We start from the raw sequence: 72,089 nt of genomic DNA on the forward strand, positions 1-72,089 counted from the left end.
CACAGGGTGTACTGTTATTACTGCCGAAAAGAGGGGCATTACAGTAATCAATGCCCAAGCAAAACAACCGACAAGCAGCCGGCAGTCAACATGGTGACAGCCGAAGTACAGCAGGTTACCACGCGGTCGAAGGGGAAGGCCGCCGAATGGGAAGCCCAGGAAACAATCAGAAAACAAGCGGCACAATGGATCAAAGAAGCCAACGAACAAGGTGCGGCGGAAGTAAGAGACCAAAATATGCCAAAGGATGAGGAAATCGTACAGCCAGGAGAAAACCCGACATGGCAAGCACTACAAGATTGTCAGATCGTGCTGCCGATGGCACGGTTACTGCAGTTGGTGCCGCGGTTTACAACAGACTTACAAGCCGCCGTGAGCAAACTGACGCCGACGCCAGCACCGGCATTTTTCTCCAACCCGGAGGAAGGCCCAACGGTGGTCGATACCAGTAGCCCAGCAATCACGACAATCGTCAAAGCAAAGGAGATTCCAGGAACAATTATTGACGGAGGCTCCGGGGTGAACGTCATCAGTCGACAGACATGCGACGACCTAGGCATCCAGGAGTGGGAACCATGCCCCTTCTGGTTACGCATGGCGGATACAAGCTCAGTCCGACCAACCGGTCTTATCCGGGACTTGGAAGTAACGATAGGAGGCCACGTATTCCGGATATCGGCCGTGGTACTAGAGCTGAATGTACAAGGCGCATATCCCCTACTGTTAGGACGACCATGGCTGCGAACGGCGCATATCAAGCAAAACTGGCAAAAGAATATGATCACGTTCCGACGAGGGAAAACAAAGGTACGGGTAGCCACGCAACCACGGGTGCTCACTAGCAAGGAGGCAACCCCTTTATATGCCGAAAGCATCAACATGTTGGAGGGCTTACCGGATGAGGAAGTTGATCGGTACCTCGAGGAACACCCACAGATCGTCCCACTTTTTGAGGTGGATATCACGGCAGCAGTAGAGCCGTACATCACAATGCCGGACGAGCCGGACAAAGCGGCGATCCGGGAACTACGCCAAGCACAGGAAGCCCTAGAAAGAGAAATGACGATATCCCAAAGGGTGAAAGCATCCCAGCTGGAAGAGGTGGACCTCGGCACAACAGAACAACCCCGACCGGTAAAAGTCGCGAAGGAATTGCCGAAGGAGGAAAAACAGGCAATGGTAGCACTGTTAACGGATTTCAAGGACGTGTTCGCATGGTCATACGAAGACATGCGAGGGCTGGACCCCCAGCTCTACCAGCACCAAATTCATCTAAGTACTGACGCGAAACCCATCGCTCAACGCCGGTACCGGATGAATCCAAACTATGCGGCAAAGGTGAAGGAGGAAATTGACAAGCTTCTCCGGGTCGGATTTATCCGACCAGTCAAGCAGGCAACCTGGCTGAGCCCGATAGTGGTGGTCCCGAAAAAGAACGGCAAAATCCGGGTATGTGTGGACTACAGGAAACTAAATGCCGCGACAGTGACCGACACTTTTCCACTACCATTCACGGACGGAGTGCTAGATGCGGTGGCCGGCCACGAAGTTTACAGCTTCCTGGATGGATTCAGCGGTTACAACCAAATCCGAATGAACCCGGCCAATCAAGAGAAAACAGCGTTCGTGACGGAATGGGGAGTGTTCGTCGCGGTCGTGATGATGTTCGGATTAAAGACAGCCCCTGCAACATTTCAAAGGATAATTATGGAAATCTTCGGGGATTTTATTCCCGGTTTTATGCAGGTCTTCCTAGACGATTTCGCCGTCTACAGCCGACACGGAGAGCATCTCGACCACCTACGACTATGCTTAGAAAAGTGCCGCGAGTACCGATTAAGTCTGAACCCGGCTAAGTGCGTCTTTGGAGTCGCAAGCGGCAACTTGTTAGGGCACGTGGTGAGTCGGGAAGGAATCGCGGTAGATCCGGATAAAGTAAAGGCAATTCTCGACGCACCGGCACCGAATAACGCAAAGGCTTTAAGCCGATTCCTTGCTCAAATAAGGTGGCATAGTCGGATGATACGGCACCTTGCCGACTTTGCTACACCATTGCACGCTGCTGTACATAGAGTACCTTTCCAATGGACAGAAACGGAGGAGAAAGCCTACCAAGCGTTGAAGGTCATGCTGTCACAAGCTCCGGTGGTGCAGCCGCCGGACTGGAGTAAAAGCTTTCACGTCTTCGTCGACGCGTCGGACGTAGCAATCGGCAGCGTTTTGATGCAACTCACGGAACTGAAATGGTATCGGCCGGTGTACTACGCAAGCAGGAAACTCTCGAAAGCCGAACGGAACTACTCTACAACGGAACGAGAGGCATTAGGAATGGTGTACAGTGTCACAAAGTACAGGCACTATCTGCTCGGACGAAAGTTCTCCTTCCACGTTGACCACTCGGCACTACTCTACCTGGTCTCAAAGACAGCCCTGACAGGAAAACTCGCACGATGGACGCTACTATTATAGGAATTCGAATTCGACATTTTCCACCGACCCGGGGTGCAGCATGCGGTAGCAGACTACCTGAGCAGACTAGAATCCGGAGAATCAGGGGACGGCGTACAGGACGAATTTCCCGACGCCGAGCTGTTTAGGGTCACGACGGCACCGGCAACAGAGGCCACAGTAGCGGACGAAGACAAATGGTTAACCAAAATGCATCAGTTCCTGAGCACCGGAGTTCCCCCGGAAAACCTGGACCGAGACGAACGGAAAAGGATGGCAGTACGGAGCAGACATTTCTGCTTGGTAGGAGACACCCTCTATCACAAGGGGGCAGATGGCGTATGGAGGCGAGCAGTGCGGAGCGATGAAAAGGATCTGATCCTGAGGGAAGCCCACTGTGGAATTGCAGGCGGGCATTATGCCGGCGAAACAACAGCCCGGAAGATATGGCAGAGCGGACTATGGTGGCCGACTACCATGAGAGATGCCGTTAAGTATAGCAGGGAATGCGACCTGTGTCAACGACTGGGCCAACCCACGGAGCAGGCCCGGATGCCACATCACCCGGTCTTGCCATTAGAACCATTCCAAAAGTGGGGCTTGGACTTTGTCGGTCCCTTCAAGCCACCGGCAATCCGGACCGGAAATCGGTATATAATAGTGGCTACCGACTACTGCACGAAATGGGTAGAAGCAAAGGCATTACGAGACAACACGGCGGCGTCCACGGCCAAATTTTTATACGAATGCATATGGTGTCGGTACGGATGCCCGATTGAGCTGATCAGTGACCAGGGAGGACATTTCCTCGGGCAGGTGGTGGAAAGTTTGACATCATTCTATGCGGTAGTACACAAACGAAGCACTCCCTACTACCCTCAAGCCAACGGATTAGCGGAATCAACGAACAAAACGCTACAGAACATCCTTAGAAAAATCGTCAATGAGAACCGGACCGACTGGGACACGAAGTTGCAGAGCGTGTTGTGGGCGTACCGAACGGCGTACAAGACTAGCATCCGGACGACCCCGTTCCGACTGGCATTCGGCTTGGAAGCAGTCATGCCAGTAGAATTCCAAATTCCTAGCTTAAGAATACAGGTTAAGGAGCGGTTAAGCGAGAAGGAATCCGAACGAATCCGGCTGGCGATGCTGTTGGAACTGGAAGAAAATCGAATAGCCAGCCTGCTACAGCTAGAACTAGAGCAAAGGAGGAGGAAAGCCTTCGTAGACCGACACCGGCGGGGTAACGAAAAGGAATTCGAAGTCGGGAAACCAGTATTGTTGTTCCAGACACGGATGGGGAACATGCCGGGGAAATTGCGATTTCGATGGACCGGACCATTCTGGATCACAAAGGAGTACAATGGGTCTTACCAGCTCGGGACGTTGTCAGGAGAAGTTGTGGGCAAATGGGCAAATGGGTTTCGCCTAAAACCGTATAAGGGGCACATGCCAGCTAACCCCTTCAAGCAAGACCCGGACATCCTGAATGGCGAGGAACCGACACAGATCCGGAGAACCGAGGAGCCGACACCGAGACGGAACAACGAGGAACCGACAACAGTACACACCGACCCGAACACATCGGGGGGAACCGAACAATGATGCGGCACATGGGTGAAAAAAAATAAAAATAAAAAAATAAAAAAAATAAAAAAAATCAAGTCAAGTAATAAAAGCAAATCATAATTAAGAAAAGCAATAAAAGAGAGGATCAAGAAAATCAAGGTAATGATGAAGGAAGTAGTTACAACCGTCACACGGGTGCACGAGCTATTTAAAGCACAGAACGTGGGGGGCCGATGTACAAGATTTAACATGCGCGGCAATCAAGGAGTCATAATGACAGACACGTAGGAGATTCGACACACGCGGCAAAGAAGCGCAAGCATGACACGCGGCAGCAAAGGACAGACATGCTATTCATGACAGAGCATGCGCAGGCGCCAAAAATAGGACATGCTATTCGAGGCAGAGGACGTGCAGGCGCCAAAATTAAAGAGTGACATGCTAATTATGGCAGAAGATACGCACGCGCGAAAAACAGGAAAAGGCGGCTCGAGGGAAACGCCACTATATAAAGGAAAAACCGGAGAAGGGTTCACTTTTTACGAATTTTCCCACAAGCAAACGCAGGCTCAAGACAGCGAGATCCGACGCGCAGAACACCCACACCCCGACCTCAGACCACAGGCAGCAGCAGAGGAAGAAGAAGCGATGGCACTGTCGGAAGAAGCGCGACAATGGCTGATGGAGAACGGATTAGGAGGGCTGCTGCGGGTCGCCGACGCTCCGCCACACAAGGAACCAGAGCAGGCGGCAACAGCAGTGGACCTGGCAGAGGTCACCGAAGGAGCGGTACAAGCGCTCACCGGGATTGCGGAGGGCGGACTTCAGACAATAGAGCTACCCTCGAGCCAAATATTCTTCGAGTATTTCGGCGAATATTCCCTCAGCAGCAAGGCGTATCGCACACAGGGCGGAGAGAACCTGCTGTTCGGAGAGGTGGCCCGCGCCCTGATGGAGTATGGGTTCGTGAACCCTCGTCCGCCAGCCATAGCCAAATACCGAGCAGCGATCGTCATCGCGACATTCGAAGGCCTGCAGGTGGACTGGCTCCACTTCATTACCGAAGGACTGAAAGAGGCGATCAAGCACTTGGTGGAAGGGAAGAAGCAATGGGCCGGAATATCCCAATGGTTAACCGTGTTGGTCCCACCGGCGTCCCCCATCAAGCACAAGAAAAGAAGTCGGCAGGAGATTACGCCGAAGCAAACTATGAAGCGCCGACGAATCCTAGAGAAACACACTCCAGGATGGACACAGGATGAAGGTCCGTCTGCACCAAAGACGGCAGTACCGGAACCGACGGCGGCGGAGTTCGAAGAACAAAGAAAGGAACAAGCGCCGGAGCAAGAGAAGAGGCCGGAGAAACAGCCGGAAAAACAGCCGAAGCTAGGTACGCCTGCTCACACCGACGAAGGCAGAACAAAGGCACAATGGCTAAGGTGGTTGTCAGGGCAGTTGTCGGGAGTGGCAGACCAGATGGAGAAAGAGGAGGAGCAAAGGGAACAAGTGACCAGGATGACGACTAAGGATATGGTCATGCTCTGGGCACACTTACATGAGCTGCAAGAAGAGCTAGCACAGGCAAAAGAAGGCAGCCGACAAGCACAAGATGGCACCGAGCCGGTCGGGACATCAGAAAAGCAAGCCGAACCAGAAACGGAGAAGGCCTTGCAAACCGGCCCTGAGACCGAGAAGTTAATAGCAACTTTGAAAGAAGAATTACAGGCTCAGGAGGCATTGAGAGATAACGAAAGGGAATAGCGGAAGTTGGTAGAAGAGGACAGACGGCGAATGGAGGAAAGCCTTCGCCGAAGCGAAGCCACCAATGACCGACTACAAGAAGAAAACGGGAAGCTGCAAAAGGAAAAAGATAGGCTGCGCCGACGAATGGAGCAGGAAATCGAGCGGTTGCGAGAGGAACTCCGACAACAAAAGGACCGGGATGATCGGTTGCGAGATCAGGCGAACCGACGCCTAAAACAGAAGACGGAGGAATTCGACCGACTATTTAAGGATTATAAACAGGCCACGTCGGACATCAAGAATCAGGCAGCAACGTACGACCGACAGATAGAGAAGCTGAAAGAGCAGCTCAAGGAACACCGCTTGGAATTGTCCAAAGCAAGGGAGGAAGTATCGGCGGAGAAGACCTTGACGTCGGAACAAAGAAAGGAGATGGAAGTACTTCGGCAGGAAGTAGGGGAGCTGACAAAGAGCAGGAACGAGGAAAAAGTGAAGTCGACTTTCGAAATTAACAAATGGCGGAGTACCTGTGACAAGCAAAAAGCCGACTATGAAGCTCAAGCTCAGTTAATGGCCGACATCATCAAACGGATAAGGAAGGAAAAACAAGCAGCTTCGGAACAGGCTAAAGCAGGGGTTGGCCGAATTAAGTTCATCATGTCAAGTTGGAGTACCCGAGCTCGGGCCAGCATAAATGAAAGCACGGAGAAGCTCTGGAGGGAATGGGCACAACAGGCAGCTGAACTGCAGACACTCCGAGCTGATGCAGAAAATCGGAAGAAAACCGGAGATGGGTTCTATAAAATGGACGAAGAAAGTATCGTCAACATCCGGGAAGAACTGTCGGAGGATTTCTATGCTCTAGCAGAAGAGCATCTCAAGGAAATCCGAGGGTTAGTAGAGAGGTTGGATGACGGGCAGCTCGAAACCCAACTAGAATTGGAAGGGTACGAGAAGGACCGATTGCGACAGGAAGCCGAGGGACACACAACGCCGATCTCCATCAGTGAGGGCGAGCGACCGGCTGAAGAGGACCCAACCGACAACGCACCCCGACAAGAATTACCCGAGGAAGAACTTCCGGAGCAAGAACAGGTTGACGCCGGGGATGATGCAGAGTGGAGACAGGGAAGTACCGAATCCGGGGAGGAAAGGACACAACTAGTGGAAACCGGAGAGAGCGATACCGGGAACGGAACGGAGGTAGAGCAGGACAGACCCGGACAGGATACAAAAGAAACACCGGTACCACCGGTACAAGCAGAGTCGGAGCAGCACGATGCGAAAAGGCAGCCAATCCAATCGGAAGTCGGAGACGGCACAGGCAAGACAACACTTGAAACCTCTGAGCGGAGTTTGCTGGATATTTTGGAGGAAGACTGAAGCCGGCTGTGGGTTCGAAGTGCAACGCACTTTCCCACGGGCGTGCCATGTGTTGGCCGGTCAGAAGAAGGCAAATGGGAAAGCAAAGATGAATCGGAGTCGAAGCGGATAAATAGATAAATAGAATTATTAGGAGGGACGGATCCGGTAGTTGTAACCGATCCGGATCCGAACCGATTCGGTTTCGGTTAACGGTTGCCTAAGAGCACCGATTGTAATCTGGCCGGATGCCTATAAAAGGATCCGATGTTTTGTAATGAAGTAACGAAGAATTAATATAGTCTTGCTTATGCTTATTGATCTTATCTTCGTTTGTGCTTAAGTGTAATTATCATACGCGTGTATTAACATCCTACCTCTACCACCCCTTTGGAGAAGTGTCAGATAGACACCTGTGTTGCGGCTAGTCCAGCCATACATACAACAAGGACAAGGTATTGAAGCTAGCGACGGAAGAGACGAGAGTCGAGAATTTGGTCGACCTCATATTCTTCTCCGGTTGAGAGTTGGATTGGTGGTGGAGGAGATGGGTGTCGACCGGGGATTTCAGATATATGGCAAGGTTCTAGAAGGGAGACATGGAATACATTATGAATACGAAAGTGGGATGGTAGCTCTAAGCGGACAGCCATGGAACCAATTTTCTCAATGATTCGGAAAGGGCCTAACTTCTTGTAATCAAGCTTCGAACAAGGGCAACTGGTGGCAATATTGCGACGGAGAAGCCAAACAAAGTCTCCTACCTCGAACCGGGGAGCATCTAAGCGATGATGGTCAACTTGCTCCTTGTAGCGTTCACCAGCAAGGGTGAGCTCCAAGGAAAGATTGTGATGTACATCCTCCAAGAGACGTGCCTGGTCCTCCACAGAAGGATTGATAGCGTCAGAGGGAAACGAAATGTTGAAGCGGGGATGGAGACCGTCGTTGGCGAAAAATGGAGTAATTCCCGTAGATGCATGCAGAGAGTTGTTGTAGGCAAACTCGGCAAGTGAGAGAAGGTCAACCTAGTTGTCTTGTTGGTAGCTAAGAGAGCACCCCAATTATTGTTCCAAGATTTGGTTAACCCGCTCTGTTTGTCCATCGGTTTGCGGATGATAAACGGAAGATAGATTCATAGTACAACTGAAGGTTTGCAAAAGGCGCCACCAGAAATTGGAAACAAATTGTGGTTCTAGATAAGAAGTGATATCATTTGGGAGTCCATGTAGTCGAACCACATTTTTGAAAAACAAATCGGTTGTCTCCTCTCCGGTAATGGGTTTGGCACATGGAGCAAAATGAGTCATCTTGGTGAAGCGATCGACCATGAAGAATACCGAGTCATAACCACCAACAAAGGGAAGGTCAATGATGAAATCCATGGAAAGAGAGGCCCAAGGCCGTTTGGGGATTGGGAGAGGGCGAAGGAGACCATATCGTCGATGATGAGATGCTTTAGAGTGAGCACAAACATCACATGACTTAACGAACTCTTTGACCAACAGTATCCCCGAGATATCAACTCCAAGGTTTTCACAATGCCAAAATGACCAACAAGTGGATCATCGTGACACTCCTGAAGCACCCTTGTCCGACAAGGACCTTCTGGGACATACAAAAGATTATCTCGAAACAAAAGATTATCTTGAATTGTAAAACGAGCTAAATCAGGTCTTCTAGGTTCATGGGAGGGGTTTGTGATACTTGCCTTGACCTCTATGGCGAACTTGTCAGTTTTTAGTGGCTTCTGCTATTTTCTTGAGCAAGAGTCATCCCGGAGCAAGCAAGTCGCGAAGTTGTAGAATTGGTTAGGCTTTAACAAACTCTGGGATTGCTAAACATAGGCTTCATCCTCCAGAGTGAGCTCGAACTCAGACGGACGGGATAAGACATTGGTCGTTGTGTGTTGAGGGCCAGGTTGAAAGATTATCTCAAAATCATAGTCTGCCAAGAAGGTCGACCATCGCGCCTGTCTACGATTTAAGGTTCATGTGGTAGAAAAGTATATTAGATTTTTGTGATCGGTAATCACTTGGATACGGTGTTGCGCCCTGGCTAAATAGGATCTCCATTCTTCAAAAGTAGCAATAATAGTGAGAAGCTCCTTGTTGTATATGGGGTAGTTGATTTCTGGGGTCGTGAATTTGCGGGAGTAGTAAGCCACTAGGTGAAGCACACCGACCTCATCTGGCTAGGAGAGGATCGCCCCAATGGCGAAATCGGAAGCATCCATTTTGACTTGGAAAGGCTTAGTTGGGTCAGGATGTAAAAGGACTGGTGCCATGGTAAAGACTTGTTTCAGCAAGTCAAATGCCTTTGGGCAACTATTGTCCATTCAAAAGTAGCATCCTTGCGGGTAAGAGCAATGAGAGGTTGTGCGATCACTGAGAATCCTTTGATGAAGCAACAATAAAAATTGGCAAAACCAAGGAATGATTGCACATCTTGTACCCGAGTTGGGACAGCCCACTCTTGGATAGTCTTGACTTTCCGTGTGTCCATTGTGATTCCCTGTGTCGAAATGACATCCCCAAGAAACTCTACAGAAGTATGATCAAATTCACATTTTTCACTTTTAGCGTAGAGTCTGTGCTCGCGAAGTTTGGCGAGGACTAACCTCACATGTCGAGTATGCTCCTTGATGTTCGAAGAGAAGAGCAAGATATCATCTAGATAGATCACAATAAAGTGATCTAGATATTCTCGGAATATGTCATTCATCATATGTTGAAATACTGTAGGAGCATTAGTGAGGCTGAAAGGCATTACCTTATACTCGAAATGTCCGTAGCACATTCTAAAGGTGATTTTCCATTCATCTCCAGGTTTGATCAATACCAAATTGTATGCTCCCAGTAGGTCAATCTTAGAGAAGATCTTCCCAATCCGGAGTCGATCCAACAGCTCTGGGATGAGAGGCAGTGGGTAGCGGTTGCGAACAATAATCTTGTTTAGACCCCGATAGTCGATGCAGAGGCGTAAGGATGCATCTTTCTTTTTCACGAACAAAATAGGAGCTCCTGTTGGTGATTTTGAGGGTTGAATAAAACCCTTTTCAAGGTTCTCGTCAAGATACGTTCGGAGTGCCTGAAGTTCTGGTTCCGACAACCCAGAAATTGGGCCAAAGGGAGGACTGGCACCTTCTTGCAAATTGATCGGACAATCGTAGCGTCGATGCTCAAGCAAGTGATCAGCATTCTTTTTTCAAATACTTCCTTGAAGTCTTCATACTTGGATGATAGTGAGTCAGTAGTTGTCCTGATTGGATTGCTCGACGAGGCACTATGCACTATTTTCCTTGTTGTGGCTGGGATGTGAGCATCCACCTTGGAGCTTATTCCTACATTAATGGGAGGGTGAGCGCCTGCATCAACATGAGATATTGCTTGCACCTCCGAGCTGGTTTGGGAGAAAGTAATCGAGTGATTGCGCCAATCAACAAGTGGATTCTATACCTTCAGCCAAGACAAACCGAGGATGACCGGATGTCGCGGTGAAGTGATAACATAAAACATTAAGGCCACTTGGTGGTCCCAGAGTTGTAAGATAAGTGGGATAGTGGCTTCGGTGACTACTCCCGAAGAAAGCATGCGCCCATCGATAGCTTCCACTAGGATTGGCTTGGACAATCGGACAACCAGGAATTTGTGTTTACGAATGAACCTTTCGTCCATAAAACACGTTGTTGCCCTAGAATCTAGAAGTGCTAAGGATCTAATTGAAATCGACTTGAAATGGATGCTTACCGGAAAGGAGAAATCTTTTGTCGATGTAGTCGAACTATGGGAGCGACACGAATGCGGATTGCCCAACAACAAGGCTCCTACTATAGTTGGACACCGTCTTTGTCCTATTGTTGGGGTCTTCTTGTCGTATTAATTGTAGATATTAGTGGTTGATTATTCTTGGTTGGGCAAAAACGAATGAGATGGGTGGATGCACCACAATATAAACATAGTCCGTTTGTTCGGCGATACCTTCGCTCAAACAACCAATTGTCACAACTAATTGCTTGCATGATGGCTTGCGACAATGATGTAGGCTCCGGAAAGTTGAGTAGTAAATTTTTAATCTCGCTTCGACAGCCCCGACCAAAATGGTCGCAAAGAGCTTGACCATCCCACTGAACATCACATGCTAATTGTCTAAATGCAGAGGCATAAACAGATACCGGACGCATACCTTGATGTAATGAATAGAGTTTAGTGATGGCAGTTGGATGTCTGTCAGTATCCCCAAATGTTTCCTCAAACTTTGCCAGAAAGGCAGGAAAATTTTGTAGAAGTGGTGATGAAGTTTTGACCAATGGTGCAAACCAAGCTTGTGCAGTTCCGGACAGAAGGGTCCCAATGAGACCAACTTGATGAAAATCATCCGCATACCGTTGAGACTGTAGTTGGATAATAAGCTTGATCTGATTTATGAACCCTCGGAAGTGCTTCCTCGTGCAATCGAACTTGTCAAGTAAATTAATATTGGGCTCCATACTTGTAGTGGGATGGGAAGGAGTTGGAGAAAGCCTAGACAAGGAACCAGGCTCTATAGGTAGAACATTTGTTGATGTAGGAGGAGAGTTGTTTTTCTCTTTGAGTTCCATCTATGTTCCAACTTGAAGCTTCCGTAACAATTCCCGAAGGTTGTCATTCTCAAGTTGAAGTTGATGCATGGCTTCCATGACGTTATTTATTCTATCGGTAAGATCCGACATGTTGAGGCTTAGAAAATGGGAATGTGAACAAACTGTCACGAACGGGTGGAATGAGGCTAAGTACTAAGGGAGAGCGAGAGCATAAGCAAGATCGCAAGAATGTCAAGGACAAGTAGACGAGGCTCAATATTAAGAGATAGCGGTAGAGAGAGCATAGACAAGAGAACAAGAAAGAGAGAGGATAGACAAATAAAAAAGAACTTTATATGCTTTCGTAACTGGTGTTTTTCACCTTGATTGTAATCAATGTGCACCCCAATATTTATACAAGAATGTGGAGATATGCATGAAAGCTAGAAGATTTGTAGAGAGTGCAAGAAGATGCATTCTCTAGAAGGTTCTTGAAAGTTCTAGTGATCAATCTATACTGAAATAAGTTGAGTCTTCACAATACAATAATGCATAGATGGATGTAGCTCAATAACTAAGGTTGCCCAATAAGAGCAGAGAAGGTCATGGGTTCAACCCCCACCATTTCATGTGACATCTTGTCTATGACAAGTAGCGGTAGAGTTCAGGAAACTTGCCAAGAACCCTAAGTGGTTATCCTCTAAGTTTTAGAGAGTGTTGTAGCCGTTTTCTGTATTCTCTATTTGTATAGTGGATCTCTGTTCCGTGGTTTTCCCTATTTAGGGTTTCCACGTAAAACTGTCTGATTTACGATCCCATCCCTTCATACTTTCCCTATTCGAAGATGGATAAGTGTCATGATATGGCAAGATTGGAACCCATGACCTTATATTACATGGGTCAAGCTCTTGACCATTAGACTATATGTTGTAATACGAAGAATATTATTTTCATTTAAGTTTTACTATAGAAAATTGATGTATATTCCAAATTTCTTTGGAACATTCTAGAAACTTCAGGAGTACTCCTGAGAACACTATAAAAGGAGGCACAAGGCATTATTTCGAACCAAATCGGTTCAACGCCAGTCTTAAGCCTCCTAGCTACTATTGTATATTCTCTTAATATAATATATATATCTTTTGTTATCATCATTCTCTCTCTCTCTCTCTCTCTCTCTCTCTCTCTCTCTCTCTCTCTCTTTCCTTGTCTCGAGATTTGTACACCTCCCTTAGTACTAATCCTCATCTTTTAGTACTAATTCCTTCTCTGTCTTAGTATTGTTCCTGACAATACTTCTCTGTCTTAGTACTGTTCCTGACAGCTTGAACCAATTTTGGTCTCCTTCCTTCTCTTCCTTTATCTTCTTACTTCTTCCTCACTTCATACTAATCTCTTATTCCTGTTTTCTCTCATATTATGTCCACTTTTAGCGCTCAAGAATATCAATCCGTTTTTTCGGAGTTGGAATGCGTGAAAGAGAAGTTTCTTGCATTGGAACAAGAAAATCAATGACTATTGGGGGAGCTTCAACAAATCTCCTTAGAGAAGCAGCAGACGCAACAACAACATGGGGAACTAGCATTACGTGAGCAACAACTCAAATCAACCATAGTCGTGATGCAACAATAAGGATCCAGTATGCAAGGGGTTCATAAAGAATCCAAGATCGGCCTTCCCATGAAACTCGATGGAACGCAATCGCAGTTTAGAGGATTCCTTAATCAGGTACGATTAGTCATTCAAATGCATCCTTCCCGATATCCCACCGATGCATCACGAGTGGGTTTAGTAGGCACATTGTTAAATGGCTTAGCTTTGTCATGGTTCGCTCCGTTGTTAGAAAAGGAATCTCCTTTACTAAACAATTTTGAAGAGTTTTTAAGTGAGTTTAAAAGCCTGTTTTGGAGATACTGACAACATAAGGACATCAATCAACAAAATCTGACGATTACGTCAAGGTGATCGTTCAGCCTCCGCATACGCTGCAAATTTCCGCCTTGTCGCCTCCGATATCCCCTGGCATGACCAAGCACTTATGGAGCAATTTCGTTATGGTCTACGCAACGATATGTTATCTTTCCATTCCAATAATCTTTCTTCAATTGCAATTCTTGTTAGCTGTCAGGATTAGTATTGAAACAGAGACGAAATTAGTACTAAGAGAGAAATATTAGTAACGATGTCAAGGATCTACTCTTGACCTTGCCCGAAGAACCAAAGTCATTGATAGAAACAATCAATCGCGCGGTGAGATGCGACAACCGTCTTTTCGAACAACGTTCAGAACGTCAATTCCAGATGCCAAGGGCAAGATCAGAGCCCACCTACGCCTCAATGGTAGTAAAACCTTTTCCAAGGGAGTCATATAATGTGTCTCCAGTGAATACTCCAACTCCGATGAAATTTGACACTACACGTCGTCATGGACCATTATCGGAAGAAGAAATGCAGCGACACCGAGCAAAACAACTATGTTTTTATTGCAGTGGACCAAGGCATATTGCAGTGAACTATCCCCATAGTCCAAGAAGACAGGTGAACCAAATAGTTGCTAGTTCTAATTGTACTAAACCCGAGCCTATTTCAGTAGGAATATCTGATAATGCTAATAGTGCTAATAGCCCAAATCTATCGAACAAATTTGATGTCCTTAGTCAGTTAGAAGAAGAGTTAAACGACTAAGTCCAGCCAAAATAGGAGCTGTTTGGTTGGACAACCCTAGATCTGTGCAGCCCATTAGTGGTTCCATTCCCTCTAAGCAAGTTAGCATTGTATTCTTAGCCCAAGTAACAGTTAGTACTAAAAGTACCTCTCCAGTACATGTCTCAGCACTCCTAGATTCCAGAGCTAATTCGTGCTTCATGGATAGGAATTTTTCCCAAGCTCATCAGATATCCCTAAGTAAACTCCCATGTCTAGCCTCTATAGTAGTCATTGATGGTCGTCCCATTGCTTCCGGAAATATCGTAGAAGAGTTAGAGCCCGTTAATATTGTCCTAGATAATTTAGCGTGTGTAGTATCCTTTAATATAATTAGTATCCCAGAACATCCTGTTATGTAGACGTAGCACATCCCATTGTTTTGGGATTACCATGGTTCGAATTACATAACCCAGACATAGATTGGAGAACAAGAGAAATCTGGTATCGACAAACCCGAGGATCTACTCATAAGATTGCAGCCATTTCGCTACATCAGTTGCATGAGGAAGGACACAAGGAAGAAATGTTTCTCTTCCTAGTATTAGTAAAACTCTCCAACACCACTAAAGAGGAGACCATTGTTCAACTTCCAAAGAAGTATCGTCATTATGCTGATGTGTTCAATAAAGTACAAGCCAATACACTTCCTCACCATCGACCGTATGATTTCCCCATCGATTTACAACTAGGAAAAGAGCCACCATGGGGATCGATCTACAATTTGTCACCAACCGATCTAGAAGTCCTTCGAACCTATATAGAGGAGAATTTGGCAAATGGTTTCATTCGACATTCGAAATCTCCAGCCAGCACACCCATTTTCTTTGTCAAGAAAAAGGATGGATCACTTCATCTCGCCGTAGATTATCGTGGCTTGAATAAGGTCACCATCAGGAATAGGTGCGCACGTCCCCTTATCTCAAGTCTTTTAGAATGGATCAATGGTGCAAGGTTCTTCACAAAGATTGACTTACGAGGAGCATATAACCTCATACGGATCTGTCCAGTGGATGAATGGAAGACCACGTTTCGCACAAGATATGGGCACTTCGAGTATACGTTCATGCCATTCGGCCTCACTAATGCGCTAGCAGTCTTCCAGCACATGGCAAAATATATATTCAGAGATCTCTTGGATGTTTTTTTTATCATCTATTTGGATGATCTACTGGTTTATTCGAAGACCCAAGAAGAGCATGATTCTCATGTACTATTAGTACTAAAACGATTTCGAGAACATGGTCTTTATGCAAAGCTAGAAAAATGTAGTTTCGAGTGCAACCAGGTAGAATTTTTGGGCTATGTCATTTCCTCGGAAGGTATCTCCATGGATCCATCTAAGGTCAAAACGGTGGTAGAGTGGTAGACTCCGCGTTCGTTGTGAGATGTGCAATGCTTTTTAGGCTTTGCCAATTTCTACCACAAGTTTATACAGGATTACTCAAAGCTTGTTCTGCCTCTCACATAGCTCACCAAAAAGGGACAATCGTTCGTTTCATTTGAAGAAGCAGACATGGCTTTTGAGAGTCTTAAGAAGGCATTTACATAAGCTCCTATTTTGGCTCATGTTGATCCGGAAAAACCATTCATCATTGAAGCAGATGCGTTGGATTTCACATAAAGTAGCATTCTGTCACAACAAGGCGATGATAAAAAGCTCCATGTTGTGGTTTTCGACTCACGCAAGTTTGACGCCGCCGAAATCAACTATGAAATTCATGATAAGGAGCTATTAGCAATAGTGGAATCTTTTACACAATGGAGGCATTTTCTAGAGGGATCTTCTCATCAAGTTAGCGTATTCAGTGATCACAAAAACCTTGCCTACTTTCAGAATGGTCGTGTGTTAAATCGACGTCAAGCTCGGTGGGCCCAACGCCTCACGTGTTTCGACTTCAAAATTACATATCATCCAGGGAAGCAACAAGGGAAGGCAGATCCATTATCATGGCACTCATATCTAGCACTACGTCCTAGCAAGCCAAGTTTCGATAACCAAAAGTAAGTAATCCTGGAACCAGCACGACTCAAAGCAACGCAGGTCTTCGGTATGCCCTTGGATTCCCATGTTATCGATACCATACGTGAGGACTTGAAGACTGATGCTTTCGCCCAAGCCATTCTAGCACAAATTGATCCCTCTCGAGCATCTTGTTCACAGTCGCCACAACCAGGTACGGACTATCGACAATTCGAATGTCATGATGGATTACTATTCTTTAAGAAATGCTTGTATTGTTCCTAATGGTTATTGTCGCCTTCGAGTGGTCCAAAACTATCATGACACATATACAGTTGGGCATTTTGGTAGTACTAAAACAGTAGATTTAGTACAAAGATCATTTTGGTGGCCCCATATGCGACAATTTGTCGAAGATTTTGTTCGGACTTGTGATACATGTTGCAGAGCAAAAATGCCAAGGCATCATCCATATGGTTTATTAGAACCATTACCACTTCCAAGTAAGTCGTGGCAATCCATTGCTCTAGATTTCATCACAGATCTTCTGATCTCTAAAGGATTCAATGCGATCTAAACAGTAGTAGATCGATATACGAAGATGGCCCATTTCCTGCCATGTACTAAGGAAATCTCTAGTGAGGAAACCGTCGAAACTGTCATGCGTGAAGTATGTCGGCATCATGGCCCTCCCAATAGTATCATCAGCGACTGTGGACCCCAGTTCGTCTCGAAATTCTGGAAGCACCTCTTTAAAATACTCAAGGTCACTTGTAACCTCTCCTCCGGCTACCACTTGCAAATAGACGGCCAAGCAGAATGAACAAATCAAATGCTGGAGCAGTATCTTCGGTGCTTTCTAAGCTATCATCAAGATGACTAGGCGGATATTGTCCACTTCGCCGAATTTGCGTATAATAAGTCTGTCCACTCATCGACAAAGGTTACACCATTTTATGCTTATACGGTTTGTCACCCCCGGTGTTGTGTATTTGAAACCCTAGAGTTACCCACAAATCCTTGCGCAGAGGATCGTTTGGAGTGGTTATGCAAGATATAAGTGGATTTATCTACTCATCTACATCAAGCTCAACAAACACACAAGGTTTACGCGGATCGTCATAGGCTTCCATCTAGATTTAACATTGGAGATCGGGTATGGCTACTATGATGACACACCAAGACTAGTCGCCCATGCGAGAAGTTGGATTATCGGCAATTAGGTCATTTCTGTATTATCGGAAAAGTTAATGATGTCGCTTTTCGTCTCGATCTACCTCCACAACTTCGGATACATCCGGTGTTTCATAGTTCTCTCCTCGAACCCTATCAAGACAACACCATCCTAGGCCGTATTAAATAACCTCCACCCCCGATCGAACTTGAAGACGGACCTGAGTATGAGGTTGCCGCCATCCTCGATTCCAAGATTGTTCGCAACAAGCTTTACTATTTAGTTGATTGGCTAGGATATAGTTCCAACGAGCGTACTTGGGAACCAATAGAGAATGTGACCAATGCTCGTGCTCTTCTTGAAGACTTCCATCGTCAATATCCAGAGAAACCGGGTCCTCAATCCAAAACGACTCGTGACACTCGTTGTTTTAAAAGAAAGATAGTGTCTTGTTATGGCAAGACTCAAACCCATGACCTTATATTACATGGGTCGAGCTCTTGACCATTAGACTATATGTTGTAATATGAAGAATATTATTTTCAGTTAAGTTTTACTATAGAAAATTGATGTATATTCTAGATTTCTTTGGAACATTCTAGAAACTTCAGGAGTACTCCTAAGAACACTATAAAAGGAGGCACAAGGCATTATTTCGAACTAAATCGGTTTAACGCCAATCTTAAGCCTCCTAGCTACTATTGTATATTCTCTTAACATAATATATATCTTTAGTTATCATCATTCTCTCTCTCTCTCGCTCTCGATCTCTCTCTCTCTCACTCTTTCTTTCTCTCGAGAGTTCTACACCTCCATTAGTACTAATCCTCATCTTTTAGTACTAATTCCTTCTCTGTCTTAGTACTGTTCCTGATAGTACTTCTCTATCTTAGTACTGTTCTTGACAATAAGGTTTTGTAGTTTAATGCAACATATGGAGTATAATGTGTGATGTGTGAGCCTCCACATTTTTCATATCTCCTAATACATTAACATGGAAAAAAGGCACACAAATCTTTTTTCTTTTTTCTTTTTTGTCCAAAAATCTATGGATGTGCGTGTTGTATGTGTTGTATCCTATCTTCCGAACCATTTTTCCATATCAACTTACATCCCACCATAACACAAAAATTTGTTTTATATTTCGTGTGGATTTGTTATTGTTTTAGGAAGTCGATGTGAGGGATTTTTTTGAACCTCAAACATGTATTCAAATTTCAATAAATCTTATTGAAGACGATTTGAATGGGACATGATAAGAGAGAGAGAGAGAGAGAGAGAGAGAGAGAGAGAGAGAGAGAGATGAAAGCTAAGCTTAGTGGTTTATTATAGAACAAAACGAAGAACTTTATCTTGTGTGAACGATTATGCGAATCCATATTGAGGGTTAGAGTGATTGATTGATCGATTTTGAAACAATATTCTCGATTAACCTCGGGAGAAACAACAACGCGGCACGCAACGATTGTGAGCGAGCATATTCGTATTAAAGCAGAATATTGTGTCATGTGAACCGAAAGAGTGCACTACTTTTCTTAGATGATGATGATGGTGATGATGATACGATGATGGCTTTATATCGATCTCGAGGAATTAGGAAAAGATGTTGAAAGGGATGGATGGCTTTATGTGTATATGTGTGTGAGAGAGAGAGAGAGGGAGAGAGAGAGAGAAGAGACAGAGAGAGAGAGAGAGAGAGAGAGAGAAGAAAAAGAGAGAGAGAGAGAGAGAGAGAGAGAGAGAGAGAGAGAGAGATGTCATTGGAAACGTATTGAGATCTAAGTGATGATAATAAGAAAAAGCAAAGTAAGTACATACTAAGGGAAGCGGTTTGAAGGAGGAAGAAGAGCAGATGCATATACACTACATATTCAGAGACATACATTCATTCATATATATATATATATATATATATAATCTAAATCTCTTAATGAATGGATGGATGTTAACTTCTTCTTCTTCTTCTAGTGATGGCAAAATAGTCCCCCAAATGGCGACAACGCCAACTCATCCCCCTCACACACACGAACGAGCGGCACGTTCCATTTGCTGGTCCACACGTGCGCCTTCCCACAAAACGACAAAACAAACCACCCCCCCCTCCCAAAAAAAAAAAAAAAGCTAATGCTCCCTTACGTCAGGAAAATGGCGAGCGCCGCCCATCGCAGTTGCGGAACGGAATGGCGGCGCGGCGCGGCGGGGCGGGCGGCGCTATTTCCTTCTTCTTACATACATAATCCTATATATATATATATATCATCCTCATATAATGGCGGTGGCGGAGGATCAATCCATCCATTCCATTCCATCATGACTATGAATTGGTGGAGAAAGACCTGTCAAGCAGTTTCTGTTCGTTAACAGCAGCAGCAGCCGCCTCAGCCTCCTCTCCAATCCTCAACCCAAGAACCTCCATGGAGTATGATCTCCTCATACTCCTCCCATGCTCTTCACCTGCATTCGCCATCTCAGTCCCTGCCCCCGGTTCAACTGCCCCCCACTGCCGCCGCCGCCGCTCCTCCTCCTCAACCTCCACTTGTTGATCATCCTCTACCTGGCTCGCCGCCGCCGCCGCCTCCACGTCTCGAGCTCTTGCCCCTTCACCACTACCCTCCTCTAAATTCTCATGATGACTCCCACGATGTTGACTGTATTGCCTGCCCCACGATCTGTTGGATCCCCCACCCCGGCTGGAACCGCCTCCGCCGCCCCATGAACCCCCCAAGGACTGTATGAGCGCCCACTTGCCAGAGGCTTGCTTGAGCAGAGAGCGGCGGCAGATGGGGCAGGTGGTGTGGCGTTCCAGCCACTGCGCGATGCAGTCGGGGTGGAAGAAATGCTTGCACTTGGGGAGCTGCCGGAGGAGGAGCATGACGTCGCCCTCGCCTCCCTCCTTCTTCTCCTCGAAGTCCGACAGGCACACCACGCACTCATTGCAGCCTTTCCTCCTCACAGACGCGAAGGTGACGAGAGGGTAGGTCTCCACCACTGCGGGGTCTACCCCACCACCACCACCACCACCACCACCACCAACACCATGGCTGGCCGCCACTTCTTCCATGTCCGCCGCCGGCCGCCGAGCCAGGCGGCGCAGGATCACGCCGCCTCCGCCCCAGCTCCACGAATCATCATAAAAGCCCGCCTCCTCCTCCTCCTCCTCCTCCGTTCCGTACGAACGCCCTGCCCTATTTCTGCCGGAAGCCGCAGCATTACTACTACATCGGCGGATGTAGACAGCAAAGAAGCCCATGAAGAAGAAGGCGACCAGTAGGACCAGGAAGATGATGATCATGGATGGGCTGAATTGGGCGGCCGCATAGTAAACTGGATTCGTGCTCGATCTGCTACTGCTGCTGCTGTTGTTGTTGCTCTCATCTGGGTAGTACAATGGAATGGAGGAGGGATAAGGAGCAGCCGCTGCTGCTGCTGCTGCTGCAGGGGTGTCCGGTGGCGGCGATGGAGCCACCATTTCCGCCAACACCAGAGCAGAAGTATGATTACTGCTAGCTTTGGCAGCCATAATATGTGGTTGGTAGTAGAATTGGGCGGGGTTCCTGAGTGGGTTTCTGCAAGCAGAATCTGCATCCAGCTATGGAACTTCAAACCTCAGAGAGAGAGAGAGAGGTTTGAGATCGACACAAACACCCAGCACAGTAACTACACTACTGAGATCTTAGTGCTTATTCAATCAATCAGAAAAGGTGAAGGAGAAGCAGAGAGACAGAGAGAGAGAGAGAGAGAGAGAGAGCGCTCCATTGATTCTCAATATATGATTATTATTATTATTTGCGTAGTGCGCCTTTCGTTACTACTAGTACTTACAATATATATATAGAGATATAGATATAGATATGTATTATATAGATAGCTATATGTATATGTTTATATGTCCATGGAGTCTAGTAGTAGTAAGAGATCTAATATGTAATGAAGAACATGATGTTTGCTCACTTTGTTGTTTATTACCATAATCTATCCCACTTCTTCCTATGCATTGAGATTAGCTAGGCATTTCAATCTATACATGACCACAAGGTTGCACCATAGAACTCTAACCAAGATAGAATTTTCTTTGCACTGGATTTGCCTCATCACTTGAGGTCGTCAATGTTAAATCTAGGTGAAGCGAAACCTTATTTAGGGGGGAATCTTCGCATTTCTCCTAACAATTGTAAAAGAATAGCGTGTGTGGAAGCATAATAGACACAACCGTGTAACACAGATGACGAAGAGAAGGTTTAATGGAAAGCTTTGAACATGACACAACGTATGCAGGAGAGACAGAGAATGAGAGAGAGAGAGAGAGAGAGCAAAACACACAAAAAACTTACATTAAAAAATAACTCTCATACAAGATGCGCTCAATCGGCGCTTTTTATACAAGTCCTTATGGACAGACAGAAGTACTGTCAGAGTACTGACACATACTTCAATGCTCATTAATGAGCCTCCTACACTAACTCCCAAAATTATTCCTTACGAGGAATAACACTCTAACGGCCTCTTGGCTTACGCACCGTTACGGCCTTTGCGCGTACGGTTTTACGCACCCAGTCTACGCACTGGGTTACGCACCCATTTACGAACCCAATGTTGAGATTGTATCTCAACACTCCCCCTCAAGCTCAACTTGAGGTTTCGCTTGCTCTTCCGGGTCTTCACTCCGGCTTCTCTTGGCTTTACGCCTCGCACACGCTCCTCGACCCGTTCGATTCCACGCGCCTCGACCCTTCCGGTCGGCTTGTGTGCTTGTGTGCTTGTGTGGCCCTTCTCAACTCCCTTGCTGTCGTGGTGTTGGCGCTTCTTTCGCTACCCTTTCCTCCACTAGGCCCTCAATTGATTCGGCATGTCCAAATCGAACATTTCGATTGAATCAGTCACTTCTGATTCATTTCCGCTTACGTACGAATTCGTTGTCTCCAATTCGTCTTCAGTCTTTACGCCTTTCACAATGTGAGATCATGTCTTGGTCTTGGCCTTATTGCCCCCTTTTTCAGCTGTCTTCGGCTCTTCCATGCAGTTACGACCCTTGTACTCATCTTCGGCTTCTTCAGCTGACCCAAAATCGAATTCTTCATCCGACTCGGCATCGCGGTGATCAGTTCCGTCGCGTTGATCAGTTCCGCTCCTTTCAAGCTCACGCTCCTGTTCTTGTCTCCCCCTCAAGTTCGGCGTGTCGAGGTGGCACAACCCAAGCACATCCGAGAATTGCCGCAACTTGTCGAGACCAAGTGGTTTGGTGAATACGTCGGCAATTTGCCGACCTGTCGGAACATATGCTAGTTTGACTTCACCGGAGAGGACACGCTCACAGACAAAATGGTGATGCACCTTAATGTGCTTGGTCCGAGCGTGAAATATGGGGTTTTTCACAAGTTGGATGTTGCTAAGGTTGTCGCAATATATCGTCGTCGGAGCGAACACCTCCACATGCAGATCTCGTAATAACCGTTTAGCCAAATGACTTCACATGTAGCGACAACCGCCCCTCGATATTCGACTTCCGTGCTCGACATTGCTACTATTGGCTACTTTTTACTGCTCCACGCGATCGTCGGACGTCCCATTGAGAATGCCTATCCAGATATCTTTAGTGCCCGATACAACAACGCCATGTCTTTAGTATTGTTGACATATCGCAGTATCCTTTGCGCGTACTGAAAAGTGTTCAGTCGTGGGTTGTGACATAAATTGAATGATCAGGCCGATTGGGTGGTTGAGATCCGGCCGAGTGATCGTTAAATAGATTAGGCTTCGGACAATCTGTCGGAACCGTGTCGGGTCGCATGCCTTTCCCGAATCTCGGCGAAGCTTGACGTTTCTATCCCGAGGGGTCGAGATGGGCGTACAATCTACCATCCCGAAGTTGAAGAGCATATTCAACACGTAATGACGTTGGCTGATCAATATGCCTTCGGGGTTGCGGATCACTTCGATCCCAAGGAAGTAATGAAGGTCTCCAAGGTCCTTCATGTCAAATGATGTCGCAAGCTGAGACTTTACGCGGCGAATTTCATCCAGGTCACCAGCGATGACTAAATCATCAACATAAAGTAAAAGACAAACCAGTCCATGTTGACCTTGCCGAACGAACAATGAAGAGTCCATCTTCGATGGCGCAAACCCCATCGCACGCAACCGTTGCGTAATCTTTGCATTCCAAGCTCGCAGATCTTGCTTAAGTCCGTATAACGATTTCTTCAATTGGCACATTGCCGAAGTGTTCTATTCGGATAAGAATCCGGGGGGTTGTACCATGTACACCTGCTCCTCAAGGTCACCTTGCAGGAACACATTCTTCACATCCATATTGATGTAGATACCACCCCTTCGCCACTGCTACGGCTAGCAGAACACGCACAATCGTCATCGTCGTGACTGGCACAAAGGTCTCGTTGTAATCCACGCCATGCTTCTCCGCATAGCCTTTCACCACTAATCGGGCCTTGTAGCAGTTGATAGAGTCGTCGGTGTTATACTTGACCTTATATACCCATCTACATCCGATCGGCTTCACACCCTTCGGTGCGTCGACCAGGTCCCAAGTCTCGTTGTCCGATAATGTGCACATCTCTTCCTCCATCGTGGCAACGCCAGTTTGCGTCTTTCGCCACGTCTTCGTATCTCTCCGGTTCACGCACTTCCACCACTCACATCATGTACGCATAATGGTGTGCCATGTATTTATTATACGTGTATCTCTTTACAGGGTTCTTTAGGCGGGTAGATCGGCGTAATTCGTGATTAGCCAATTTTGCGGCCCTCTCGGTCGACATCAGCCTCTTCCGTGGAGTTTCCTTTTCGATTGGCCCGAAGTCAAATTCGCTCCGTTCTGATTTGGCACTGCCGAACTCGTACTCCGACATCTTCTTCTTCCCCTTCTCTCTACACATAAACCGTCTCCTTGGTTCCTTACGTGGGGACAAGACGGAACTACTCGCCGACTGTTCACACGGTTGACCATCTCGGCTCAACCCCTCACAACCCCTCACTCGACCCACTTAGCCAAAATGAGATCAGACTCCCTCCCAGAGCTCCGATTTCCTTATTGCATGAAGGCATCTCAGCCTCACTGACCTCTTCTTCAGAATTCGGAGTGGAGTCATTGGGTACTAGGGGCAAAGACAAGTACCACGAAGCGGACTCGTCAAACACAAAATCTAGACTTACGCGATCTTGTTTGGTTCGGGGGTTATAGCACTTATAACCCTTTTGTTCGTCCGAGTAGCCAACCAAGATACACTTCTCGGCTTTGGCATCCAACTTCCTCCATTTCTCCTTCGGCACATGCACATACGCGATGCTACCGGAAACTCTTAAGTGTGCTAAGTTCAACTTCTTGCCGAAGTACAACTCATGTGGCGACACTCCTCCATTGGCAGAAGTCCGATTTTGCAAGTAAACAACCGTCCTTACGGCTTCAACCCAATAGAACTTTGGTAGATGCTTCTCTTCAAGCATCGCCCTTGCCACCTCTTCGATTGTCCGATTCTTCTGCTCGGCCATGCCGTTCTACTATGGCGTGTATCTACACGAGAATTCGTGTCGAATTCCCTCCTTCTGTAGATAACTCGTGAATTGGTTGGAGAAGTACTCCTTCCCGCCATCGGACCGTAGGCACTTGATCTTACACCCAGTTTCCCTTTCCGCAAGGCTTTTTACCTTCAACAAACATGTGAAGACTTCACTCTTTTTCGTAGTCAAGCATGCCCAAGTGTGCCGAGAGAAGTCATCGATGAAAGTCACAAAATATCGGCTTCCACCGAGACTCACATTCTGTGATGGTCCCCATACATCCGAATGGATCACATCGAGTGTATTTCGACTCCGGTTACGCTCATTGGGGAATGGAAGTCGGTGATGCTTTCCCAACTTGCAAGCTTTGCAGACTTGGCCCTTTTGGCCACTGAATTTCGGCAAGCCGAAAACAATGTTCTTCGTCTGCATTTCTCAAAGCTTTGGGAAGTTGACATGGCTGAACCGCTTGTGCGACAAGTCGATATTTGATTCGACATTTTGTCCTTTCGCGAACATAGCGGTGCCTACGTCGTTGGTCTCTAGGATAAACATCCTCCCTTCACGGCGCCCTCGCGCGATTATCTTGCCTTCCTCTTCTATGAAGCACCCGAGATGCGTGAATCGAACTTGCATCCCCTGGTCAACGATCTGGCCAACCGACACCATGTTCTTGGTTATTTTCGGGACGGGTAGCACATTCATGAGCTTCCCTTTTTGTCCAACGTGACTAAGGGGAACTTCACCGACATGTTTGATGGTATGCGGAGTGTCGTCTCTAGTTTCGACCACTCCTTGTTTTTCCGGTCTCTCCAGGTACGAGAACCATTCCTCGTGACTCGTCATATGATTTGATGCTCTGGAGTCAACATACCACATCTCGTCTGCTCTAGAGGTGTTCACGGCCATCAAATTAGCCTTTTGCTTCATTACGAAGGCTAGGCCTGATCCATTTCCAACTCATTCGGAGCCTTCCGCGTAGTGCGACCTTTGACGCCTCTCTACGTCTCTTCGGCTCGATCCAGCTTTGTCAGAATCGGCTCATTTCTTCCAGCACTCACTCTCCCTATAATGGCCTTTCTTGCCACAATACCAGAAATCCATCGCGGCCTTCTCTTGTCAGTTTCCGGCGCCGCCATGACTCCCCCTGCTTCTGGCATTTTGATTATGCCGCACATTTTGCTCTTTTCGGCCGCCTCCATTGCGCGCCGATCCGCCACGTCCGCCACGACCACGGGGCCTATCTTCCTCCATGTACAACATTTTGTTGTCGGCGTGCATACTCGTTAACGCACCCGTGTGATTTTCCTCTACGAGCTACATTGATTGAAACTTGAAGAACGATGGCGTATTCTCCCTTGTACAGACGTTGTTTGGAAAGCTCCAAACTTAGACGCTATCCCTCCAAGGCACACCTGCACCATTTCATTTTCTTGACGTTCATGTTGACGGATGTGAGAGAGTCACAGATTTCCTTGATTCAGGCCGTGTATGCAGGAGAGACAGAGATTGAGAGAGAGTGTGAGCAGAAGACACAAAAACTTAGATTAAAAAATAACTCTCAGTCACTCTATACAAGATGAGCTCAATCGATGCTTTTTATACAAGTCCTTATGGACAAACAGAAGTACATACTTCAATGCTCATTAATGAGCCTCCTACACTAACTCTCAAAATTATTCCTTACGAGGAATAACACTCTAAGGGCCTCTCGGCTTACACACCGTTACGGCCTTTGGGCGTACGGTTTTACGAACCCAGTCTACGCACTGGATTACGCACCCGTTTACGCACCCAATGTTGACCTTGTATCTCAACAACACCACTTAGTACATAAACAAAAGACATCCTATTGATACACTAAGAAATATGAGAAAACTCCAGAGCACCATCCCAACAACAAAGATGTTGATAAAGAAGGCTTTCGATCGATCGAATTCAGTATCGTCTATGTGGAAAGCTTCTGAACTGGTGAGGAATCTTTGAGAAATTACTAGCTTGTGGAAAAGAAGAAAATATGGCGTTCATGATGCTCCCATCGGGCGTGCCATGTGTTGGTCGACCCTTAGGATAACTATACGAAAGATTATGTAAATGACTAAAACGTCTTAGGTTATCAATGTAAAGAGGAAAAAGATGTGCATTTTTGGTATTAATACTAGCATAAATGTTTTTGTAAGGCTCATTCATGAGCTCCTAAGGAAGTAAAGAGGATGACAAAAGATTATGTAAATGAGATCGAAGGAAAAGCGAAGGAGAGTGAGGAGACTTAGAGGAGATCAGCGATGGCTGCAAAGGCATCAATGATGGCAGTAGAGGGGTCATCGAACAATGAGTCGGAAGCGGCGAAGCTTGCACGAACATGCCCACGAGTCCCTCTTGCCTACAAGGGAATGCATGTATGGCAGGAACGTAGGTATAGTCTCTATGTTGCAGGTCTAGAACAAGAGAAAAATAGGACGGACAGTCGAAGTGGTAGCTGAATGCAAGCAGTGGGAGCCTTCAGTCTCTCCCCATAAGAAGAATGCATCATGGAGAATGAATGACTTCAACTTAGACAGAAATCCTTTGTGTTGAAAGTGATGGGTAGTCGACCTAACAAAGCGATGTTGTGTGATTGATTGCAGAGTTGCCTACAAGAAGACCTTGGTAGAATGAAGGACATCACATTTATGGGAAAAGGGGTTTTATGATTTCACGGTGATGCCTCACACAAATGTATGGAAAATTATTGCGAGCAACCCATTGGCATGGCACAATGGAAGAGCCTATGTTCAAATGGGATGCAAATTTTGACATGTGTAAAGCAGAAGCTTGTATAGGCAATCCAATAGTGATATTTCGACCTTTTTCCCTAGTTTACCTAAGCAATGGGAGTCCTTTCTCTCAGCCATCGGCAAAATTATGGGAGGGCAATTCTTGGAAAAAACACTAGTAGTAGAGAGAATAAGTGAAACCCTGAGGTTCAAATGAATTGTCTTTGACATAAAGGCCCTACCGCAATCGATGTTGTTTAGCAGCAAACAAATGTCGGACCATGTACAAACATTGGAATATGCCGGACCCACGGGGGAATGCTTTGCATGTAGATAGATGGGGCATATAGCCCGATAATACCATAAAGTTAAGGAGAACAGAGCGCAACAAGTCATATGCAATAGAACAATTTGAGAATAAACAATGTAGTGTGTATGAATGAAACGGGATGGAAATAATAATAACAATAAAGGAAAACAAAAAATTATGGTCGGACAAGAATGGCTTCCACTTAACAACAAATATGAACTCTTAACCTTAGAGGACAATGAAAACACAACTAATGAAAGGGGAGCAAGAACGGAGGCAAATCCGGAGAGCAACTATATGGGAGCTATTAATGATACGCAAAAATTACAGCAGGAAGAAGGCTTGATAGTGGATGATATTGAAAGTATGGATGACGTAGGAGAAATAAGTATAGGAAAGGTCGTAAGACCCTTGAAAGAGCAACCTAAGTCACTCGTGACAACCCAACAAATCAAGGGGATAGCAAAAATGAAAAGGCACATGCGTGCTAGAAAAGAAGACAAGACTGGGATGGAGAAAAATAAATTTATGTGTACATGGATGAGAGTGAAATGGAATCCTTGATGTAAAGTGACCTCCCTATCAAATATTGGACAATAGATCAAACGAAAATTGACAGGAAAATTCTGGTTTAAGGAAATGTGTGGAAGTGAGATGAAGGAGGACTATGTGTAGAGTCAATATCTATGGTAAATGCAATGAAGAAGTCCTGCTCGATTGATTGTCCTATATGTTGGCCTTTGGAAATACAAAACCCCACAATAGAGAAGAAGCAATCAGATGGTTGGAACAAATGGTTGCTCATGTAGACTTCGTATATGCGATAGGTGTGATCTTGAATAGACAATGGAATGATGCAATGCTATGGAGTTCGGGCAAGGCGGATGAGCAAGGCATATGCTACATAAATGTGAAATTGAGGAAGTTGCCTAGAATGATGATAGAGTTCATTGTATACCACCTTGGAATGTTGAGAGAGTTGGAAGAGGAAAATCTCCAAGATAGGATTTTAGCAAACCTAGTGGAAGTTGAAAATGCATTGGTTGGGCCACTAAAGATCCAAGCTATATGCTGAAATGAATCTTAGCTTGCTAACGTGGAATATACAAGGAATTGGTGGCACCCAATTCCAAATGAAGAAGAATGTATTAGCAGCCGAAATTCAGCATTGCACTAAGGCAATGGTGCTTGATGTTATCATGGTGCAAGAGAACCATTTAAATAGGGGTAAGATCGATAAAATTGGAAACACATGCTGGGAACTAGAATACATGGTCTATAGCTACGAGGGATAGATTGATTCATAGGGGAGTACTTATAACATTGAAGCTAAGCTTAAGGCAACATGCACAGCCAAGGAGAGTTTAATAGAGGGCCGTGTTGTCTATATAAGGATAAAACACAAATGTGGTCACTTGGGGCATACTTAACATACTTAACAATGTCCAGGCTAGACAGATGGTATTTGGACCCTCGACTCATTGATAGGAAATGAAAGTGCATTATTTGTCCTGGACCATACACTAGTTCTGTTGCATATGCATGAAAACAATCGATGAAGGCCATATAATGTGAAGGTGAGCAAGGAACTGGTTATGGATAATGTTGAGAATCAAGCTCAACCTAGTCTAGTGTGTGAACACACCTTTTGAGCATATATGAGGACTCAAAGGTCAAAATTCACCATTACTTTCTACACATTAACTACATTGTGTCATAGAATCATAGTATGAACCATACGTACCATACGTAATCGTTGTATAAAACACCCTCCTTCTAATTTGTAAGGGGTCAGTTAATCTCTTTTGTAATGTGCATATCGTTGTAATTGTTCTCCACTTCTTGTTAATACATAAATCGATATTGAGTACTTCATTTTCCTCGTCCCCTCGCCGCCATCGTCAGTATCTTGGTCTTACGTCGGCCCCCGATGCCGACCGCCGAAGTCTCTAGCCCGGTGTGGAGGATCCTTCTCAGGCCTCTCGTCCTTCCCAACCCTGTCCCGGTTCATCCTTCTCCGCTTGTCGAGAGGGTGGCTCGCTCCACACCCTCTCCCGTGGTACCGATGTACCGTGTTCCCAGCCTCTCCATAGGCTTGCTTCCTTCTCCTTCCAGATTGGTTATCTGGAAGTCCGCTACATCCGGTTCTCGTCTGGGCTCGTCTGTCACTGTGCATTGCCGAGTCCCGTTCTCCTGCCGCCACCATCAGTATCTTGGTCTTATGTCGGATCCGATGCCGACCACCGAAGTCTCTAGCCGGTGGGAGGTGACCCATAGGACCGGTCTTCGTTCCTCCACTTACTTGTTCTTCTCTCGAACTCGCCATCGACCTCCTGGTTATGCTCGCGCCTCCATCTTCCATCTCTCTAGGTCTCACGCCCGTTATTGGGCTGGCTGCCGGAGTCTCCGGATGAGATGTGGGGATACTGATTCCGAAATAACTCCCAACGACTCGTCCGAGACCACCGACCCTCTTAGTGGTATCGGTGAAAAGAATCTGCTCTATGATCGATCAAGCCCCACCTGGGCTTGATTCTCTATTGTTCAGAGTCTCGGCTCCGATGCCGATCCCGCCAGACTTGTTCCATACCCTCGATCATCTTCTTCCCGAATTCCGACCTTCTCCTTGGTCGATCTTTCTCCCCATGTGAAGAGGGTTGCTCATTCCGCACCCTCCTCCGTATCGGCACCTTCATACCGAACCCGGCCCATGTCGATTGGGCTCTACTGCCTCTCCCTTGTCTTCCGTGTCTCGGACCGGTTTCAGTCGAACGATCCACATCCGGATCATGCTCCATCCAAATCGGAATGCTGACCAGTTCGATCCCAAGTTGGGTCGACTTCCGATTCCGCTCCCTTCGGCACCTCCTCTCATTTCCCCCTTCTTCTTTGCCGCAACTCCCTCCTTGACCTCCTCGCAGGCCATTTCCCATCCATCTTTGCTGGCATCGTGCTAGGACTCCTCGCTGGCGCCTTCCATCTCTCCGGTCTTATGACGGCACATGGGCTTGACTGCCGGAATCCACGCGGAGGGCTCTTCTCCGCTCCTGACCTCCTTCTCGGCCGGTCTTTCTCCGCAAGTCGAGAGGGCGTCTTGCTGCACACCCTCTCCTGTGGTACCGTCGTACCATTCTTCGGCCTCTACTTGGGCCATGTTTGCCTTGTCTGGAAGGCCGACTAACTCTGAGTCTCCGGAATCCGTACGTGTGCCGAATCTCTCTTCTTCGTCGACCATCGCCTTCAAAGCCTCGTACGCTTCCCGGACTAGGGCCTCGACATTGAGCTTTGCCGATCCTTCTTGTTGTGTGCCCGCTCCTTGATGTGATGACGCGCCATCGCGCATTACCTTCCCTTTACCTTTCACGGACCACTCCTCATCCAACCGTCGGCATACTCGTTTGACTTCCGACCAGTCCTCGGTGAGCCCATTCGCTCCGTTATCGTCTTCGAGCTCAATTCCGATGGCCTCCCGTTCCACTCGGCCGATCGACCTAACGAACAACAGGACTTTGTCCACCCCCACCAGTCTTAGTTCCCGCTTTGGGAGCCGAGCAAGCCACCACTCGAACTCTCGGAACACCTTCGTTGCGCCTCGGTGGGTCTTCGTGGATGCAACCCACTCGTCGAAGTTGCGTCGTCCCCAGCTCTTCTGCCATCCTCCGTATGCCTGCAGGAGCGCCTCTTCGAAGACCTCCCACGAACTATGAACCTCTCGGAGCTCCTTTACTTCCGTGTGCATACAGACGATGATGACCCAATAGAAGAAATCCAGACTCAATGCCTTGTCCACAGCTCGCACCTCCATCTCCGCGTTGTAGGCTTCCAAGTAGAATGGGACTTTGTCCCCGTTGAAACGGCCGACTCTTTCGACCACTTGCTCAATAGCTTGTTGTGCCGCTTCCCGTCTCATCGTAACTCGTCCGAACTCCATCACCACTTCGGCCACCATCTCCGCGAAGTCTTCGTCTTCCAACTCCATCCTACCTTGCTGCCCTTTCACGTCGGGTTCACCAATGATGTTGCGGTAATCCGCACATGCGTGTTAGATCCGGGGTGGGACCACAAGGGTCGTGGACCAGAGAGAGACAGAATATGGAAGATCGAGCTTCATTGTTTCCCGCGACCAGCCAGGACACCAACCGGAGCGTTTTCGGATATGTACCAGGAGCAACCGAATGGGAGAGGGGAAAGGACATGCACGCAACACTGACTAGACACACGCATCCTATGTATAGAAACCAGAAAGATGGAACTCGAAAGACACCGACATAGACACAAATGCATAGAACTTCACTATATACATATATACAAGAGCAAGATACAACTTCGGCCTTGAGCCGGACCAAGGTAGGTTAGGTTACAACAATAGTCTGTTGAAACGCCGTCGATTGGGGAGCTCTTGGGCTCGTCGCGCCGAGCGGGGTCTTGCACAGGAGACAGAGCAGAAGCGAAAACCCCACAGGACATGCAAGCTCTTAACCGGACTAAACCCTAAACAGACAAAAGAAAAAGACCTCAAAGAAGCTCTAGAAGTAAGAAGAAGAAAGCTAACAAACCCTAGATCTAAGTGGTATACCCTCCTAACTCAAAATGGACAACCCTTTTACAAGGGACCCTCCCTTCCTTTTATAGCCCAAGGAGGGAGGGACATTACAAAGTGGGATAAATCCCTTATTACATGGGATTCTCTATCCCAACTTGTGAAATGTAAAGTGCGGAAGCTATACGAAACACAGAATACCAAAAACTAAATTCAAAAAAAAGTGTAAAACTTTGTACATAGGATGTGCTCAGAGAGCACTTTTATATAAGGCCATACGGATTGACAGAAGTACTGACACATACTTCAATGCTCATAATGGAGCTCCTACACTAACTCCCAAATATATTCCCTCGCGGAATATTTGTTCAACGGCCTCCCGGTTTCCGCACCGATTCGGACTCTTGTTGCGTACGGGTTTGCGCACTAGTTTACGCACCGCACCGGTTTTACGCACCGATCCGGCCTAACCGATCAGTCTAAACCGATCTGATTCTCAGCTTGCACAGCTGATTCGGCCAATGTTGAGCTTGTATCTCAACACTCCCCCTCAAGCTCAAGTTGAGGTTCTTCCGGTCCTTCGCTCCAATTTCTCTTGTCTTCTCGCCTCGCTCACGCTCCTCGACCCATTCGATTCTGCACAACTTGACCCTTAGGGTCGGGTTGTCTGCTCGTTCGGCCTTTTCTAGCTCCCTTCCTGTCACGACGTTGGCTTCTCTTCTGCTTCCCTTTCTTCCGCTTGGCCTTAAGTTGATTCGGTGTCTCTGAATCAAACATCTGAGCCGAATCGGCTACCTCCAATTCGTCTCCACTTTTGTCTGAATTGGCTATCTCCAATTTGTCCTCAATCTTGGCCTTCTCTCCCTTGTTGGCTTCATCTCCCCCATGCTTGGCTGTCTCTGGCTCTTTTCTTCAGTTGTTGCCCTCTTGTCCACTTCCGGACTCTTCCGCGGATCCGCCTTCGGCTTCTTTAGCCGACACTAAACCAACTTCGTCATCCGATTTGGTGTCGCGGTCACTTCCGCTCCTTTCCTGATCCTTTCCGTGATATAGCAGGACTTTTCTCCCCGTCAAGTTCGGCATGTCAAGGTGTTGCAACCCAAGGGCACCGGAGAATTGCCGCAACTTGTCCACACCAAGGGGCTTGGTGAAAATGTCAGCGTTCTGCTGATCCGTCGAAACATACTGACGTTAAACTTCACCAAAGAGAAAACGTTCGCAAACAAAGTGGTAGTGCACCTCAATGTGCTTAGTCTAGGCATGGAAGACGAGGTTCTTTGCAAGTTGGATGTTGTTGAGGTTGTTGTAGTAGATCGTCGTCGGATCGGGCACCTCCATCTGCAAATCCTTAAGTAGCCGATTCAACCATATGGCTTCGCATGTTGCGATAGCCGCTCCTCGATACTCGGCCTTTGTGCTCGACAGTGCAACTATCGGCTGCTTCTTGGTACTCTACGCGATTGCGGCACTCCTAATGGAGAACACGAATCCAGATGTGGATCGGTGATCCCCGATGTTTCCGGCCCAATCGGCATCTGTATAGCCGACTAGCTGTGCAGCAATACCGGTCCAATATAGTAGTCCCCGGTCCTTAGTGCCACTGACGTACCTGAGTACGCGTTGCGCGCACTGAAGGTGCTCCTCGGTTGGCCACACCATGAACTGAATAATCAACTCGACCGGGTAATTGAGGTCTGGCCGGGTGATAGTCAAGTATATGAGGCTTATGACAATCTGTCGGAACCTTTTCGGGTCACAGACCTTTCCGGAGTCGGCGCGAAGCTTCATGGTTCTGTGGAGAGGAGTTGAGATGGACTTACAATTTGCCATCCCGAAGTTGAAGAACATACTCAGCACGTAATGTTGTTGGCTGATCCATATGCCTTCGGGGGTTCGGATTATTTCAATCCCGAGAAAGTAATGAAGGTCCCCCAGGTCCTTCATATCAAATGATGCCGCAAGCTAGAGCTTTACGCGGTCAATTTCATCTAGGTCGACGTCGGCGATGACCAAGTCATCAACATAAAGTAAAATACTAACCGGCCCAAGTCGACCTTGCCGGACGAACAATGAAGAGTCCGATTTGGACGTCGCAAATCTCATCCGACGCAATCATTGCGTGATCTTTGCGTTCCAGGCACGTCGGGTTCACTAAATATGTCGCGAAGTTACGCGCGCGCGTGTAGAAGGGGCGGGACCACGGGGGTCTTGAACCGAGGAGCAAGAGAGAGAGACAGAGAGACAGAGAGCGAGAGAGATTTGTAGATACGCGAAGCGAGAAGGAGAGATATAGAACGCAACACTCGATTTCAATAACAAGAGTATACAATAACAAGAGAATACGACTCTGACGGTTACAACCGGCAAGGCGGCGATGGACCCGACACGGGGATCCTATTCACACCCACAGACAGCACTCGCTCGACTCCAAGAAACAAACAAAAAGGGGAAGAGCCTGCTACTGGAAGCGCACGGGATGTCCACGAAGCAGAGGTAGCGAGCTTCCGACCTACAGAGACCGACGGCCGGGGGAGAAGAGAGAGCTCGGCACTCAGATCTGCAGCAGCTCTTCGTCCTCCCTAGCGCGCGATACCTATTCCTTCCTCCTCTCCCTCCTTAAATAGTCCCCCTAGAGGGGGTGCCCCCCTTTCCTTAGCCAAACTGCTTTATTCCCTGTCCCTGTCGACAGAGATACGCACAAAATCCCCTAATAAATGTGCTACCTAGTATTTACACCAGTCACCCTAATTACGAATTATGTACAATATATCAATTCTCGCGTCCACCCGTGTAAGAGCTGATTCATGCGCCTTTTTCTAGTCGATTCCGCCTATGGCTAGTTTTCTTTACGACAACAGTGCCTACGTCATTGGTGTCGTTGATGAACATCCTCCCATCTCTGCGCCCTTGCGCAATAACTTGGCCTTCTTCCTCGATGAAGCACCCGATATGCGTGAACCGGACTTGCATGCCATGGTCGACGATCTGTCCGGCCAACACCAGATTCTTCGTAATTGTTGGGATGTGTAACACGTTAATTAGTTTCCCTTTTTGCCTGATGTGGCTGAGGGGAATTTCATCGATATGTACGATCAGATGCAAAGTGTCGTCGCCTGTTGCGACTACTCCCGGTTGTTCCGGTTGTTCCGGTTTTTCCAGATATGAGAACCACTCTTTATGATTCGTCACATGGTTTGACGCTCCGGAGTCAACGTACCACACTTCGTCCGATTTCGGGGTAGTCTTCTTCATCGAGTTCGCTTCATGTCTTGTCACGAAGGCTACCCCCTTTCCGGCTTTTTCGGATCCTTCGGCGTAGTGCATCCGCTGCCGATTTGCTTGTTCGATCCGTCCAGATCCGATTCCGGTTTTCTCCGAATTGGTGCACTTCTTCCACCACTCGCTCTCCTTGTGGCCTTTCTTGCCACAATACCAGCATTCCGTAGCATGCTTCCCTTGCTAGTTCTCGTCACCTCCTCAACTCAACTTGCTTCCAAAGGGTCCGGAATTGTTGTCGGCATCACCACGATGCCTTCTTCCTTGCTCCCTTCGGCCGCCCAACTCGCCTCGTTTGCCACGACCATGGGGCCTATTTCCCTCCGTGTACAACATCTTACTATCGGCGTGCGTATTCGTCGATGCACCAGCTTGATTCTCCTCTACAAGGAGCATCGACTGCAAGTCAAAAAATGACGGCGTATTCTCCCTTGTAGAAATAGCAGTTCGGAATGCTCTGAACTTCGATGCCAATCCTCCAAAGCATATTTGCACCATTTCTCCCTCCTCAACATTCACATCGATGGAGGCGAGGGAATCGCATGTATCCTTTATCTTGGAGGTGTAGTCAACCACGGTAATGTCGCGTTGACGCAAATTGCTCAACTCCTATCGGAGTTGGAGTTTCCTGTCTATGGTGCTTGCGGCGAAATATTTTTCAGATTTCCCCAAGCATCCTTCTGAGTTCTTGCATCCCAAATGTAGCTCAAGAGTTGTTCGCTCACACAGCACACAAAGCAGTAGAGAACTCTGCTCGCTGACTGTTCCGAGGCCAGGAAGTCTCTGTGTGTCAATTCGGGTGCTGCATCATTCGCTTCATCGACATAGCTCCAGTATCCATGTCCGGGCAAGTATTGGTGCATCTTGTACAACCAAGATGCATAGTTACTTCTGTCAAGCTTCTCAGTTGGAAGCGAACTAGCCATACCTCTATCCTTCTTCTTTTTTCGTTCTTCACCAAGATTAGGTTTTTTTTGTTGTTGTTTCGAGCTGAAGTTGGTTGTAGAGGTTCTCAACCCTCGCGCTCTGATACCATGTGAAATGTAAAGTGCGGAAGCTATACGAAACACAGAATACCGACAGAGAAAAAACAAGTTTAATGGAGAGCTTAAGACACAATGTACGCAACAGAGACAGAGAGGGAATACACACACAAATAACTAAATTCAAAATAATGTGTAAAACTCTGTACATAGGATGTGCTCAGAGAGCACTTTTATACAAGTCCATACGTACTGACAGAAGTACTGACACGTACTTCAATGCTCATAACTAAGCTCCTACACTAACTCCCAAATATATTCCCTTGCGGAATATCTGTTTAAAGGCCTCCCGGTTTCCGCACCGATCCGGCCTCTTGTTGCATACCGGTTTGCGCACCAGTTTACGCACCGGTTTACGCATTGATCTGGCCTAACCGATCAGTCCAAACCGATCCGGTTCTCAGCTTGCACAGCCGATTCAGCCAATGTTGAGCTTATATCTCAACACAACTTAACTCCTATTTGGTGCCATAAAGGCACCCCATTATCTTACACGGGTATACAAGGGTGAGTGTTGACGCTTCACCCTCGTGATATTACCAATAGGCCCGGTTTTCTCCCTATGGTCGTGAATCTTCATGACACCGCAATGGTCTTCATAGTCGGAATTCGTGCCATAGTTCGTGAGTTGTCGATTGATTGAAGCCGACTTTCGTTTCTTCTTTCGAAACTCCTCTTTGTACTGGCCGAGTTTTCCACAATACCCGTATTTGATCAGGTTGTTTTAGCAACTTGGTATGGTAGGATGTCTCCCCATTCAGCCGAACGTCCTTGGTTTGTTCCTGACCTCTTGTCAACGATGGGAGTTGTGTTCTCGGGGCGACTAAGTATGTCGTCCTAGTCCGAATCAACCTCTATTTCCTCAACTGAATCATCTTCCCTCGTCTGATTGGGAGTAGAGCATCTAACCATCTGGCACATTGCTCCTTGATTGAACATGATTTTCATCAACCAGTAGTATCGACTAAAGGTTGAAAAAGGATGGGGGATTCTCCCTTGAAGGAATGACCGACCTGATTGTGTTGAATTGTGGTACTAAGCCGTTGAGGCATATTTGCACCATTTCATGATCATCGATGATGATGTTAATCGATCCGAGGACGTCGCACAACTCCTTGATCTTCAAGGTATAACTAGTGATCGACATATCCCTTTCCTATATATTGTTCAACTCCTACCAAAGTTGAAGCTTGCGTGCAGCCGTATTGGCCACAAAAATCTTCTTGAGATTGCCCCAGGCGACTTTCAGTGTTTTTTGCCTTTCAAATCTAGCCAAGCATGTGATCATGAACGCATGATGCTAGGAAGTACAACACACAACTCACTGCTTTCTCCCAAGCTTGGTAGTCAGCATGTGTTAGGCTGGGTTGATTTTCATGAGCTCCTTCGATGTAGCTCCAATAGCCTTGACCGAAAAGGTAATGATGAATCTTGTATTCCCAAGATGCAAGGTTCGATCAGTCGAGTTTCTCGGTGGGCAGAGCGCTTCCCATCTGAGGGTTCATTTTTCTCCTCTATCGTTGAGCTGGTTGTGTTTGATCGTCGGCGAGTAATACAACACAATTGAGTGAATCTGTCTACCACATGCTTTGATACCATGTAAAGAAATGGAGAGTGTAGGTGATTTTGTGCAATGGAAGGAATTTTCAGTGTAAGACAACAAGAGAGAGAGAGAGAGAGAGAGAGAGAGAGAGAGAGAGAGAGAGAGAGAGAGTGTGTGTGTGTGTGTGTGAACTTAGAGATAGAGAACCAGAAGCTGTATTAGACAAAAATGAAATACATCCAACTGTAACTAAGTTACAAAATATTGGTTTAAATACCAACTAACCTAAGGCAACTACCCTTTCTACTATTTACAAAACTAGTTGTGTGTCTCCACTTCTAGTGTGAAAGACATTTCATTGGGGAAGTTGGGTTTGATTCTCAACAATAACATTCACCACTCCCCAAGATTCTAGAGAGTGAGTGAGTGTTTTAGTGAGAGGGTGACCTTATATAATGCACCCTCCTCTTGCTTCGTAGTCATTGGTTAATCTCCCTTGTAGTGGTTGTTATTTCTTTGTAGTTATTATTCTCTACTTTTTGTTAATGTACATCTTGAGTATTCTATTTTCCTATATATCATGTGTCTCTCCTGTCTCCTCTTTCACATACATATATCTAATCTATTCCACTTAACATAATTACACACATAATTATTTACATGGTATCAAAGCAATTTGGTAGCTCGATCTAAGTTCCTCCACATGTGTTGTGTCTTACATCGACGTTCAAGAAGAACTGGCCCTTTGCTATTGTAGTAGCAATGCATAGCGTGTCTGTAAGAAAGATTCGGAGGGGGAGGAAGGAAACCCATTTCGACCACCATGAATACTCAAATGGGCAGCTCACTCCCCATTGAAAAGTTGGAAAAAAAATAACTTTTTATCTTGGGAGTGTACCAATACCTTGTTAGCCAACTCTATTGGAGCTACATTGAAGGAGCCCAAGAAACAAAACCCAACCCACACATACCAACTGCCCAACATGGGAACAAGTGGTAGGTTGAGTGTTGTATTGCTTGGCATCATGTGTTCACAACCACATGCTTAGCTACGTTCGAGAAACCAAGACTTCAAAGGAAGCGTGGGAGAATCTCAGGAAGCTTTTCGCGGCCAACACAACCGCATGCAAGCTCCAACTCCATCAAGAGTTGAATAACATCCAACAATGAGACATGTCGATCACAAGATACACCTTCAAGATCAAGGAGTTGTGCAACTCACTCGGCTCCGTCAACGTTCGCGTTGATGACGACGAGATGGTGCAAATATGCCTCACCAGCTTAGCACCATGATTCGGCACAATGAGATCGGATGTCCTCGCAAGAGAAAACCACCCTCCTCCTTCGACGTTCAATCAATGCTACTAGTTGAAGAAAAACACGTCTGAACAAAGAGCAATGCTCTATTCGCACTCGAACAGAGGTAGTGGATGCAGTTGCGCAAGAAGAAGTCAATTCAGCCAAGGACGAAGCGATCGAGGACCATCTCATGAACATAACTTCCACTACCGGCAAGACATTGGGCATACATGAGGGGGTTACGACAGAAGGGAGAGCTTCCATGCTGGAACAAGCCGGAAAAACAACCCCATCGAATGTGGATACTGTGGCAAAATTGATTACCATGAAGAGGAGTGCCAAAAGAAGAAATGTGAGTTAGCTTCCACAAGCCGACAACTCACCAATTATGTCACCAACTCCGATTATGACGACCATGGAGGAATGTTCGAGATGAGACACAAAGCAAATCTTATATCGGCCTCCAGTCCGATTAGTACCTCCAGTCCGGAAGTCATATGGTTTGTCAACTCCAACGCATCAAAGCACATGAAGTCCCATCAAGATCGATTCCAAGACCTGCGAGAGCCGGATCGACCAAGCTATGTTGAGACTAGGGATGACATTATTCATCCGATACGGCATGTCGGCAATGTGCCATTCGGCAGAGAAGGAAACCATACCTATGTTAAAAATGTCTTGCATCTTCTAACCATCACAAAGAATTTGGTCTCAGTTAGCGAAATTGTGGAGCAAGGTATGCGAGTCCATTTCGACCACGCAGGTTGCTTCATTGAGAAAGAGACCTGACTGATCGCTCGCGGATGAAGAGAGAGCCAAACGTTCATTCTCGACTCACACGAGATGAAATCGACCATGTTTGCGAAGGGCCCCAAAGCCTCTACGAACATAGAGCTATGGCATAAAAGAATCAGCCACATCAATCTCCAAAAGCTCAAAGGCATGCAGTTGAAAGAAGTAGTCATCATTGTTTACAGAGAAGGAGATGGTCAAAGTATGTGAAGCTTGCCAGTTCGAAAAACAACATTGGCATCCGTTTCTGAAAGAGAAAAAAATAAGTAAAGGCCTATTGGATCTGATCCATTCGGATGTGTGGGGATTGTCCTAGGCGACAACATTTGGAGGATACCGACACTATGCCACCTTCATTGATGACTACTCCAGGCACAACTGAATCTTTCCCATGCAACAAAAGAGTGAAGTGTTCTCACACTTCTAGAAATTCGAAAACAGTTTGGAAAAAGAAACAGGCTGACACGTTCGGTGCCTTCGATCGGACGGAGAAAAAGAGTATTTTTTCGATGACTTTACAGCTTATCTCCGGTAAAAAGGAATTCATCGAGAACTTATGTGCCGATACAACATAATAGAGTAGTTGAATGGAAGAATCGGCACATCGTCAAGGTAGCAAGGGCCATACTAAATGAAAAGTGCATGTCGAAGTCATACTGAGCCGAAGCAACATTTACAACCATCTATTTTACGAATCGATGCATATCATCAGTCGTGCACGAGGTCACCCCTCATGAGAAATACTTTGGACTGAAGTCGGACCTATCTCACATCAAGATATTTGGTTCAATTGCATTCATGCACATGAAAAGTGCATGTCGAAGTCATACTGGGCCGAAGCAGCATGCACAACCATCTATCTCATGAATCGATGCATAACATCAGGCGTGTACGAGGTCACCCCTCACTAGAAATACTTTGGAAAGAAGCCAGACCTATCTCACATCAACATATTTGGTTCAATTGCATTCTCACACATTCCCGATGAGAAGCTGCAGAAGCTTGATCCAAAATTGGAGAAGGGCATTCTTGTGGGGTACTCACTTGAACAAAAGGGGTACAAGTGCTTCAACCCCTCTACTCGAAAGGTTCACATAAGTTAGGATGTAGTATTTGATGAATCTACATCTTGGTATGCATCTGATTCAGCTCCATCCAAACCAATTGCAACCGACTTTGACATCAATTTGGTAGAAGAAGAATAGCTAAGGTGAGTTCTTGAGGAAAGTCTGATCTCAACCAGGTTGAGTGGACCTCAGGAGCCCCCAAACAATCAAATTCAATCATAGACAAGATCTGTCTCAGACAAAGGAAAGGCCATAATGCCCAAGTATGAGAACAACCACTCCAAGAGAGTGATGCAAATGAACTGGCACAAACAATTGACAACAAATTCGGTGTTCCTATCATGGGGAACCTAGAGTAAAGAAAGTTATCATACCGGCAAATGAAAAACTTCATCACTCTACCCGATAAAAGACCCCAATGAACTCATTCGGCTACAACGACTTTATGGCATATCATTATGCCTTTATGATGAAGGTGGCAACCGTTCGAGAGCCGGAAAGCTTTGCCGAAGCCACTCAAGATCCATGATGGGTTGAAGCAATGAACGAGGAAGTGCAAGCACTTAGCAAAAACAAAACTTGTCATCTTGTTCCTAACTCGCCTCACAAGAAAGCAACCGTCTATAGGTAGATATATAAGGTGAAGCATAATGCCAATGGCCCAGTCAACCACTACAAAACCTGTCTCATAGCAAAAGGCTATGCACAAACCCACGACGTTGACAACGAAGAGACCTTTGCCCCGGTGGCAAAGATGATGACCATTTGGAGCGTAATTGCACTTGCAGCAACGAAAGGATGGATGACAAGAACGCCTTTCTTCAAGGAGAGTTAGAAGAAGAGGTATATTCATACACATGCAATATGCTGACTCAAGAAGCCTCTCTATAGACTCAAACAAGCACTTAGAGCATGACACTCGAAGATAACACAATATCTTCATCGAATCAGCTTCAGAATGTCAAAATCTGACAACTCTCTCTACGTAAGAAGCGATTATGAAAGTATTATTTTCATCATCCTCTACGTAGAAGATCTGGTCATTGGCGGTGAAGAGCTAGTCGACATCAACAAGGTCAAATTTCTTCTATCTAGGAAATTCGAAATGACGGACATGAAAGAACTTCATTACTTCCTAGGCATTGAAGTAATTTAGACTCCAAACGGCATCATGATCTCCCAACAACACTACGTCCTAAATCTACTATTCATGTTTGGGATAACAACATGCAAGTCTGTAGCAACTCCCCTCAATCGGAATCTAAAAATAGATGTCGACTCTGGCACTACATAGTGTGAGTCGGTATGATATCGACAACTTGTTAGAACTCTGATCTACCTCACCATCACCTGATCCGGCCTCTGTTATCTAGTTGGCCTCATTAGCCAATTCATGCAGACACCAGGCCATATTCATCTAGATTGTGCTAAGCAAGTGTTACAATATGTGAGTGATACGATGGACTACAAAATTCTCTATAAGTCAGACACGCCAATTCGACTCGAAGGGTAGACAAATGCCAACTGGGCCGGCTACAAATCCGACCAATGATCGACTTCGGGGTTCGTAATTTCTATAGGAAGTGGGGCTATATCATGGAGCAGCAAGAAGCAGCCGACCGTCACATTATCGAGCATAGTGTTGATAATTAGCTCCCTCCGGATGGGCTGAACCCCAAATGGAGGATATTTCACCCCCGACCAAAAGTCCTTGTCATCATACACGCCTGGAGATCACAGTCTTGTAAAAATGGGAAATGAAGGAGCATGCCGAATCATCGGCATTTGAGATGTGTGTCTAGTAATGTCAACTAATCGAGTTGTCGAAAGGGAAACCAGTCGAAAATTGAAGGCAGTCTGAGCAGATAATGGTGGAGAGTACCATGGACCATTTGAAGAATATTGCCGAGCGTAGGGAATCCGGCTCGAGTATACCGTGCCGAAGACGCCAGAGCTTAACGGGTTGGCCAAGAGAATGAACTAGACCGTAATGGAGAGGGTCTAAAGTATGCTTGCACATGCGAAGTTACCAAAGACGTTTTGGGTTGAGGCGTAGATGACGGCAGTGTATGTGATAAATCGATCATCCTCAGTACCCTTGTATTGTGATATTCCACAAAGGGTGTGGAGCGGCAAAGACGTCTCGTACTGACATCTGAGGATGTTCGGTTGTCTTGCCTATGTGCATGTGGCAAAGGACCAAAAGGGGAAATTGGACCCGAAATCTCGGCCATGTATATTCCTCGGCTATGGCAATGATGAATTTGGATATTGGCTATGGGACTTAGCAAAGAAGAAAGCGATCCGGAGTCACGACATTGTCTTCATGGAGGAAAAGACAATAGTCTATTGGGAGATTGAGAATACGTCTCCAACTACCAAATCAAGCCAAGTCAATGCTCAGCCGAATCGAGTAGAAGTCGATTTGATCAAAATCGAATACGATCGATCGATCGATTACTCGGCGAAATCGAGAACCGACTTATGAACGAGGGGAACCGGCTGAACAAGGAACCAAATTCAACTCGGCCGAAGAAGTCGAAGAAGAACCTACCGTGGCGAATGGAGGCCGAAGATACCCCCTAAGAGAAAGGAGGGCCCCCCGAAGCTTTCCGAATGAAGAGCGTGTACTGCTAACCGATGAGGAGGAGCTGGAAAGCTTTGAAGAAGCTAAACACGATACCCACAGCCAAAAGTGGTCAAGTGCCATGCAAGAGGAGATGGATTCCCTGCATCAAAACTACACATAAGAACTAATCAAGTTGTCGAAAGGGAAGAAGCCACTACATAATAAGTGGGTATACAAACTAAAACCAGGAGATGGCGGGAATCCACCCAGGTACAAAGCATGAATTGTCGTGAAAGGTTTTCAACAGAAGAAGGGTGTTGATTTTGATGAAATATTTGCCCCGGTCGTGAAGATGACGTCAATCCGAACAATGTTGAGCATCGTGGCCAGCATGGATCTCGAAGTCGAGCAACTAGACGTCAAGACTGCCTTCCTTCATGGAGATTTGGAGGGAGAGATATACATGCACCAGCTAGAAGGATTCAAAGAAAAAGGTAAAGAAAACCTGGTAGGTCGATTGAGAAAGAGCATGTACGGGTTGAAGAAGGCACCTCAGCAATGGTACCGAAAGTTTGAATCTTTCATGGTGGAGCATGGTTTCAACAAGACACATGTCGAACACACGTCTTTGTCAAGAAGTATGATGGAGGAGATTTTCTCATCCTCCTATTGTATGTGGATGTCATGTTGATTGTCGGACCGAACCCGAGGAAAATCGAAAGTTTGAAGAAGGCCTTGAGTAGGTCGTTCTCGATGAAAGACATGGGTCCGGCAAAACAAATCCTAGGAATACAAATTGTTCAGGATCGAACAAAGAAATTGTTATGGTTGTCACAAGAGAAGTACGCGACAAAAGTGCTCCAGAGATTCGGCATGGAAAGCACGAAACTGGTCGACTCGACACTGCCGACAAACTATAAGTTGAGCGGAAGTCAATGTCCGAAATCGAAAACCAAGAAGGCCGAGATGTCAAAAGTCCGTTATGCCTCGGTAGTCAGAAGCCTAATGTATGCAATGGTATGTACAAGGCCGGAAATCCCATATGCAGTCGGAGTGGTTAGCCGAAATATGAGCAATCCTAGAAGAGAACATTGGGCTGCAATTAATGGATACTTCGGTACCTGAGAGCCACCTCGAACGTCTGTCCTCGATTCGGCTCGGGTATCCCCACATTGGAAGGTTATATGGATTTAGACATGTCGGTTGATGTGGATACCAGCCGATCCACGTCCAAATACCAGTTTGTTGAGAAACGAATCTCAATCCACAAGAAAAGAAATATGCTGAAATACACAACTCTGAAACACAGAAAATAGTGTACACATATTTAACGTGGAAACCCTAAAGCGGGAGAAAACCACGAAGAACGGAGCTTCACTATACAGTGGATATACAACAACGAGATTAGAGTACAACACTCTCCATACACAGAGTGTAAACTGCCTCTCAGGGCTCTTGGCGTATGTTGTTACTAAACATAGCTATGGCGTCGCTCACTCTCTCACGCTCCCACACACACACTCTTCTCCCGCTACGCTACAGAGGCTCACCCATGTACATCTATCTAAATGTTCTGTTTTCCCTAGGTGTATTTATATTAATACACTGAATGGGTTATTTACAATCATGGCCATTATTATTATCCAATAATAATAATAGTCTTATTAATCAGTCGACTCACTCGTCCACTGTCGGGTCAGTCCGACTAGTCGGCCTAGTCATTGACCATCCGGTCTATCCAACTAGCCACTCGTGTCTTCGACCTCGATCAACTCTCTCTGAGTCGACTCCTCAAATGTTGGCTCTCATCCGATCAGTCGGCTACTCCCTGTCTTCGATTGTCGGCTCTCTCCGAGCAGTCGGCTCCTCCCACTAGAGGGACATATTCCTAACAGTAATTATGTATGCAAGGGGAGTTGTCTCGTGGCAGTTGAAGTTCCAGAAGGCCATGGCGTTGTCAACCACATAAGCCGAGTATATGGCCGTAGCGGAATCCGGCAAGTGATTTGGATGAGGGAGTTCATCGGAGAGTTGGGAATTCGACAAGAGGAATTTTGACTCCATTGTGATAACCAGAGTGCCATCCACCTTACGAAAAATGTTGCCTACCACTACCTAGGGGCTTCACTATGAAAACTTGTATGATAGCACGTGAGTTCATCAAAAGGGGTTTAAATTAACCATTGAGATACAGAATATATATATATATATATAAGGGTATTAACAAATGCATAAAAAATATATTTACATAAGGGTATTATCAATTATGCTATAGAAAAAAATTACATAAGCCCATGAAATATTAGATATTTCAATGAGATAATAAAGAATATAATGTGCAAACAATAGTCAAATTTGGAGTGGCATACATACATACATATACATGCATACATGCATATATGTACCTACATTTAAACATTACATCCATAAATATGTATATACATACATTACACCCATTTATACATGCATATTGACTAAACATGAATATATATACAAATATATATTATCATATGTAGATATGTACATACACATACATAAATACAAATATGTAAATGCATACATGCTACATACATATTATAATAAGCCCATGAAATATTAGATATTTCAATGAGATAATAAAGAATATATTGTGCAAACAATAGTCAAATTTGGAGTGGCATACATACATATACATGCATACATGCATATATGTACCTACATTTAAACATTACATCCATAAATATGTATATACATACATTACACCCATTTATACATGCATACTGACTAAACATGAATATGTATACAAATATATATTACCATATGTAGATATGTACATACACATACATAAATACAAATATGTAAATGCATATATATATGTACATACATATTCCACCTATATATAGGTTATATGGAACCATACAACCTACAATACTTACATATATACATACATACACACACATCATATATATGACTGCATATTACGTACATATTGAAAACATAAATTCATATATGATCCATACACATACTAGACATGAAAATATCCCAAAAATAATACATTACATATATACACATACGTACATTCATACATGTACATGCATATATTCATTCATAGATTGCTACACATATATACGTACATATGCCTACAATGTTACATATATAAATTTTACAAACATACATCCATACACATACATACATACATATCACCACATACACAAACATAGACACACACATGGTCATACACACTATAATAGTACATATATGCATACACATACATACATTAGATATATACATAAATATTATAAACACACATCCAGACACCTTAAATCATGTGCATTGACACATGCATATATGCATACATGTACATACATACATATTCTACATATCACTATATATATAGGTCATACATGGTCATACAAGTTACAATACTTTCATACACACACACACACACACAGTATGCTTACACATACATTGGATAATATATGCATGCATATTATGTGATATTGCAAACATACATCCATATATGAGCCATACACATACTAAACACGATAAATACACCGAAAATATACATACATGAATACATTACATATTACATGTATACACATATATGTATTCGTACATGGACATACATATATTCATTCATACACTGCTACACATATATAGGTACACATGTCTACAATGATACTTGTATAAATGTTACCAACTTACATCCATACATGTACATACATGCATGCATGCATACATACAATACAATGTGTACATACATACACACATACATACATGCATATGTGTATATATGTTTGTGGTGTGTGTTGTATGTGTGTGTATATATTGTATTGTATGCATGAATAGACACACATAACACATATACACATACATACAATACATATATATGGACATGTAAAGAATATATATACACACACATGCCATGCATACTATACATTCAACGCATGCAATACAATACAATATGTACATACACACACATACATATATACACGTGCAATACAATACCTACATATGTACATCAATAGAAAATACACACACACATATAACACATACATATATACACATGATATACAATACATACATATGTACATCAATAGAAAATACACACACACACACACACACACACACATATAACACATACATACATAAACACATGATATATATACAAATTACATAATACATACATACATACATATGTAGAAATGTAGAATACACACACACATATAACACATATGTGCATGGACACATGCCATACATACAATACATACATATGCACCTATATAGAACATACACACACATAACACATACATACATTATACATAGTCACATGCCATACATACAACACATTCAACACAATACAATATGTACATACATACACATGCATGTCATACATATAATGCACATATACAATAATGCAATTAATACAAAATGATACAATACAATAAAATGCAATACAACATGTACACATATGCATATACACACAACACATACATATATATACATAGTCACATGCCATACATACAACACATGCAACACAATACAATATGTATGTCATACATACACATGCACACATGCCATACATACAATGCATATATACAATAATGCAATTAAAACAAAACGATACACTACAATACAATGCAATACAACATGTACATACATACATATTATACGCATCAATACATACACATACATATATATATGCATGCAATACAATACAGATGCACATATATAGAACATACACATGCATGCTATACATATAATACATACAATACATACTTAAGCACAAGTATAAAACATATACATACATACACACATGGAATACAATTCATCTTTCTCTTCCTTTTTCTCACAGAGGAACGAGAGAGAGAGAGAGAGAGAGACAAGGTTTACTTGTATCTATGGTCGTCTTCACCTTCATCGGCAGAAGCGGCGGCTCCTCTTGGAGTGCTAAGCAACACCTTGCTTCTGAGGATGGAGGTTGCCTTGAGGGATCTGTTGATTCCTCCTTCAATCTTTAGCACTTGCTTATGAAGCTCTCTCTCTCTCTCTCTCTCTCTCTCTCTCTCTCTCTCTCTCTCTCTCTCTCTCTCTCTCTCTCTTTGGCGCTTTTGGATTGGTCTTCCAGGTAACCATTAGCAGTGGAGGAGGGGCGGCTTTGTGTCTAGTGGAGCAATAGCATCGGTTGGGGATGGGGGAAGGGGTAGTGGTGGTGCTCCTATTGTAGAAGAGAAGGAAGAAGTAAAAGAGAAACAAGAAGAAAGTGATGATGATATGGGATTCTCATTATTTGATTATAATTAATTAATTCAACTATTAGAGTAGAAATAATATCTTTTTGTTTGCATTTTGTATTCGACCTTTTTCCACTTTATTGAGTCTAGTTGCTTAGAAAAAGTTGTTATTGAGAATTTATTTATAAGGGTTTTTTCTTCATGACATGGATGTATGTATGTTTACATTTTGGAGTTATCAATAGTAAGTTTGTTGCTTTGGTTTGAGAGAGAGAGAGAGAGGAAAAGAAAGCAAAGAGAGCAAGGGAGGAGCCATGAGTGTGATCGACCTCGTCGAAGTGGCCCTCCTTTGGCAAGCAAGGATGTGTAGGATGAGCTACAAGAAGGCGAGAATGTGTGGCCATTAGGATCCAAACTACTTTTCGAGGGTTATTAGTTTAGTACCATATCAATTTTTTACCATATTCATATGTGTGCATGTGTATTTTCATATGCATGGTTGTGTTTGTATGTGTCTATTTGTATGCATGTATGAATGCAAGCACACATGCATAGGTAGCATTCCATCTCATGTTCTTTTTTTCCATGTTAATTTGTGTATTTGCTATTGTCATTTCAGAGGCAAGAAGAGTTCTTTTGGTCTTGAGAAGCTTCAGGGGAGCTCATGATGAGTTATTGTCAAAGTGAAACAAAATGACGACAAAATTTGCTATTATGACTAGGGGTTATGTTTATGATCTATGTCTTTCTTTCTATTAGAGAAGTATGATAAAATAAGAATGAAATGGTTGGAAAGGAAAGTATAGAGGGAGATGATATTTTGCTTATTCCAATTTTTTTCTCTTAAAACTCCTTTTTAACTAATATGGGAGTTCTATCCCATTTGTTTGAAGTTTTTTTTTCAGATATCTGTTTTCTTTTCATTATTTCAAATGGAAGAAAAATAATGGGCTATTTATAAGAGAGCACAACAACAAATATTCATGTACTATGTGTGGTGATGGAGATGTTGAGTTAATTGGATATCTCCATCAAAGACTCGTTGTGCTTAATTGCTTTTCTATATGATATCTTTGTATTTAAGGATATGGAGCTTTCAATACTTGAGACTAGGCTTGACATCTAACTAGTTTTTATTTTGGTGTGCAGTTATGCTAAGAATGCACCATCAAGGCTCTCATACCATGAGTTTGTTTTGAGGCTAACTATCAAGGGAGGTCGAAGCATGCATTTCTTCCTATGATTGCCTTTTGTTCTATAAGTATGGATGGTCTTCGTTCCTTTCATGAGTTTTTGGATTTGGAGATTGACATTTATTAGGACCATTTCTAAAGCCAAGTGGGTGTTTATTCATCGAATCCCACCCACTTTAATCTTCACTAACCGTGTTTGTGGATTTTTATTATCACCTAACATTGTATTCATCTTTCTTGGTGCTACATCATTAGGAGAATGCAAGGTCCTCATTTCTACTTATTGTAAAGGAAGGAGATTGATAAATAAATCATTGCATGTGTTGTACTATGTATATTACTTTCCTCTCATCTAATGAATTATTGTTTGTTTGAAACATTATTTGAACCGTAGGTATGTCATTATTATAGCAAGTTGGTTTCGCATGTGTTTGTTTGTTGCAAACTATATAATCTAAGGAAAAGGTGTATTAGAAAGAGATGTTATATTGCCAATAGTGTGATTGATATGTATGGTAAATGTGGCTTGACCCATGTAGCACATATATGCTTGATAAGCTTCACATATTGAATCAGTCATTTATTAATCTCTTCCTTGTTAAATAGTGTTGTGATGTGAGAAGTTATTGAGCATTTGAAGGAACTTCTTGTAGTGATGGGGTATTCATGATGATTGTTGATGAAATTTCATAAAGTTTAAATATAGAATAACTATCAAACCAAATAATGAACTCTTGAGTCTTTATTAGTAAAAGAATATCTATGATTTAGGTGCAAATAAACACGAGCCCCTACACACATAGATACATACATGTTAGGAAATAGGTCCCTCCGGATGGGATGACCCGGTGAGAACCAGATGACGAGTACCCGGCAAGAGCCGGATGGTGAAGACCCTGTGAGAACCGGATGTGGAGTACTCGGCAACAGATGACCCGGTGAGAAGCGGATGACATGTGCCCGGCAAGCGCCGAATGATGCAGGCCCAGTGAGGAGTGCTCACTGGATGAAGGGACATATTCGTAAATATGTTTCTGAGAGTCCATTGGGGCTATATTTGTGAATAGCCGAAAAGTCATATTAGTATAAATATGACTTAGGGCTAACTCTTTTATGTTGTTGTTGTCATTCTTGTTGGCGCAAGACTAGAGAGCGTGTAATAGTGTACAGAGAGAGAAAGAGAGAGGAAGAGGTCGTTGCCTCTATTGTAACCGCCGCTTGTGGCGAAGATCGTGAGCACGAGGTCGTTGCCCCTGTGAGCTCACTGTTGTAATCATTGTGATATAGTGATAGTTTGCAGTCTGTGGGTTGTCGTGGTTTTTCCCTCTCAGGGTTTTCCACGTTAAACATCATGTGCACTCTTCTCTTCTCTGTGTCGTGCGTTTCATTCCCGTTTTTTTTCTGTGTTTGATCCTAGACTCGGTTGTGGCCGAGCATTGTTTTAACGGAGCGTGTAGTCCTTAGTGATTTTCTTTCAGTTGTTGCCGAAGATTATTCCGTGTAGTTCCTGTCAAAGTGGTATCAGAGCGAAACAACATAGAAGATGGACGAATCGTTGGGCGGCATGTTCAAGCTCACCGGCTCCAACTATTCAGTGTGGAAGTCGAAGATGAGGGACATGCTCGTGGTTAAAGATCTTTGGTTGTCGGTTCAGTTCGGGGACAAGAGACCGGACAAAATCGACGCCACGATATGGGAGGTGATGCACATGAAGACAACAGCGTACATACGGTGCTTCATCGACATGAGCCTATACAACAACTTCAATGAAGAGAGCAAGGCTCATGAGCTCTGGGAGAAGATCAGCATTATGTTTCAGAACAAAAATGCTATTAACCAGGTTTCGGTATTCCGGAAGCTAGTAAGACTCCGGTACCAAGATGGCTCCAACATGGCAGAGCACATGAATGCCTTCCAGGGGCTGATACACTAGGCAACTTCATTGAAAGTACCTCTCGCCAACGAGGTACTAGCGATACTCCTGCTCGGTTCCCTCCCGGATAGCTGGGAGACATTGGTTGTCACTTTGGGCAACGCCGGGCCGGAAGGGAAACGGTTATCCCTAGCAAGAGTAAAGTCAAGCTTGCTAGATGAGGAGGCGTGTCGGAAAGATAAGGATACAAGCTCCGACTCCAAAGCGCTCCTTACCGAATCGGACCGCGGAAGACAAAGGAACCGTAGTCCCCAGAACCGGGAGAAGTCGGGGACACGGTCAAAGTCAAGGGGGAGGCCTACTTGATTCTATTGCGGCAAGCCGGGACACTTCCAGAAGAACTGTCAGCATTTCCAAAAAGACAAGGAAACCGACGGTACCGATTCGAAGCGGACACCGGACCGGAACGGTAAAGACCGGAGGGGGCCAAACCGGAAGGGAAGGACAGCAATCGCGGCAAGTGAAGAAGAGTTGATGCTCATCACCGAGGAGAGTGAGATCAACCTTGCTGGCGACGAGATGACCTGGGTGGTCGACTCCGGAGCATCGTTCCACCTTACCCCGGACCGGAAATACTTCTCATCCTACTCAGCCAGTGATCACGGCTGTGTCCGAATGGGGAATGAAGGTACATGCCGAATTGTCGGCATAGGAGACGTGTGGTTGACAACGCCAACAGGATGCAAGCTGTTGTTGAAGGATGTCTGACACGTTCCGGAGGTTCGTCTGAACCTGATATCAGCCGGTCAGCTAAATGATGAAGGCTACACGGGTAGCATCCGGAACGGTGTTATGAAGTTCAGCAAAGGGACCCTGATTGTGGCTCAGGCCCGGAAGGTAAACACGATGTACCTGATGAATGCCCAGTTATGTCCGGAGGAAGTGAGTGTGGCATCCGACACTGCCGGTGAGCTGTGGCACAAAAGGCTGTGTCACATGAGCGAGAAGGGGATGAAGAGGCTTGCAGATGACAACCTCATTCCAGTGAAGAACGTGCACTTGGAGAAGTGCACTGATTGTCTGGCCGGTAAACAAAACCGGACCTCCTTCCGATCGAGGCCACTGATGAGACGTAATGCACCACTGGAGTTGGTGCATACTGATGTATGTCAAGTGGACACGAAGTCACATGCCGGATCATAGTACTTCGTGACGTTCATAGATGACCACAGCCGGAAGTTGTGGGCCACACCGTTGAAGACGAAGGATCAAGTGCTATCCGTCTTCAAAGAGCTCCACGCGAGAGTGGAAAGAGAAACCAGCTGGAAGCTGAAGGCGGTTCAAGCAGATAACGGAGGGGAATACCGGGGGCAGTTCGAGGAGAACTGACGCTCGAAGGGAATCCGGCTCGAATTTACCATGCCGAAGACGCAGGAACTAAACGGGTTGGCCGAGAGGATGAACCGGACCATAATGGAGAGGGTCCGAAGAATGTTGGCGCATGCAAAACTACCCAAGAATTTTTGGGCTGAGGCACTGTCGACGGCGACATATTTGATAAACAGATCACCCTCAGTACCCTTGGACGGAAACACGCCATAGAGAGTCTGGACCGGTAAGGAAGTGTCCTACCGGCATCTGAAGGTATTCGAGTGTCTCGCATACGTGCATGTAGCTAAGGACCGGAGAGGAAAGTTAGATCCAAAGACCCGGCCATGCATATTCCTCGGTTACGGTGACGATGAGTTCGGCTACCGAGTGTGGGACCCGGTCGACGAGAAGGTATTCTGGAGTCAAGATATTATCTTCATGGAGGACAAGATGCTCGCCGACTGGGAGTCAGAGAAGAAGATAATGAACTCCGAGTCGACCGGTAGGGATCGATTCTACGATGAGCAGACCCAAGCGGAAAGAGGCCGGTTAGCACTCGAGGAACCAGCCGGTTACGGTGAGGATACCGAACCGGCAGAAGAAGAAGTAGATGAAGCTGAAACCGGAACCGGACAAGACCCCAAATCGGATTCGGATGAAGAGCCAATGGAGGGCCCGGTTACCGAAGCCCAAAGACGGAGATATCCTCTCAGAGAGAGAAGGGCCCCCCGGAGATTTCCGGATGCAGAGCATGTGTTGCTAACCGATGAGGGGGAGCCAGAAAGCTTTGAAGAAGGGAAGGATGACACCCATAGCCGCAAATGGTTAAGTGTCATGCAGGATGAGATGGATTCCCTGCATGAGAACCATACATACGAATTGGTGGAGTTGCCGAAAGGAAAGCGAGCACTCCGAAATAAGTGGGTATACAAGTTGAAACCGGGAGATGCCGGCAACCCCCTGAGATACAAAGCCAGGATCGTGGTGAAGGGGTTCCAGCAGAAGAAGGGCGTGGACTTCGACGAGATATTTTCCCCGGTAGTAAAGATGACCTCCATCCGGACGGTGCTGAGTATAGCGGCAAGCATGGACCTCGAGGTAGAGCAGTTGGACGTGAAGACGGCATTCCTTCACAGTGACCTCGAAGAGGAGATCTACATGCAGCAACCGGAAGGATTCGTGGAGAAAGGGAAGGAGCACCTGGTATGCCGGTTGAAGAAGAGCATGTACGGACTGAAGCAGGCTCCCCGACAATGGTACCGGAAGTTTGACTCCTTCATGACCGATCAAGGGTACCACAAGACGCAGGCCGATCACTGCGTGTTTGTGAAGAAGTTCAAAGGAGGCGACTTCCTGATACTCCTTCTGTACGTGGATGACATGTTGATCTTCGGACGGGACCAAGCCAAAATACGGATGCTGAAGAAGGCTCTCAACCGGACATTCTCAATGAAAGACTTGGGTCCGGCAAGACAGATGCTGGGGATGCATATCATCCGGAACCGGCCAACGAAGCAATTGTGGCTGTCACAGGAGAAGTACGTGACAAAGGTGCTTCAACGGTTCAACATGTTAGAAGCGAAACCGGTCAGATTGACACTCCCGGCAAACTGCAGATTATCCGATAAGCAAAGCCCGAAGACAAAAGCAGAGAACACTGATATGATGAAGGTTCCATATGCCTCTGCCGTCGGGAGCTTAATGTACGCAATAGTGTGTACCCGACTGGATATTGGATACGCAGTCGGAGTGGTGAGCCGGTTCATGAGAAATCCCGGCAAGGAGTACTGGAACGCGGTCAAATGGATACTCCGGTACTTGAAGGGCACTTCGAATATGTGTCTCCGATTTGGCTCCGGAAAACCTCAACTTGATGGTTTTACCGATTCAGACATGTCAGCTGATGTGGATACCAGCTGGTCTACATCTGGGTATGTAATGACATATGCAGGGGGAGTTGTTTCATGGCAGTCAAGGCTGCAGAAGACGGTTGCGTTGTCAACCACGGAGGCGGAGTACATGGCGGTTGTGGAAGCCGGCAAGGAAATATTATGGATGAAGGACTTCATCGGCAAGCTCGGTATCTGGCAAGATGAATATTGCCTCTATTGCGACAGTCAAAGTGCCATCCACCTTGCTAAGAATGCGGCCTACCATTCCCGGACGAAGCATATCCAGCGAAGGTATCACTGGATCCGGGAAAGAGTAGATGACCAGGAGTTCGCACTGACAAAGATCCACACGGCCGAGAACGGGTCAGATATGCTGACCAAAGTACTGACACCTGACAAGCTGGATGCATGTCGGAAGCGGGTCGGACTACTAAGACATTCCATGCCGGAGTGAAGGGGAAGTTTATTAGGAAATAGGTCCCTCCGGATGGGATGACCCGGTGAGAACCAGATGACAAGTACCCGGCAACGGAAGACCCGGTGAGAACCGGATGACGAGTACCCGACAAGAGCCGGATGGTGAAGACCCGGTGAGAACCGGATGTGGAGTACCCGGCAACGGATGACCCGGTGAGAACCGAATGACATGTGCCCGGCAAGCGCCGAATGATGCCCAGTGAGGAGTGCTCACCGGATGAAGGGACATATTCGTAAATATGTTTTTGAGCGTCCATCGGGGCTATATTTGTAAATAGCCGAAAAGTCATATTAGTATAAATATGACTTAGGGCAAACTCTTTTATGTTGTTGTTGTCATTCTTGTTGGCGCAAGACTAGAGCGTGTGTAACAGTGTATAGAGAGAGAGAGAGAGAGGAAGAGGTTGTTGCCTCTGTTGTAACCGCCGCCTGTGTCGAAGATCGTGAGCACGAGGTCGTTGCCCCGTGAGTTCACTGTTGTAATCATTGTGATATAGTGATAGTTTGCAGTCTGTGGGCTGCCGTGGTTTTTCCCTCTCAGGGTTTTCCACGTTAAACATCCTGTGCACTCTTCTCTTCTCTGTGTCGTGCATTTCATTCCCATTTTTTTTCTGTGTTTGATCCTAGACTCGGTTGTGGCCAAACATTGTTTTAACGGAGCGTGTACTGCTTAGTGATTTTCTTTCGGTTGTTGCCGAAGATTATTCCGTGTAGTTCCTGTCAATACACACATGCTATACAACTAAGAATCAAGATATACCACACTTACAATATAATACATACATAAATATGCAATACATACATATGAACACACACATAACACATACATACATAAAATATATACAACATATGCAATACAATATAATACATACATACACACATGTATAAAACATACATGTGGCTTCTATGTAAGGGCATTTAAAATGAGAAACTATTTCTCACCCGTAAGTCCTGATTTTTGGATCTAGGTCCGAGCATGATGCACATAATCCTCAAGAGAGGTAAATGGCTTACTCGACAACATGAGCAAGTGTTGCGCTTGTTCAGTTTGAGAAGGTGGCTGCAAAAACTGTTTCTTAAAAACATGCACGAAACCTTCCCAAGTTGTGGGTAAGTTCTTTGCAGTCCTTTGGCCGCGCCACCAAGCAACAGCTCGGCCACCTAACTCACGACCGACGTATCCAATTTTTACAGCATCGGGCTTGGGGTGGAGCTCAAAGTGAGACTCCCAACGACCAAGCCAAGTGCTAATGGCCTCCTTGGTTCTTTCTTTCTTATCTCCCTTGAATGGTGTTACTACGAAAGAAGGCTCACCTTCTTTCTTGGACTCAATAGTCAATTCTTGGAATTTCTTTTCCAATGCCATATTGGCTTGCCTCATTTCGGCCAATTGATTCAAGGTAGTAGTGAGCAATTGCTCAATAGTGATCTTAGCTTGTGTGCGAGATGCGGATTGGAGTTGAGAGGTCTCGGTCGGAGAGATTGCTCCAACAACGTTCAGAACTTTACCAAGAAAGCATCTCACGTCTTTACCCCTCTAGACATATGAGATGTGATTCGAGATCCGATAACTATGGTAACACGATGGTGTTTTAAAAACCATGGGGGAAAACATAGCTAAGATGTCTTTCTCGAATCTCTATCTTGAATAATCATGGCAGCTCCCCGAGGCTCAACCATGGTTCTAACATCAATGTAGTTTCCTAGTTAGCCTTATATTAGAATGCTAACCCAACATGTATTGATATGGTCGAGAAAGTGTATTACGTGAAAAAACAAGTGCACTCGCAAGTAATATTCTAGTCTTGCGAGTAACAAGCAAATGTTATGACAAAAATGATAAAATAAGGCACTACCCATAAGAATCAAGCAGTGACGAAAACAAGGGTCAAAAAACCCATGTGTTACCTACTTAAAAAATAATGTCACAAATAAATGGATGGTGCGAGGTATGCACATATACATCCAAATATGGTGGTTGTAATTTGCACAATTGTGACATAAGCCACAAATTGATACAAATGGTGGTGGTATTGTGCGCAAAGATGTAGTACTCAAATTTACGAGTAAAACATCAATAGGGGAACTCATATGACTTCACTTGTGTTCTAAGGTTCAATAATATGAGTTAAACATAGATGATCCGTTGGAAAAAATCGTTAAAAAAAACAGCATGATGCCCACTCCATACGAAAAAAATAGTCTACACGGAAGTGTTACATCATAGGTAAACGCACGTAAATACTTTATACACGAAAAGGAAGGGGGAAAAGGAGAGTTAATTGTGGGCAAGTAAACAATAATTACGAGATAATCATATAAATGAAATGACAATTTGTGGAATTAGAAATTATTTAGAATAATAATCAATTAGGTGTATGAATAATTAAGCATGCCTTAAGGTATGAAACCCTAAGGTAGTCAACATGCACCTCCTCAAGACCACCACATCTCCCTAGAATCAGCCAATTGATGGCTCAATAATGAGTAAAGTGGCATAGGTAAGTGACATATACCTCGTCATGGCCACAACATCCCATAGACTCAACCAATTGATGGCTCAACAGAGGGAAGAGTGGCCTACTCAACATCGTATGCAAAAGGGCCATGAGGTGAGCATGTGCGATTAGGGCAAACACGCTCGACCCAATGCACAACAATAATTAATATCGTAAGAGAAGGCTCAAGAGAAGGGAGAGTGGGATATACATCGCAATATGCAAAAGGGCCATGAGTTGAGCGTGTGCGATTAGTACAAACACGCTCGACCCGATGCATAAGTAGATTAACATCGTATGATGGTAGAAAGAAAAAAGAAAAGAAAAGAAAACGTAATGCAAATTTGATTCGACAAACATAGAAAGAAGAGAGATCGAGAAAGAAGAATACCGGGTTTGGAGTGTTGTTTTGATCCTGAGAAGAGCATGACAAGCCTTGTTAGATCCCCATCGCTCACACGCAAAAAACATCAAAACAAACAAAAAAATTTGTTACTAAAAGCTCTGATACCACTGTTAAGAGTCTATTACTAATCAATAGACCAAACTAAAGTAAAAGAAGGAAAATAGAATGGATAGAAGAACCCGTTCCACCCAACCACCCCCGAGCTATGATCTAGACATAGCCAACCTACCACCGACGTCCCATACCGCCGGATATTAGGATGACTAATACCTTGGAAGAGATAAACGCGATCGTCGAGACGAAAGCCTAGCCTGCACCGCCGGTGTCTAAGACAGCAGCCTTCTGACGTAATGTGATTATGAGGGTAGCTAAGCCTCATATTTATACCTTTTCCTAGGCCCCTTGAATAGATGCGCCTTCCTAAAAGTCTCTCCATTCATTGGTTGTCCAAATCATGATAGTGCAAGCACCTATCATTCCGAATGTCAAGTTCATTGGGAAATGTAAGCAATCCAATGACACTCTTGACCGCGACTCCAAGAAACCTAACCTCTTCTGTGCATATTACAAGAAACAGGGCCACACAGAGGATACATGTCGTCGTCTTGAGAGGAAGTCAATGAACACCCCTCCTCATGACAAATCTACGAGTCACACAAGTGAGTCTTTTGATGTTGTTAAAGTTCATACCAACCAGTTCATGTGAATGCACTTTTCCTTGACATTTACTTGGACCTAATGATTTACTCCGAGCATTCGGGTATATCAATGGAACACAAGCACATTTCTTGTTTGATTCTGGTAGTTCTCACAATTTTTCTTAATGATCACTTTGTGCAGCAAATGGAACTCCACATAAACACAAGTGTGATCATATCTAGATCAAGTTCACATGGAAAATGGAAGTGTTCAATACATCAGTGGCATTGTTTGTCAACTGCCGATTCAAATAGATACCTATTTGGAGAAGCTTGACTTTCATGTTATGAAACTACAATCCGCAGATGTCATTTTAGGATACCCTTGGTTTTCTAATAAAAACCCTTCTTTGTCCATTGATTGGGTTAATCACTCAATCACATTTGACCTTAATAATGGTAAACATTTTATTCAATGTTCCAAACTTCCTTCGCGTTCACTTGTGTCTTCTAAATCTTTAAGTGAGTATTCCAGCTCATTAATTTATTCGTGTGTAATTGATCCTACGCTTCAATTTTATTATTTTAATATTGACGCCACACAATTACCACATTATGAACAACGATTACTCAACTCTATTTTAGACGATTTTCAAGACGTGTTTCCTAACGAATTGCCACTTACTTTACCACCAAAACGTAATGTGGACCATCAAATTGAACTCATTCCTGGTGTTGCTCCTGTGAGCATTCCATCTTACCGACTTAGTCGATTAGAAGAGGATGAGATCGCTAAACAACTTAAGGAATACTTGAGTATGGGCCACATTAGGTATAGTAAATCACGTTGGGGTGCGCCAGTTCTATTAGTTAAGAAGAAGGAAGGTTCATGGCAAATGTGTATCAATTATCGCCGTTTGAATAAAATGACAATTAAAAATGCATATCCGTTACCTCGTGCCGATGATTTGATTGATTGTTTGCATGGGTCCCAATATTTTACGAAAAATTGAGTTACGGACAGGTTATCATCATATTCACATTGTCGAGGATGATATTCCTAAAACCGCTTTTCGTACGTGCTATGGCCATTATGAGTTTTTAGTCATGCCTTTCGGGTTGACTAATGCTCCAGCCACATTCCAACAAGCGATGAATGACATTTTCCGAGATCAACTCGGTGATTTTGTTGTCGTCTTCTTGGATGATATTTTGATATATAGTTGTATCTTGCAAGATCATGTTCAACATGTTGAATTTGTTTTGCAAAAGTTGCGTGACAACTCTTTCTATGCAAAACATTCAAAATGTGATTTTTTCCAAAAATATATTGTGTACCTAGGTCACTTAATTACGGAAAATGGTGTTAAAATTGAACCTTCTCGTCTTGAAAAGGTTAAACTTTGGCCCATTCCTCGTAATATTCGTGAATTGCGATCATTCTTAAGCTTTGTTGGATTTTTACGAAAATCAATTCGTGACTATTCCAAATTGACTACGCCATTAACTAACCTTTTAAAAGGTCATCCACGTAAGTCTGTCAAACCAATTGCATGGAATGAACAACTTGACAAATCATTTGACACACTCAAAGAGCATGTGTGTCTAGCTCCCACTCTTCTATTATCGGACCCTTCTAAGGCTTTCTCAATCGAAAACGATGCTAGTGATTATGCTATTGGTGTTGTGCTTTATCAAGGTGGTCACCCTATTGCTTTTGAAAGTAAGAAGCTTGATGCTATCGAATCTCGGTATTCAGTTCAAGAGAAAGAGTTGTTTGCAGTAATACATGTACTTAAAACATGGAGGCACTATCTCTATGGAAATAAATTTGTGGTTACAACAGACCATCAATGATTGAAGTATTTTTGTGACCAGCCAGATCTTGTTGGTTGTAAAGGCCGTTGGGCTGACCTTATATAGGATTTTGATTTTTCCATACGGTATCGCAAGGGTTCTATGAACACTGTTGTGGATGCTCTTAGTCGCATTAAAGAAGTTAACATGCTTAGCTTCACGAAAATAAAATCTGATCTTTTAGATCACCTTCGAGGGAAATACCTTGATGACAGTTATTTTTCGAAATACTAGACGAAAGTTGAATTTGGTTTAGATGTTGATACTAGCACCCTACCCTCGAAGGCGACCGTTCACATTACAAACGGTTTGCTCTACCGTAGTGGAAAGGTCTATGCTCCAGATTTACCAAACGTAAAACAGAAAATTCTTCATCTGCTGGTCATCCTAGAATACAACGCACACTCATTCTCATCTCGAGTATTCCTTTCTGGCCTAAGATGCGCTCTGACGTGCATAAATACGTAACTCAATGCTTCCAATGTCAAATTAATAAGTCGGAACAACTTAAAGCTATTGGTCTTTTACATCCCTTAGATATTCCCAACAACAAATGGGAAAGTATCTCGATGGATTTTATTGTTAGTTTACCTCGTACACAGAGGGGTCATGATGTCATTTGGGTTGTCGTTGACAGACTAACAAAATTGGCTAGATTTATTCCTACCAAAACCTCAATAACTACTCAACAATTGGCTTATCAATTTGTTGATGAGTTATTTGGTTTTTATGGATTACCGATGGATATTGTTAGTGATCGAGATTCCAAGTTTACCAGTGACTTTTGGACTCAAGTCTTTAAGAAACTAGAAACTACGTTGAGCATGAGTTCTGCAGATCATCCTCAGTCTGATGGACAAACTGAATGAGTTAATCAAATTATTGAGGACATGCTTCGAGCTTATGTAGCAAAAACCCCTTCTAAGTGGGAGCAATACCTTCCTATCTTAGAATTTGCCTATAATAGCTCTAAACATACATTCACTGGATATAGTCCTTTTATGTTGATGTATGGTTTTCAGCCACATGCCCTAGTTGATGTCACGATTCATTGTGATACATTAGACAGTACACGCATTTTTTTGCAAGACATGAACCAAATGTTGCATATTGCCAAAGACAATGTCAAGACGACTCAAGATCGTGCTCGATTTTATGTTGATCAGGATAGACGTCCTCGTGCATTTACTATTGGTCAAAAAGTTTTTTTGTGTGTCCCTACTAACTCTACGTCATTGTCTATGGGTAAGTGCGCTAAGTTAACCCCACGATATTGTGGCCCATTTGAAATCCTTAAGCGGGTTGGGTCATCTGCTTATCACCTTGCCTTACCCTATAACGTTGGTATTCATCTTGTTTTTCACGTTAGTCGTCTAAAACCAGTTTTAGGCTCTGGTGATAACACCATCACAATCCAAGATCTTGTAACATTAGAGGATTTTTCTTACAAACCTCATGTTCTTGAACGAATTCTTGATTCTCGTACTAGTAAACGTTTACGTTCTAAAGAGATTCAGCTATTCAAGATCAAATGGATGGATGAACCTATTGACGATGCCACATGGGAACGCGAGCATACTCTTAAGGCACAATTTCCTCACTTTATATTGCAAGAGTGCAATCTTTTGAAGTAGGGGAGTATGTTATGTACACATAACGTTGGTGAGGGTAGGTCACCAATATTTACATTAGTGAAGGATATGTTCACTAATGTTAAAAAGGGGACTCATGATTGGATAGAAGGAATGATAGGTGTATGCACTATCATGATTTGGACAACCAATGAATGGAGAGCCTTTTAGAAAGGCACATCTATTCAAGGGGCCTAGGAAAAGGTATAAATATGAGGCTTAACTACCCTCATAATCACATTATGTCGGAACGTTGTTGTCTTAGACACCGGTGGTGCGGGCTAGGCTTTCGTCTCGACGATCGTGTTTATCTCTTCCAAGGTATTAGTCATCCTAATATTCGGCGGTATGGGACGTCGGTGGTAGGTTGGCTATGTCTAGATCATAGCTCGGGGGTGGTCGGGTGGAATGGGTTCTTCTATCCATTTTATTTTCCTTCTTTTACTTTAGTTTGTTCTATTGATTAGTAATAGAATCTTAACAGTTCCACACCATCTTTTCCTCTTAAGTACCATAGTACTCATCCTCCTCTACCTCTAGTACTAATTCCCTCTCCATGTTTAGTACTATTCCTGACAGTTTGAAACGAATTGCTCTATCTTCTTACTCCTCCCTCTCTTCATATTAATCCTCTTATCCCTTTTTCCTCCAATACTATGGCAACTGTTAGTGGTCAAGAATATCAATCCGTTTTCTCAGAGTTGCAATGCTTGAAAGAAAGGTTTGTCGCATTGGAACAAGAAAATCAACGGTTGTTGGGGGATCTTCAAAAAATCTCTTTAGAAAAGCAACAAACGTAACAACAACATGGGGATCTAGCGTTACGCATGCAACAACTTGAAGCAACCATTGTAGCATTGCAACAACAAGGACCAAGTACTCAAGGGATTCATAAAGAGCCTAAGATCGGCCTTCCTATGATATTCGATGGGACGCAATCACAGTTCAAAGGATTCCTTAATCAGGTACGATTAGTCATTCAAATGCATCCTTCCCGATATCCCACTGATGCATCACGAGTGGGTCTAGTAGGCACGTTGCTGAGCGGCTCAGCTTTGGCATGGTTTGCTCCGTTATTAGAAAAAAGATCTCCATTTCTAGATAATTTTGCAGAGTTTATAAGCGAGTTTAAAGCCTATTTTGGAGATACTGATACCATAAGGACAGTAATCAACAAAATCCGACGATTACGTCAAGGTGATCATCCAGCCTCCGCTTACGCTATAGATTTCCGTCTACTCACCTCCAATATCCCATGGGATGATCAAGCATTGATGGAGCAATTTCGATACAGCCTACGAAATGATATAAAAGACTTACCCATGACTTTCCCCGAAGAACCAAAATCACTCAGAGAGGCAATCTGTCGAGTTGTACAATGCGATAACCGGCTTTTCGAGCGATGTTCAGAACACCAGTTAGAAATGCCAAGGACCAGGTCAAAGCCCAAATACGCCTCGGTCGTAGCAAAACCATTTGCAAGGGAACCATATAATGCATCTCTGGCAAATACTCGAACACCGATGGAAATCAACATCACACGTCATCGTGGACCATTGTCAGAAGAAGAAAAGCAACGATGCCAAGCAAATCTATTATGTCTTTATTGCGGAGGACCAAGGCATATCGTAGTAAACTATCCACATAGGCAAAGAATATAGGTAAATCAAATAGTAGCTTGTACTAAACCTTAGTCTATTTCAGTATGAGTGTCTGACAATCCTATTAGTACTAATAGCCCAAGTCTATCGAACAAATTTGAAGTCCTTAGTCAGTTAGAAGAAGAGTTAAACGACTAAGTCTAGCTAAAATAGGAGTCGTTCGGTTGGACAGCCCTAGATCTGGGCAGCCCATTACTGGTTCCATTCCCTCTAAGCAAGTTAGCAATGTCTTCTTAGCTCACGTAACAGTTAGTACTAAAAGTACCCCTCCAGTACATGTCTTAGCACTCTTAGATTCCGGAGCCAATTCTTGCTTCATAGATAGGAATTTTGCCCAAGCTCATCAGATATCCCTAAGAAAGCTTCCTTGCCCAACATCTGTAATCATCATAGATGGTCACCCCATTGCTTCCAGAAATATTGTAGAAGAGTCAAAGCCGATTCAGGTTGTCCTAGATAATTTGGTGTGTGTAGTATCATTTAATATAATTAGTAGTCCAGAGCATCCAATTGTCTTGGGGTTACCATGGTTCAAATTACATAACCAAGACACAGATTGGAGAACAAGAGAACCTTGATTATTGTGGTTTGAATAAGGTCACCATCAGGAATAGTTATGCACTTCCCCTTATCTCGAGTCTTTTAGAACGGATTAATGGTGCAAAGTTCTTCACAAAGATCGACTTATGAGGAGCATATAACCTCGTACGGATCCGACCACGAGATGAATGGAAGACCGCTTTTTGCACCCGATATGGGCACTTTGAGTATACCGTTATGACATTCGGTCTCACCAATGCGCCAGCAGTCTTCCAGCACATGGCAAATGATATATTCCGAGATCTCTTGGATATCGATTTGATCATCTATTTGGATGATCTACTAGTTTATTCAAAGACTCAAGAAGAGCATGATTCTCATGTACTATTAGTACTAAAACGACTTCGAGAACATGGTCTTTATGCAAAATTGGAAAAATGTAGTTTTGAGTGCAACCAGGTGGAATTTCTAGGCTATGTCATCTCCTCGGAAGGCATCTCTATGGATCTAGCTAAGGTCAAAACTATGGTAGAGTGGCATACTCCATGTTCGTTGTGAGATGTGCAATGTTTGTTAGGCTTCGCAAATTTCTACCGCAAGTTTATACAAGACTAATCAAAGCTTATTTTGCCTCTCACACAGCTTACCAAGAAGGGGCAGTCGTTTGTTTGGTTTAAGGAAGCGGACACGGCTTTTGTGAATCTGAAGAAAGCATTTACATCAGCTCCTATTCTAGCTCATGTTGATCCAAAAAAACCGTTCATCATTGAGGCAGACGTGTTAGATTTCGCCCTTGGTAGCATTCTATCGCAACAAGGCGATGATGAAAGACTACATCCTATGGCTTTCCACTCGCACAAGTTTGACGCTGCCAAAATCAATTACGAGATACATGACAAGGAGCTATTAGCAATAGTGGACACTTTTGCACAATGGAGGCATTTCTTAGAGGGATCTTCTCATCAAGTCACAGTATTCAGTGATCACAAAAATCTTGCCTACTTCACAAAAATCTTGCATACTTCACAAAAATCGACAACAAGCTCGGTGGGCCCAATTCCTCACTTGTTTCGACTTCAAAATTACATATTGTCCTGGGAAGCAACAAGGGAAGGCAGATGCATTATTGTGGCGCTCGTATCTAGCACCTCATCTCGGTGATCCAGCATTCAATAATCAAAAGCTAGTAATCTTGGGACCAACACAACTACAAGCAACATGGGTTTTTGACACTCCATTGGATTCCCGCATTATAGATACGATACGTGAAGACTTGAAGACAGACACTTTCGCTCAAGCCATTCTAGCGCAAATTGATCCCTCTCAGGCATCTTGTTCACATTCGCAACAACCAGGTACGGACTATCAACAATTCGAATGTCATGATGGATATGTTCGGACATGTGATACATGTTGTAGAGCCAAGATGCCAAGACACCATGCATATGGTTTATTAGAACCATTACCAATTCCAAGCAAGATGTGGCAGTCCATTTCTCTAGATTTTATCACAGATCTTCCAGTTCCAAAGGGATTCAATGCGATCTTAATAGTAGTAGATCGATATTCTAAGATGGCACATTTCCTGCCTTGTACTAAGGAAATCACTAATGAAGAAACTGCCAAAATTGTCATGCGTGAGGTATTTTGGCATCATGGCCTCCCAAATAGTATCATCAGTGACCGTGGACCTCAATTCGTCTCAAAATTCTGGAAGCATCTCTTCAAAATGCTCAAGGTCACTTGTAACCGCTCCTCCGGCTATCACCGTCAAACAGACAGACAAGCAGAATGAACAAATCAAACGCTGGAACAGTATCTTCGGTGTTTTCTAAGCTTATCAACAAGATGATTGAGCAGATATTCTCCACTTTGCCAAATTTGCTTATAATAACTCTATCCACTCATTGACTAAGGTTACACCATTTGATGCTTATACATGTTATCATCCTCGGTGGTGTGTATTCGAAACTCCAGAGTTACCCACAAATCCACGTGCAGAGGATCATTTGGAGCGGCTACGCAAGATACAAGCATACCTAATGATCGAGAATGTAGCAAATGGTCGAGTTCTTATTCAAGACTCCCATCGCCAAGGGGGGGGGTGTCATTATATAGCATGTTATGGCTTCAAAAGGATTTGAACCAATGACCTTTTGTCACATGGGTTGAAGCTCTACCATTAACCTATACATTGTAATACAAAGAATATTTTCATTTATTATTTTACTTAAGAAATTCATGTATATTCTTGATTTCTTTGGAACATTCTGGAAATGTCAAGAATGCTCCTAAGCACACTATAAAAAGAGGCACATGGCATTATTGAGAACCAATTCGGTTCAATGCTAGTCTTAAGCCTCCTAGTTGTTCTTGTATCTTTCTCCTTATAATATATATCTTCTATTGCCATCATCTCTCTCTCTCTCTCTCTCGTGAGTTCCACGCTATCTTTTTCTCTTAAGTACTCACAATACTCATCCTCCTCTACCTCTAGTACTAATTCCCTCTCCATATTTGTTACCGTGCGAGACGTACGGGTGATTGTTAAGTGTGATAAGTGCGGGTGAAAGATATATGTATGTGTAATGTCATACGATTATGAGTGTGAATGTAAGTGAGAGTGTGAGGGATATAAAGAGGTGTGAGTTTGTGACTAGGTGTGAATGGCCAAGGGTCTTGCACCCTTGTGTATCTACCCCTTTGTACCTATATTAACCCCTTATGGGGAATGAATGAAAAAAGGAATAGTTCTCTCTCTCTTCCTCTCTCTCTCTCTCTCTCTCTCCCATAACGTTGAACCCCTTGGGAGGGGGGTGGAGCCATTCTAGGCACCACCCCCCACCCCACAATGCTTCTCAATGCACATCGTAATCATGCTCTCAACCCCATAATGCTTATCAATCTCGCCATCACATTGTTTCCATCTTCATCACTATCAATGTCATCATCAATCTTGCAATGCTAATCATTTCCATATTCGTATTATTAACAAACCCTAACCCTATTCCTATCTTTATCACCATAATCATTAACCCTAACCCTAAAACCATCAACACTATTTTGGCACGCGCTACGGCCGACCATCCTTAGAGAAGAAGTCAAAGAAGGATGCACGATGACAACGTAAATGTGAAATGTGCGATAAATGGTGATAATAATGTGGGCGAAATCGAATCAACAATGTATGGTAAATGACGGTTACAATATGCTAGATAATGTCAATGAATGAGATGTGGCAATACGAATGTGCGAGAAAGAGTGGTGCGGGAAATGGAGACAAACGAAGACGGTGATGGAATAAGGGAACGGAGCCCGTGATGATGGCATGTAATCCATTGAGCTACGGCGTGCCACAGCTTCCGGCCCTCCTTGCCGTCCTTCCCTCGTACCATGTCGATTGCCATGCACAACCCGTCTGCAATCAACACCGGCCAGTCCACCTTGACCCCTTCATAGGTGGCTATGATCATCCCTGCCCGATTTTTTGGCATGACAGGGGGTCGGGGGTACACGTGACCGTACTCGTGGAGCACTCGAGCTATCTCCCTGAATAGCGGATCTTCGCCGCCCTGCGTCCGATAGCCTTTGCCGGCAACAGAGTACTCACCGAAATATCGGGTGAGTTGCTCCGAGGTTGGGTTATCGATCTGAAAGATTCCTCCCTCCGGAAGGCCTGTTAGCGCGCGGATCGCTTCCTCGGTGATGACCTCTGTGGCGAGCTCCTTGATGACCCGGTCGGCTTCTCTGTGCGGCGGTGCCTCCATGATGGCCAAGAACCCCTCCAGTCCGTTTTGCCTGAACCATTTCCTGGCCGCTTCCGACAGCGTTTGTGGTTCCATGTCTGCTTCAAGGTCGAGGGACGATGGCGAGGTAGAGTGGTGATGAGGGTGAGAGCGAGAGAGAGAGCGTTCTGAGCGCGGGGGTTCTCTGCGTGTAGGTTCGCGTTTGCTCAGCTTCCACTGCCTTGGTGCTTCTGTGCTTCTTGGCTCGCGAAAAAAAGAAGGTCTCCATGCGCTCCTCTATTTCTCTGTGCGTCTTGGCGCCTTTTTTTCGAGCGTGCGCACGTCGTGTACCGATTTAGTATTAAGTACGTGGCGGCTCTTAAATGCCCACTACGTACCTTTTCGCGCCTTGCTTTCACACCCGTTCATACCTCGATTTTTAATGATTTTTTTTTTTTTTTTTTTTTTCAATCTTTAATGACGGTGTGTGACCTTACACATCCGTAGGTCCCTTCGGACCCTGACCGTTTTCCTTACGGGTTGCCGTGTCTTCCTTCGTCTCTGCTATGGTGAGCTGCATAAACGGGTTCTTTGGCATCGGTCCTTTATAGGGTTTTAGTCGAAATCCGTTTACCCACTTGCCTAGTACTTCACCGGCAAGTGTCCCTATCTGATAGGACCCGTTGTATTCCCGTGTCAGCCAATACGGGCCTGTCCATCTGAACCGGAGTTTACCCGGCATCTTGCCCATCCTCGTTTGGAATACTAGCACCGGCTTTCCGATTTCGAACATCTTTTCGTTACCTTTCCGGTGACGGTCAACGAACGCTTTCCGTCGTCGTTGCTCCAGTTCCATGTGGAGGATGCTGGCCAGCCGTTGCTCCTCCAGTTCGCATAGTGCTGCTAGCCGTATTTCCTCCGACTTCTTTTCATTCAGCCGTTCCCGTAGTTGGATCCGTAAGCTTGGTACCTGAAACTCGACCGGCATGACCGCTTCTAAGCCGAATGCTAACCGGAACGGCGTTGTCCGGATACTCGTTTTGTATGCCGTTCTGTAAGCCCATAGCGCACTATGCAGCTTTGTGTCCCAGTCCGTCCGGTTTTCATTGACAATTTTGCGGAGAATGTTCTGCAGCGTTTTGTTGGTGGACTCTGCTAACCCGTTCGCCTGTGGGTAATACGGTGTGCTTCTTTTATGGACCACGGCATAGAACGTTGTTAAGCTTTCCACTACCTGGCCGAGGAAATGCCCTCCTTGGTCGCTGATCAGTTCAATCGGACATCCGTATCGGCACCAAATGTTCTCGTACAGGAATTTTGCTGTGGATGACGCGGTGTTGTCTCTCAGGGCCTTAGCTTCCACCCATTTCGTGCAATAATCCGTTGCCACGATGACATAACGATTACCCGTTCTCATTGCCGGTGGCTTGAACGGTCCGACAAAATCCAATACCCACTTCTGGAATGGCTCTAGTGGAAGTACCGGTTGGTGTGGCATCCGTGCTTGCTCCGTAGGCTGGCCCATTCGTTGGCATAGGTCACATTCCTTAGCATACCTGACGGCATCTTTTAGCGTCGTGGGCCACCATAAGCCGCTCTGCCATACCTTTCTTGCCGTCGCTTCCCCGGCATAGTGTCCTCCGGCAACCCCACAGTGTGCTTCCCGTAAGATTACTTCTTTCTCGTCACTACGGACTGCCCGTCTCCATATTCCATCTGCTCCTTTGTGGTAGAGAGTGTCCCGTAACAGACAGAAATTGCGGCTCTGCACCGCCAGTCGTTTCCTCTCGTCCCGGTTCATTTCCTCCGGTGGCAGGCCCGTGCTTAGGAACTGGTGCATGTTTGTCAGCCATTTATCTTCTGATGCCACCGTGTCGTCCGCTGCCGTTTCCGGGGTGATACGGAATAACTCCGCGTCCGGGAATTCATCCGCTACTCCGTCGCCTGGTTCTCCGGACTCTAACCGGCTCAGGTAGTCTGCTACGGCATGCTGGATACCGGGCCGGTGGAAAATCTCGAATTCGAACTCCTGCAACAGCAAGGTCCAACGGGCCAACTTACCGGTCAGGGACGCCTTGGACACTAAGTACAGAAGCGCCGAGTGATCCACATGAAAGGAAAACTTCCTTCCCAATAGGTAGTGCCGAAACTTTGTGACGCTGTAGATCATGCCGAGGGCCTCCCGTTCCGTCGTTGAATAGTTCTTCTCCGCTTGGGACAGCTTCCGGCTGGCGTAATATACCGGCCGGTACCATTTGGGCTCCGTAAGCTGCATTAAGGCGCTGCCAATAGCGATGTCGGACGCGTCCACGAACACGTGAAATTCCTTGCTCCAATCCGGAGGCTGCACGACGGGTGCTTGCGATAAAAGTACCTTCAGGGCATTGTATGCCTTATCCTCCGTATCCGTCCATTGGAACGGTGTCCGATGTACCGCGGTGTGTAATGGTGTAGCCAAGTCAGCCAAGTGACGGAGCATCCGGCTGTGCCACCGGATCTGTCCTAAGAATCGGCTTAGTGCTTTGGCCGTTTTCGGCGCCGGTGCCCCTAGTATGGCGTTTACTTTGTCCGGGTCGACCGCAATGCCCTCCTTACTTACAATGTGTCCCAGCAATATTCCACTTGAAACCCCGAAGATGCATTTTGCTGGATTTAAGCTTAGCCGGTATAACCTACACTTTTCAAGGCATAACCGTAGGTGCTGCAAATGGTCTTTTCCCCGGCTATAGACTGCAAAATCATCCAGGAAAACTTGCATGAAGGCAGGGATGTATTCTCCGAAGATCTCCATGATGATTCGCTGGAAAGTTGCTGGAAAAAAAAAAGAGAGAGGAAAAAGAAATTTAAAATAATATTATTATAAAGAAATAAAAAGAGAAAG

At 45.0% G+C, this 72,089-nt stretch overlaps 1 protein-coding gene across 1 annotated transcript; it reads right to left on the bottom strand.

Moving 5' to 3' along the window:
• Window positions 1-19,702: 19,702 nt before the first annotated feature.
• LOC147856078 (uncharacterized) lies at window positions 19,703-21,285 on the bottom strand. The gene has a single exon (XM_087329519.1). The coding sequence runs from the start codon at window positions 21,041-21,043 to the stop codon at window positions 19,838-19,840; it is 1,206 nt and encodes a 401-aa protein (XP_087185645.1). The 5' UTR covers window positions 21,044-21,285; the 3' UTR covers window positions 19,703-19,837.
• Window positions 21,286-72,089: the final 50,804 nt, after the last annotated feature.

This window comes from Azolla caroliniana, unplaced genomic scaffold, assembly GCF_043228905.1.
Source record: "Azolla caroliniana isolate FFs.n. ecotype wild unplaced genomic scaffold, voAzoCaro1.0.p SCAF_13, whole genome shotgun sequence".
In the NCBI taxonomy this organism is placed as follows: Eukaryota; Viridiplantae; Streptophyta; class Polypodiopsida; order Salviniales; family Salviniaceae; genus Azolla; species Azolla caroliniana.

What these genes read in the sequence shown, in the direction of transcription:
- LOC147856078 (XM_087329519.1), bottom strand. Translation starts at nt 21,043, where the DNA reads ATGGCTGCCAAAGCTAGCAGTAATCATACTTCTGCTCTGGTGTTGGCG.